We start from the raw sequence: 72,089 nt of genomic DNA, 5'->3' as shown, positions 1-72,089 counted from the left end.
TGCACCCCCTCCCTTCCCCCCTCCGGTTTCCACGTGTCAGAGATGGAAGTGGATCAACCGCCTCAAAAATAGAAACCAAACACTAGCGAGTCACCGTTGCATTGCCTGCCGGGGGACCTGGACGCAGCAAGCCAAGGAATTCTTTATCCCTTAAATTAACTGGGATCATCTTAAATCAGGCTTTTTTTAGGGGTGTGAAAATCTCCACCCTCTATACCACTCTAAGGTTTGATCGGATGGTAAACAGGTTTCAAATTAGCATTAGATTAAATAAACACCAAAAGATGATCCGTCTCTACCCCTGACTGAACTCCAGCGAAGACTTCACCCTTTTCAACCAAAAACAAAGAAAACAACTTTTTCCACCAAAGAACAAAACCTCACCACCCTGACACAGGTGTAAAGGGATCTCTACTACCCTACTCTACCCCTGACTGAACTCCTATGAAGATATCACCCCTCTCAACTAAAGACAAAGACAGAAGAAAAAAAGTCAACCCAAAGAACAAGACTTCACCATCCTGACATAGGTGTAAAGGGATCTCTACTTACCCTGACTAACGTATTTCCAACTTAGGAGTTAAAAGATACAAATTATAACATAGGCTCACCCCACTCACACCTCTGCACCATACACAAACAAACCAAAAACCCAGGTAAGACCCCCACCCATACGACACCAACCCTACTACAAACCTTACCAGGAAGGCTTAAATCACTGTACATCCAAGATACAGGCATGGGAATACCAAAAAAGAACCACCCAAAGGATTTATCTGGATTAAAACCTACAACAATCTTCCCCCACACAGGTTAGTATTAAAATTGAACCCCACACCCTCCCCCGGGCAAGTATTCACCTACTGGAGCAGTTACACCTACTTCGGGAGGGACACATCAATGAAAACAGCCAAAACAGTTTTTCCGGACCCATATCTCCCATTTTCCCAAATGGACATGAACGCGACAACACGGCAAAATCTACCGGACTTACAGGATCCCAAATGGACGTTAACGCGATGCTAGCTATACTCCGGTAAAAAGCACCAACACTAAACGACAAGTAAAGCACCATCCCGAAGCATGCCAGAGTGAAACTACCCCTCAGATACCCTACCTCTAACTACACCCTAATGAAGGCACCAGGTTTTAGCCCTCTAAAACACCACAAAAAGACCTAGAACACACGACCACCATTTCTCTCTAAACATCGCTCTTCACCATTCTCATGACGTGACTACAAAGGCGGGAAAAATATCTTCACCACACTTGAAGGCCCATAACAAGACCTATGGGTTACCTAGAACCCCAACTATTGACTCATTATATCCCCACGGATGTCTAATCTACCCTCAATCGTTCCTGTCACCACAGAACCTTATCTTGGGTTCTTTCCAGGCCCAAACTCTCAACTAGAGCAGACCGCTCCAAACGCTAACACACAAGTCTATGGGGACAGAAAGGTCAAACACACCTTTTTACAGGAGGATCTATCATACTTCTACACATCACAGGAACTCCACGTATGGCTCATCTTGACCCTGAAGACTTCTAGTCTTACCTAAAAATGACCTGGTACTTCTCGGACACCCACAACCCAAACAGCACCCCAAAAGCAAAGTGTCTACTTTTCTTGTACTATTCTCCATAGGAATCAACGACAGAGGCCCCTCCATCACTTAACAGACTCACAGACGCCGCATCCAAATTGAATAGCGATCTCATTGGACGAACCACGGCCATACCCCTCACATGGACAACAGCTTGCACACCTCATGCACCAATGGGATTAGAGCTACCTGACTAAAACCACGCCCCAGCTATTTCCTATAAAAAAAGAAGAGCATCTCTCAGTCTCAGTACCACTTCATAGATGACACCTCCTTGAAGACACCTCACCTGGACTTGATGAAAGCTGGACCCCTACCACTACATCTCATCCTGAAGGACCACTCCTGCTGAACAACTAGACCCTAGCTCCAGGCTACAACCCAAAGACCCCTCACCTGGACCAAGACTCCAACTGATACCCTACACTCCAAACGAAGGTCTAATCTCCACTGAATGGTAAAACCCTAGCTACATGCTACACCCAGGATTTGAACTCCTTTTGAAAACCGCCTTTAAATCATTGCGATTTCTCCCCTAAAATCTAGGTACTCCCATATCACTGGACCCTCATCCCAGAGAACCTACGCCTTTTTTGGCATTTTCTCAACGGACCTTCACAGACCTTCCAGACCATCCAACTTCAAACATACATATACACCCACACATACACCCTATTTTTTGGTCCAAAAATACGGCCTCCCACCGTACTTGGACCTAGTGCACCTTTTTGCACCTTTTTCTCCTCCCTGCCACCTGAAGAAGCCGAGTAAGGCAGAAACGCGTCGTGGCTGGGCTACCCCTAGACCCGTTGTGCAGCTGTAAGGAAGGCAGGTTCCACACGGACTTCGGGGGTACCTCCTTTTGGCTACTCAATATTCTTTGTACTTTTCTCTTACCCTTATTTTGAGTTTTACACAGGGACACACTACAATGGAAGATCTACGAGACAACGAGGACTCCGGGCACTCTGATGGCTACTCAGACCCCCTACTTCACCACAAAAACGGGCCCAAAAATTTCGACGGGGCATAGATATCCACTTAGACCCTCTACACACTTAAGAAGAGACGCACAGAGGGGCCAGCCGAAAAAAGTTTCGACTGGCAACCGAGTCTCATTACAGGAACGTCGACTTCGTCTTACATAGCGTCTCTCTCTTTTTTCGGGCTTCAACGAATGGCACAACAGGCTCCCACCACTACAACTCCGATGAAACAGGACAACCCGGTCTCACCAACCCAAGACCAACCAGAACCAAGGACAAAGAAACCCTCCAAAGAAAGCGGCTAACCCCCACCATACCAGGGGACCCTGAGACCCGGTCATACCCTCATAAGGTTGACATAGGGAAGGGCTCCTTTTGGGCAACACAAACCCTCCTAACCTTCCCCCACATCATACCCTGACCAGGGTGATTGAGGGAACGGAGCAGAGGCAGAGTGTTAAGGTGGCCTCTGAATTTTCATCTCCATCCCATACCCAGACCTGGGTGGTATGGAATGATAATCAGCAGGAACAGGTTACAACTCCGCAACCATCTACCTCCACATATTCTTCCCAGTCAACACCATCTAAACATGGATTGCTGGATAGAACAACTGGATGACATCCCCAGCCGGCAACTTGACTCACAGCAAATCCCACACCATGGGACTCCAGGACCCCTAAACACCTCGAAAGGACAAGCAGCAGACCTGCCATACAGATCACCGCTTCAAACAGAACACCACCTCCGCTCACCACACCATAGGATGAAAAGAAAGGATACGGACGTCCCAGAAAAAAAAACCTCACACAGGGGCAGACAAAACCAACACCGGTCCACCTCTTACCGACCAGGACATATCGCAGGGAAATCCAGGAGCAACACCTACTCCAGACGCCCCACCACCCCATCACAACCACCCGAAAACTCCAAAACCATATGACAACAGAGATGGATACAGCAAAACGAAGCCATCTACTTGGGGAACCAAACTCCGTCAACAGTCCACCTCCAGTCTTCAGTACAACGGAGGAACGCCTGGACATACACGGCACCTACACCCTACACACCCCACATCCCATACAAAAGATAGGGGGTTATTAAGACCACAAAAATAGACCTCCAATAGCACTATGGAGTTACCATGACCATGGACTCTTAATAAAGAACTTTCCTCTAGCCACTTTACTAGCACTATGAGAGTTACCATGACCATGGACTCTCAATAATACTTTCCTTTAGTAAAAATATTCCTTCTTTTTTGGTTTCCTGAACTCAGGGTTACCATGACCATGGACCTCAAAGAAAAAGAAACAATAAAATATAACTAATTTAAATAGAACTAAATTTAAAAAAAAACCTTACCAACCCACCATCCTTCCAAAATAACCCCCGTCTACACCCACCAGCACCCCCAACGGACGAGAACCTTTTTTCTCCAACTACTCTGGGGACCATGTCCTCGGCGACTCCCCCGCAGCGAGCGGGACCTAAGCAAATTGGGCCCTTCCATACACCAAGCAAGAAGAAGGGAGGAAATGGAGTGACTGGACTCCTTCGGGGCCTCCTGGGGCCCTGTTGGCAGACCGATCGGCCGAACCCTCCTAACCCCATACAAACAGGAGAGTCACGTACCGCGCTGGACAACTACCTACCCCAGTTTAGAATTGGATTGGCAGTGCGTTCAGTAGCGCGTGGGTGATCCTAGCGGGTTGGGGCTTAACATTAAAAAAGAGGGGCTTTGGATTTGGCGCTGCGGCTGGAGGCTCGCATTGGCTATGTAATCCCTGGGGTGCCCAGATAATGTATGGCGGAGAAATTGATCCCACTGAATTTTCACTTGGGGACCTCTTACCCCGCCGTGCTAAGCCTGGACAACCGATCCATACTGTTTTACCTGGACTACGATACAATTCACTGTCTAGGGAGGATATACCTTTGGAAAACGTTACGATCCTGGAAGGGAGTTACTCCACTGGTCACTATCACCCAAACCACTGAATTACCTTGGACCGAAATGGTAGGGATGGAGCATGGCTATCAACTACAAATCCTGGCAGACGTACAACAAAAAGGCTAGAGGTTGATTTGCCTGATCCAAAAAAAACCCCGATAGACTTCTTGCCACGTTGGACAGACCTCCTTAGGTGGATGTATGACAGCCAGGTAGAGGTCCAGCCCTCTTGATCCCTGTCTGCCCTAACCTATGTGAGTTCAATGACTTACCACTCGACAGGGACACATGGCAACCAACTGAGGTCCGGACCTGCACAAGGTACGCAACTCGACGGTTTTGCCTGATCCTACGTTGAGTATACCCATACGGACCAGCTGGACTGGACTATACATGGTTGATTCAGAGTTAGGATCCTGGAAGGGAATAACTCCAGAAACATACACATGGTTGAAAACATCCAGGACCTAAACTGACGAACACGGAAGTAAATACATAGACAATATGGAGCTCAACTAGAAGGATCCGAGAGGGAGTAAACTCCTATGTTGTGCTATGCCTTCTACATCCGTTGACACAGCGGACCTAGACATTTCTACCACACCACTCGATATGGACACATGGCAACCAACCGAGGACCAAACCTGTATAAGGGGCGCAACTCAAGGGATTTGCCTGATCCTAAATCGAGTCGACAGACCTACCTTAACTTAACCATTCCTAAAAACTATACCTTACCCTAACCCTAACCCTAACCTTAACCATTTTACTAACCATACCTAACCTTAACCCTAAACCTTACCCTAACCCTAAACCTAACCCTAAACCTCTCTAAAAAATATACCTTACCCTAACCTTAACCCTAAACTTAACCATTTTACTAACCATACCTAACCCTAACCAATTTTCTAACCATACCTAACCTTAAACCCTAAACCTTACCCTAAACCTAACCTTAAACCACTCTAAAAAACTATACCCGACCCTAACCTCTACCCTAACCTTAACCATTTGACTAACTATACCTAACCCTAAAACCTACTCCACGGACAGACCACCCTTTAACCCTAAAAATGGGTTAATCTACAAGTGGGCTACATGGGGCCTTCAACTTTGGCCGGCCGCGCCCAGACCCCTCTGGCCTGCGCGCAAATGCTGTGGAGTGCAACCATCCCCTTCCCCCCTCGGTTTCCACGTGTCAGAGATGGAAGTGGATCAACCGCCTCAAAAATAGAAACCTAACCCTAAACCCTAACCCTAACCCTAACCCTAACCTTAACCTTAACCCTAAACTTAACCATTTTACTAACCATACCTAACCCTAACCAATTTTCTAACCATACCTAACCTTAAACCCTAAACCTTACCCTAAACCTAACCTTAAACCACTCTAAAAACTATACCTGACCCTAACCTTTACCCTAACCTTAACCTTTTTACTAACTATACCTAACCCTAAAACCTACCCCACGGACAGACCACCCTTTAACCCTAAAAATGGGTTAATCTACAAGTGGGCTACATGGGGCCTTCAACTTTGGCCGGCCGCGCCCAGACCCCTCTGGCCTGCGCGCAAATGCTGTGGAGTGCAACCATCCCCTTCCCCCCCTCGGTTTCCACGTGTCAGAGATGGAAGTGGATCAACAGCCTCAAAAATAGAAACCTAACCCTAACCCTAACCCTATACTCTAACCCTAAGCTAACCCTAATCCTAACCCTAACCCCGAGATCTTCATGCCTAACCTTAACCCTTGCTCCCCCATATTTGATCTTATGTTTCCTGACCTATACTCTAATCCTAACCCTAACCCTAACCCTGAGATTTTCATGCCTAACCCTAACCCTAACCCTCCATACTTGATCCTATTCTAATCCTGACCTATACTCTAATCCTAACCCTAACCATAACCTAACCTGAACTCTCACCTTTACCCCCAGCTCCTAAGTCCTAACCCTAATTTCTAACCCTAACCTAGACCCTCATGCCTAATTTTAATCCTTAGATTACAGCCCTGAGCGGAGCCCCTGGCTTTTATTATCTTTTTTAATGTGGAATCCCTGGTTCTTAACCTATCTTATTTATGATTATAATCTTAAATCCTGGTTCTGGTCTTTTTTTAAACCTATGTTTTTTTATATATATTTTTTTGGTTTTAGTCTTTAAAGTATCTTATACAATAGTCCAAACCATTTATTCTAAAGGGGTTGCCTGTGCCAGTGCATATCAGATTCGTCTGTTTTTCTTTGAACCTAACCCTAACCCTAACCCTAACCCTAACCCTAATACTAGCAATGACTTTTTATTCAACGATCACTATTACCTGCAGGTGGAGGGAACAGCTATGGGCAAAAAATTTGCACCTGCTTACGCCAATATATACATGGCTGAATGGGAGAGAGAGGCACTGGCCAAGTGTCCATATCAACCCACTTTTTATTACCGCTTTTTAGACGACATAATAGGAGCCTGGCCCCACGACATCCAATTATTCACAGATTTCATAAACATTCTCAACAGTCATCATTCATCCATTAAGGTTAAATACACAATTCATCCGCAAGAAGTCAACTTCTTAGACACAACTGTTTTTTTCAGTAATAACAATCAATCACAGAAAACACTACACACTAGAGTCTACTTCAAACCAACAGACACACATGCTTTACTTCATAAACACAGTTACCATCCTAAACATACATTTAAGGGAATAATAAAATCACAAATCATACGGTTCTACAGGATATCATCTTGCAAGCAAGACCTGGATTATGCAATAAATACACTATTCAATGCACTTAGAAGAAGAGGATATTCAAAACGATTTTTAAGAACCATTAAAAACAACACATTGGCCGCCCTCCCTCCCATTCATCCAACACTCATAGACCACATCAAATCACCCACCTCTCTTAACCTTAACCTCAATCCTACTCCTAACCTTAACCTCTCCCTAAACCCCACGCCTAACCTTAACCTCTCCCCAAACCCCACGCCTAACCTTAACCTCTCCCCAAACCCCACGCCTAACCTTAACCTCTCCCCAAACCCCACGCCTAACCTTAACCTCTCCCCAAACCCCACGCCTAACCTTAACCTCTCCCCAAACCCCACGCCTAACCTTAACCTCTCCCCAAACCCCACGCCTAACCTTAACCTCTCCCCAAACCCCACGCCTAACCTTAACCTCTCCCCAAACCCCACGCCTAACCTTAACCTCTCCCCAAACCCCACGCCTAACCTTAACCTCTCCCCAAACCCCACGCCTAACCTTAACCTCTCCCCAAACCCCACGCCTAACCTTAATGTTTACCATTACCCTAATCAGGGTTCTCATCCTAACTTAATCTCTACCTCCCTCCTTCACCCTAATCCTGACTCCCCTATGGAAAGTGATCTGCACCAATCACTAAACCGCAACACTTCCTCTGTCTCTTCTCCTTTGTCATCAATACTCAATCAACAGACAATTATCATCCCCCTAGTAACCACATTTTCACATAGAATCAGATCCCTACATCAATCAATCAAACACAACTTCTCTACAGTTCAGCACACTTACATACCACTCAAACCATACAGAATAATTTCAGCATTCAGAAAGAACAACAATTTAAAGGACCTCCTCACCAAAGCAAGATTCAGTAGTAAGCCACCACAAGACCCCAAATCTCACAATTTCCATTTTCGACAGATAAAGTTCATTACAAACATACACAGCCATACATCAGCACCAGTATAAGAATCCTATTCATTGAACACCCATAACGCCATTTATATCATTACATGCACACTCTGCAATAAACAATACATCGGAGAAACCAAACACACCATAGAAACCAGACTCAAACAACACCTGTATAACATTAAAAGGGCACACCTACAAACGGCACTCATAACCCACTTCCAGGAGCACCCCATCACCCACCTTACCATATCAGGGTTACAGTCACACATAGGCTGGACCTGTGGGCAGCGAAAGAGGGTAGAACGGGAGTGGATCCAGCACCTACAGACAATAACGCCAAATGGCCTGAACGAGAGGTTTTAGAAAATGGGTTTTAACAGACAGGAAAATGGATGGAGAAGAACATGGTTTTATTTATATTTTATCTATACTCTATATATTTATGTTTTGTTCAGTTTTAGTTTGGCATTTCCTTTTCTTAGGTCTTTCCTTTCTTTTAATATGATAAAACAATAAAACCAACTAAATGCACAATATTGCTTTTATGTTCATATTTAACAACATCATGGTTGAATGAATCTTTCACCACATCGGCTCCTGCACTGTCACCCAGAAAAAGAGCCATTTTAGCACTTACTTCAGTTTAATTTATGATCTTAGGAGGACACCTACGGGCCTTTTTAAGTACTACACCTAATATAAAAGATCATCAGAAGAGGGATAAACAGGAGATTGGCCTGTGCACCGTAAAACAAACTAGCTGAAACGAAACACAATTATATTCAAAACCTAACCCTAACCCTAACCCTAACCCTAACCCAGGTGGTACTGTTCCTGACACCAACCCTAACCCTAACCCTACCCCCAACCCTAACCCTAACCTTAACCCAGGTGGTACTGTTCCTGACACCAACCCAAACCCCAACCTTAACCCCAACCTCAACCCCAACCCCAACCTTAACCCAGGGGGTACTGTTCCTGACACCAACCCTAACCCTAACCCTACCCCCAACCCTAACCCTAACCTTAACCCAGGTGGTACTGTTCCTGACACCAACCCTAACCCCAACCCTAACCCTAACCTTAACCCAGGTGGTACTGTTCCTGACACCAACCCAAACCCTAACCTTAACCCCAACCCTAACCCCAATCCCATCTTGAGTACAGGGCCTGAACCCCAGAAGTTACCTATTATTAGCACTTACTCACACACAAATCAACGCATACACTTACTAAAAAGCGCATTTTTAAATACACAACATGCATTCCCCCCACTACAACCATTCCGAACCATCTCAGCATACAGGAGGAATCCCAATCTGAAGGACCTCTTAGTCCATGCAAAATTTTCAAACAGGCCCTCTCCCTCAGTACCCACGGAAAATCACTACTACAGACAACTGACAAACATACACAACCCACACGCACACACCTTTTGCCCAATCAAACAACTGATGAATATAAACAGCACCAACATCGTTTATGCAATCACCTGTGCATTATGTCAAAAAATCTATGTGGGGGAAACTGGATCTACAATTTTAACACGTCTCAAACAACATCTGTATACAATCACTAATAATAAATTGCCTACACATTTAGTCACACATTTCCAAACACACCCTATTATACATCTGAACATCACTGGGCTAGAAACTGTCTCCACCTGGACCACAGCCCAGAGAAAGGCTGCAGAATCCAAGTGGATAGCCACCCTTAGATATTTGGCTCCACTTGGATTGAATGGCAAAGTGTAGGTAAACTATTCATACATCTCATATTTTCTCATATACACATACCTTCCAATAAACCCAGAATGGAAGCAATAACAGATCACAATAGGCCAGTGCAACGCAAGGTGCAAAACCTAAAAAAACAGAATTTATCATAAACCTAACCCTAACCCTACCTGAACTCTAACCTTAACCCCCAGCTCCTAAGTCCTAACCCTAATTTCCATCCCTAACCTAGACCCTCATGCCTAAACTTAACCCTTAGACCACAGCCCTGAAGATGATTGGCCAGACCCTGCAGATGGAAACAGTAGTTGAAGATGATTGGCCAGACCCTGCAGATGGAAACAGTAGTTGAAGATGATTGACCAGACCCTGCAGATGGAAACAGTAGTTGAAGATGATTGGCCAGACCCTGCAGATGGAAACAGTAGTTGAAGATGATGATTGGCCAGACCCTGCAGATGGAAACAGTAGTTGAAGATGATGATTGGCCAGACCCTGCAGATGGAAACAGTAGTTGAAGATGATTGGCCAGACCCTGCAGATGGAAACAGTAGTTGAAGATGATGATTGGCCATACCCTGCAGATGGAAACAGTAGTTGAAGATGATTGACCAGACCCTGCAGATGGAAACAGTAGTTGATGATGATTGGCCAGACCCTGCAGATGGATACAGTAGTTGAAGATGATTGGCCAGACCCTGCAGATGGATACAGTAGTTGAAGATGATTGGCCAGACCCTGCAGATGGATACAGTAGTTGAAGATGATTGACCAGACCCTGCAGATGGAAACAGTAGTTGAAGATGATTGACCAGACCCTGCAGATGGAAAGAGTAGTTGAATATGATTGGCCAGACCCGGCAGATGGAAACAGTAGTTGAAGATGATTGACCAGACCCGGCAGATGGAAACGGTATTTGAAGATGATTGACCAGACCCTGCAGATGGAAACAGTAGTTGAAGATGATTGACCAGACCCTGCAGATGGAAACAGTAGTTGAAGATGATTGGCCAGACCCTGCAGATGGAAACAGTAGTTGAAGATGATTGACCAGACCCTGCAGATGGAAACAGTATTTGAAGATGATTGACCAGACCCTCCAGATGGAAACAGTAGTTGAAGATGATTGACCAGACCCTGCAGATGGAAACAGTAGTTGATGATGATTGACCAGACCCTTCAGATGGATACAGTAGTTGAAGATGATTGACCAGACCCTGCAGATGGAAACAGTAGTTGAAGATGATTGACCAGACCCTGCAGATGGATACAGTAGTTGAAGATGATTGACCAGACCCTGCAGATGGAAACAGTAGTTGAAGATGATTGGCCAGACCCTGCAGATGGATACAGTAGTTGAAGATGATTGACCAGACCCTGCAGATGGATACAGTAGTTGAAGATGATTGACCAGACCCTGCAGATGGAAACAGTAGTTGAAGATGATTGACCAGACCCTGCAGATGGATACAGTAGTTGAAGATGATTGGCCAGACCCTGCAGATGGATACAGTAGTTGAAGATGATTGACCAGACCCTGCAGATGGAAACAGTAGTTGAAGATGATTGGCCAGACCCGGCAGATGGAAACAGTAGTTGAAGATGATTGACCAGACCCGGCAGATGGAAACAGTAGTTGAAGATGATTGACCAGACCCTGCAGATGGAAACAGTAGTTGAAGATGATTGACCAGACCCTGCAGATGGAAACAGTAGTTGAAGATGATTGGCCAGACCCTGCAGATGGAAACAGTAGTTGAAGATGATTGACCAGACCCTGCAGATGGAAACAGTAGTTGATGATGATTGACCAGACCCTCCAGATGGAAACAGTAGTTGAAGATGATTGACCAGACCCTGCAGATGGAAACAGTAGTTGATGATGATTGACCAGACCCTGCAGATGGATACAGTAGTTGAAGATGATTGACCAGACCCTGCAGATGGAAACAGTAGTTGAAGATGATTGACCAGACCCTGCAGATGGAAACAGTAGTTGAAGATGATTGACCAGACCCTCCAGATGGAAACAGTAGTTGAAGATGATTGACCAGACCCTGCAGATGGAAACAGTAGTTGATGATGATTGACCAGACCCTGCAGATGGATACAGTAGTTGAAGATGATTGACCAGACCCTGCAGATGGAAACAGTAGTTGAAGATGATTGACCAGACCCTGCAGATGGATACAGTAGTTGAAGATGATTGACCAGACCCTGCAGATGGAAACAGTAGTTGAAGATGATTGGCCAGACCCTGCAGATGGAAACAGTAGTTGAAGATGATTGACCAGACCCTGCAGATGGATACAGTAGTTGAAGATGATTGACCAGACCCTGCAGATGGAAACAGTAGTTGAAAATGATTGACCAGACCCTGCAGATGGAAACAGTAGTTGAAGATGATTGACCAGACCCTGCAGATGGAAACAGTAGTTGAAGATGATTGACCAGACCCTGCAGATGGAAACAGTAGTTGAAGATGATTGACCAGACCCTGCAGATGGAAACAGTAGTTGAAGATGATTGGCCAGACCCTGCAGATGGAAACAGTAGTTGAAGATGATGATTGGCCAGACCCTGCAGATGGAAACAGTAGTTGAAGATGATTGGCCAGACCCTGCAGATGGAAACAGTAGTTGAAGATGATTGACCAGACCCTGCAGATGGATACAGTAGATGATGATGATTGGCCAGACCCTGCAGATGGAAACAGCCTTATAAGCGCTGCATGGTTTGCCATATATCCTTGCTGTTATTCTCAATCTCTTTTCAAGTGAAGGGGGAAATGCAGTTTAAATATTTTGTTTAATCTAATTCATCTGGTTAAGACTGTCACTATAGTCAGGGCCACCCAGATGTGCAGCGCTGGAAAAAAGCTTTTTGTCACAACTAATTCATCTGGTTCAGTCTAGTCCAGTCTCTCAGGCATCACCTAACTGAACAGCTAGGAGATCTAGACTTCAGTTTAATCATGATTTATCTGTTACACCAGACAAATCACTTTAGAAATGTTAATGTGGTTTGACTGTTTTGAGTGAAAAGCAAGAAGATAATGAATATTTAGGAGATTTTCAGAGGATGAACAATGAGGCAGATTGCCTGGGTATCCACAGGGTGTGCAGGCTTTCGTTCCAGCACTAACACCGTAACTTCTCTAATCATCAAGAACTTGATTAGTGGAATTACTAAGGTGTTAGAAACAAAGTGCATTCTCACATGTTTTGTCCAATGTTTTGTTCTCTCTGATTAAAATGTGTGTTAAGGCAGATGCATGTATCATCATAGGAATTAAAATACGCTGTAGCTTTAAAAGATCAGCCTTCTCCACAAAATAGAGTGGGAGGGGTGTCTTCTGTGCTACTGGTGTGCTGCGTTGCTTAAGTCACAAGACATTACTCCGGTGTGCTACGTTGCTTTAGTCACAAGACATTACTCCGGTGTGCTGCGTTGCTTTAGTCACAAGACATTACTCCGGTGTGCTGCGTTGCTTTAGTCACAAGACATTACTCCGGTGTGCTGCGTTGCTTTAGTCACAAGACATTACTCGGGTGTGCTGCGTTGCTTTAGTCACAAGACATTACTCCGGTGTGCTGCGTTGCTTTAGTCTAAACACTCGACCTACGCGTGATTCTGTAGTCGTCTTGAAAGGAAAGTGAGTTTTTACCAATTGATTTTAATGTAGCTACAATATTGTAAAATACATGCTTCAAACTGTATTTGTAGAATTCATGACAATTGGGAGTAACTTGCAAATAGATTTTGTGAACTTTTGCCTTGTTTGTCTTTACCAGCCACGCTATGTTCATACAAAACTGTCTGTTGAGAAATGCAGAATGAGAGCTGTGACAAGCAGGCCGAATGCCAACCTGACAGTAGTTACAGTTGAATAAACTCACAGGCTCACTATATTCCTGCACCAACACTGCTTATGTTTACATGAGCTGACTGACACATTATATGTATTTATATATTCTCATCTGTGAAAGGATAGTAAGTTGTGATTGTTTTGACAGACCATTTAGCCATGTCCTGTGCTATGAGAAGTCTGGTGGAGGATGACGACAGATACCTGAAGTCCTTCCAGCTGTTCCTGGAGCGCTCCTCTGAACACAAGTGCATGCAGGACTTTATCCATGGCATCTTGCCTGACATACTAGCCAGGTAACAGTATTGACATACTAGCCAGGTAACAGTATTGACATACTAGCCAGGTAACAGTATTGACATACTAGCCCAATTATGGCTACAATTCCAAGGATACTTAACCCCATGTTAGACAGAACATCACAAGGGCATAACTTTGGATGTAATTAAGTCTATGATGATCTTACTCAGTATATGTTTCATGGTAGTACTAGTACCTTCCCTGAAAGCACAATGTCCTGCCTGTTTCTTCCCCAGCATTGGAGAGGGAAAAGCCAATCTTAATATGATGGGAGTTGGAAGTGGAGCAGGTGAGAAAGTTTAATCCTTTGTGACACCATGGTTCTATCATAGATGAACATTTGTTGAGCAAATTCAAATATTTACTCTTTGTTTAACCCTCTACAATTGTACGGGTTGAAAATGGATGATTTGGGCACTGATAAAAGCCTAAATTGGAATGCAGTGGCTGTACAGTAACATGCTATACATTTTAATTATTTAGCAGTCACTTATCAAATGCAGAGCGACTTACGATTAAGTGCCTTGCTCAAGGGCACATCAACAATGTTTCACCTAGTCGGCTCAGGGATTCGAACCAGCGACCTTTTGGTTACAGTCCCAAGACTCTTAACCGTACCTAAGTTATGTCAGAGCGCTGTCTCTGCGCTTAATACTGCTGTATGGGTTTTGACTGTCCGTCGTTCTGAACTTGAGCACCTCCAGTGTCAAGAAGTTGCCCCCATCCCTCCCGCTGTTTGGGAAACTTTTGTGCATTTCTTGTCTGAGTGAGAGAAATGCTGTAAATGAAGAGGACTCTATGTATTTTGAAAGATGAGACTTTGAGGATTATAATAAATACCGCTTTGATGTCTTATAAGCAAGCCAAACTCAAATGGTATACAGTGTCAATGTTTATGATCACTATCTTGATGTACAGTTTACAAGATGACATGGCGTCAAACCCTGGGTTGTTCTGAACAGAATGAGTCTATTTGTTTATTGTGAAGAAAATTTGCCGCTGAACACGCACCTGAATGCACTCGACTCCTTTCTATTCGCACCAAAATGATCTGTTTCCCTGAATTGCATTGTGAAAGCTTAACACTGTATTATTGTATTTTAGAACTTCGCTTTTCATGTTGGCAATAGAACAGGCTTCAAATGATTCCCAGCTGACCCAGATTGTGATTTATAATAGACTGTTTTTGGATTGCGTAAACAACAATAAGTGTAATGGTGGACATGCAGGGTTGTGTTCCAAACATAACAACTACAAGTGTTCTTTAGTTCCTCAACGGCAATCCTCTTCAGTTATAAAGGTACATTGAAATTACTTAGGAACTGAGCACACTTTGGAGAGGTGTCCCCACTTGGAGACACTAGTTAGTCCTCTCATTAACCCCCAGTCTGGAGAGGTGTGTCCACCCAGTTAGTCCTCTCACTAACCCCCAGTCTGGAGAGGTGTGTGGCCACTTGGAGACACCAGTTAGTCCTCTCACTAACCCCCAGTCTGGAGAGGTGTGTCCACCCAGTTAGTCCTCTCACTAACCCCCAGTCTGGAGAGGTGTGTCCACCCAGTTAGTCCTCTCACTAACCCCCAGTCTGGAGAGGTGTGTCCACCCAGTTAGTCCTCTCACTAACCCCCAGTCTGGAGAGGTGTGTCCACCCAGTTAGTCCTCTCACTAACCCCCAGTCTGGAGAGGTGTGTCCACCCAGTTAGTCCTCTCACTAACCCCCAGTCTGGAGAGGTGTGTCCACCCAGTTAGTCCTCTCACTAACCCCCAGTCTGGAGAGGTGTGTCCACCCAGTTAGTCCTCTCACTAACCCCCAGTCTGGAGAGGTGTGTCCACCCAGTTAGTCCTCTCACTAACCCCCAGTCTGGAGAGGTGTGTCCACCCAGTTAGTCCTCTCACTAACCCCCAGTCTGGAGAGGTGTGTCCACCCAGTTAGTCCTCTCACTAACCCCCAGTCTGGAGAGGTGTGTCCACCCAGTTAGTCCTCTCACTAACCCCCAGTCTGGAGAGGTGTGTCCACCCAGTTAGTCCTCTCACTAACCCCCAGTCTGGAGAGGTGTGTCCACCCTGTTAGTCCTCTCACTAACCCCCAGTCTGGAGAGGTGTGTCCACCCAGTTAGTCCTCTCACTAACCCCCAGTCTGGAGAGGTGTGTCCACCCAGTTAGTCCTCTCACTAACCCCCAGTCTGGAGAGGTGTGTCCACCCAGTTAGTCCTCTCACTAACCCCCAGTCTGGAGAGGTGTGTCCACCCAGTTAGTCCTCTCACTAACCCCCAGTCTGGAGAGGTGTGTCCACCCAGTTAGTCCTCTCACTAACCCCCAGTCTGGAGAGGTGTGTCCACCCAGTTAGTCCTCTCACTAACCCCCAGTCTGGAGAGGTGTGTCCACCCAGTTAGTCCTCTCACTAACCCCCAGTCTGGAGAGGTGTGTCCACCCAGTTAGTCCTCTCACTAACCCCCAGTCTGGAGAGGTGTGTCCACCCAGTTAGTCCTCTCACTAACCCCCAGTCTGGAGAGGTGTGTCCACCCAGTTAGTCCTCTCACTAACCCCCAGTCTGGAGAGATGTGTCCACCCAGTTAGTCCTCTCACTAACCCCCAGTCTGGAGAGGTGTGTCCACTTGGACACCAGTTAGTCCTCTCACTAACCCCCAGTCTGGAGAGGTGTGTCCACCCAGTTAGTCCTCCCACTAACCCCCAGTCTGGAGAGGTGTGTGGCCACTTGGAGACACCAGTTAGTCCTCTCACTAACCCCCAGTCTGGAGAGGTGTGTCCACCCAGTTAGTCCTCTCACTAACCCCCAGTCTGGAGAGGTGTGTCCACCCAGTTAGTCCTCTCACTAACCCCCAGTCTGGAGAGGTGTGTCCACCCAGTTAGTCCTCTCACTAACCCCCAGTCTGGAGAGGTGTGTCCACCCAGTTAGTCCTCTCACTAACCCCCAGTCTGGAGAGGTGTGTCCACCCAGTTAGTCCTCTCACTAACCCCCAGTCTGGAGAGGTGTGTCCACCCAGTTAGTCCTCTCACTAACCCCCAGTCTGGAGAGGTGTGTCCACCCAGTTAGTCCTCTCACTAACCCCCAGTCTGGAGAGGTGTGTCCACCCAGTTAGTCCTCTCACTAACCCCCAGTCTGGAGAGGTGTGTCCACCCAGTTAGTCCTCTCACTAACCCCCAGTCTGGAGAGGTGTGTCCACCCAGTTAGTCCTCTCACTAACCCCCAGTCTGGAGAGGTGTGTCCACCCTGTTAGTCCTCTCACTAACCCCCAGTCTGGAGAGGTGTGTCCACCCAGTTAGTCCTCTCACTAACCCCCAGTCTGGAGAGGTGTGTCCACCCAGTTAGTCCTCTCACTAACCCCCAGTCTGGAGAGGTGTGTCCACCCAGTTAGTCCTCTCACTAACCCCCAGTCTGGAGAGGTGTGTCCACCCAGTTAGTCCTCTCACTAACCCCCAGTCTGGAGAGGTGTGTCCACCCAGTTAGTCCTCTCACTAACCCCCAGTCTGGAGAGGTGTGTCCACCCAGTTAGTCCTCTCACTAACCCCCAGTCTGGAGAGGTGTGTCCACCCAGTTAGTCCTCTCACTAACCCCCAGTCTGGAGAGGTGTGTCCACCCAGTTAGTCCTCTCACTAACCCCCAGTCTGGAGAGATGTGTCCACCCAGTTAGTCCTCTCACTAACCCCCAGTCTGGAGAGGTGTGTCCACTTGGACACCAGTTAGTCCTCTCACTAACCCCCAGTCTGGAGAGGTGTGTCCACCCAGTTAGTCCTCCCACTAACCCCCAGTCTGGAGAGGTGTGTGGCCACTTGGAGACACCAGTTAGTCCTCTCACTAACCCCCAGTCTGGAGAGGTGTGTCCACCCAGTTAGTCCTCTCACTAACCCCCAGTCTGGAGAGGTGTGTCCACCCAGTTAGTCCTCTCACTAACCCCCAGTCTGGAGAGGTGTGTCCACCCAGTTAGTCCTCTCACTAACCCCCAGTCTGGAGAGGTGTCCACCCAGTTAGTCCTCTCACTAACCCCCAGTCTGGAGAGGTGTGTCCACCCAGTTAGTCCTCTTACTAACCCCCAGTCTGGAGAGGTGTGTCCACCCAGTTAGTCCTCTCACTAACCCCCAGTCTGGAGAGGTGTGTCCACCCTGTTAGTCCTCTCACTAACCCCCAGTCTGGAGAGGTGTGTGGCCCCTTGGAGACACCAGTTAGTCCTCTCACTAACCCCCAGTCTGGAGAGGTGTGTCCACCCTGTTAGTCCTCTCACTAACCCCCAGTCTGGAGAGGTGTGTGGCCCCTTGGAGACACCAGTTAGTCCTCTCACTAACCCCCAGTCTGGAGAGGTGTCCACCCTGTTAGTCCTCTCACTAACCCCCAGTCTGGAGAGGTGTGTCCACCCAGTTAGTCCTCTCACTAACCCACAGTCTGGAGAGGTGTGTCCACCCAGTTAGTCCTCTCACTAACCCCCAGTCTGGAGAGGTGTGTGTCCACCCAGTTAGTCCTCTCACTAACCCCCAGTCTGGAGAGGTGTGTGGCCCCTTGGAGACACCAGTTAGTCCTCTCACTAACCCCCAGTCTGGAGAGGTGTCCACCCAGTTAGTCCTCTCACTAACCCCCAGTCTGGAGAGGTGTGTCCACCCAGTTAGTCCTCTCACTAACCCCCAGTCTGGAGAGGTGTGTCCACCCAGTTAGTCCTCTCACTAACCCCCAGTCTGGAGAGGTGTGTCCACCCAGTTAGTCCTCTCACTAACCCCCAGTCTGGAGAGGTGTCCACCCAGTTAGTCCTCTCACTAACCCCCAGTCTGGAGAGGTGTGTCCACCCAGTTAGTCCTCTTACTAACCCCCAGTCTGGAGAGGTGTGTCCACCCAGTTAGTCCTCTCACTAACCCCCAGTCTGGAGAGGTGTGTCCACCCTGTTAGTCCTCTCACTAACCCCCAGTCTGGAGAGGTGTGTGGCCCCTTGGAGACACCAGTTAGTCCTCTCACTAACCCCCAGTCTGGAGAGGTGTGTCCACCCTGTTAGTCCTCTCACTAACCCCCAGTCTGGAGAGGTGTGTGGCCCCTTGGAGACACCAGTTAGTCCTCTCACTAACCCCCAGTCTGGAGAGGTGTCCACCCTGTTAGTCCTCTCACTAACCCCCAGTCTGGAGAGGTGTGTCCACCCAGTTAGTCCTCTCACTAACCCACAGTCTGGAGAGGTGTGTCCACCCAGTTAGTCCTCTCACTAACCCCCAGTCTGGAGAGGTGTGTGTCCACCCAGTTAGTCCTCTCACTAACCCCCAGTCTGGAGAGGTGTGTGGCCCCTTGGAGACACCAGTTAGTCCTCTCACTAACCCCCAGTCTGGAGAGGTGTCCACCCAGTTAGTCCTCTCACTAACCCCCAGTCTGGAGAGGTGTGTCCACCCAGTTAGTCCTCTCACTAAATCCCAGTCTGGAGTGGTGTGTGGCCCCTTGGAGACACCAGTTAGTCCTCTCACTAACCCCCAGTCTGGAGAGGTGTCCACCCAGTTAGTCCTCTCACTAACCCCCAGTCTGGAGAGGTGTGTCCACCCAGTTAGTCCTCTCACTAACCCCCAGTCTGGAGAGGTGTGTCCACCCAGTTAGTCCTCTCACTAACCCCCAGTCTGGAGAGATGTGTGGCCACTTGGAGACACCAGTTAGTCCTCTCACTCAAACCCTTGTCATTGGTTGTTCTTATGTTGTACCTACCCCTAAACCCTTGTCATTGGTTGTTCTTATGTTGTACCTACCTCACATATTCTGATAATGTTACTGAATGTATCCATAGTATTTCAGATTCCGTCATCAACAAATGTGGCACAAAGTACATTAAATGTAAAATACATAAAATCAACAGTGTAATGTTTGGATTGAGTTTGGTGTTAGGTGAACTTGTCTCCTCACCTTTTGGTCTAATAAATTTCCCATAAACTCCTGTTTCCTTTCAATTGCTACCATGGTTATGCGTTTCATATTTCTTCCGTAAGAAACAGGTGTAAAGGGTTACCAATGTTGATACCAGGTGGAGTAATTAGCAGCCACTCATTTCAGCTAATCATAACTGATGACAAATGATCACTGATATCCATGATTTACTTATTGAGTAGCTGACATGATTAGTCAAGATAAAATGACATGACTTTGAAATGTCCTGTAGATCTTACGCTTTATGTTTGAAAGACAAACACTTTTTGATATTTGCTTCATACCTGATTAGGATCACATTTATTTTTTGATTGTTGCACTGTTGAACACTTGTAATCCTTCTCCATCTTGTAGACCGCTATCCAGCTGTCAGATACTCATTCACCTCAATGTCACCTTTCACAAGTCTTTCGGCAGAGTGAGTCTCTTCCTGGATTTCCAAGTAGCTAAAGAAATATGTTTTCATTACTCCTATATCATGTTTCAATGCAATCAATGAAACTATGAGGACTCTGATTTACTTTCAGTTCACGGGCTCTGAATCTGTATTTAGTAGAAAATCCCTCATTCCTGCACAGTGTTTCTCTTCCTATAATAGGATAGAAGAGGAGAAACTTTAATGTCCCGAAGGGGGACATTGACGGACTTAAACACACAGTACTGCTGTATACAAAAATAGACAGTGGTCATTATAAACAACATAATACATACTGTACAGTCCACATTACCTGTCCTCTCCTCAGGTGAGATGGACATACCTGTAGGATTGTCTCAGCTGTTCTCAGGTGAGAGACATACCTGTAGGATTGTCTCAGGTGAGATAGACATACCTGTAGGATTGTGTCAGCTGTTCTCAGGTGAGACCTACAGTATGCGTTTCTCATTTTACAAACATTACCTGTCCTCTCCTCAGGTGAGATAGACATACCTGTAGGATTGTCTCAGCTGTCCTCAGGTGAGATAGACATACCTGTAGGATTGTCTCAGCTGTCCTCAGGTGAGATAGACATACCTGTAGGATTGTCTCAGCTGTCCTCAGGTGAGATAGACATACCTGTAGGATTGTCTCAGCTGTCCTCAGGTGAGATAGACATACCTGTAGGATTGTCTCAGCTGTCCTCAGGTGAGATAGACATACCTGTAGGATTGTCTCAGCTGTCCTCAGGTGAGATAGACATACCTGTAGGATTGTCTCAGCTGTTCTCAGGTGAGACCTACAGTATGCGTTTCTAATTTTACAAACATCACCTGTCCTCTCCTCAGGTGAGATTGACCTTGAGATGTTCTCTCAGCTGCATCTAAAGCATCCTGCAGTAACCGTGGACAACCAGGTGGTGGAACCCAGCGCCCAGCAGCTCCACCTCTATAAGGGTATATATAATCATACTGAATTATCTCTACGGGTATATACGCTGAACAAAAATATAAATGCAACATACAACACCGATCCCGCAGGTGAAGAAGCCGGATGTGGAGGTCCTGGCGTGGTTACACATGGTCTGCGGTTGTGAGGCCGGTTGGGCATACTGCCAAATTCTCTAAATCGAAGTTGGTGGTGACTTATGGTAGAAAAATGAACATTAAATTCTCTGGCAACAGCTCTGGTGGACATTCCTGCAGTCAGCATGCCAATTGCACGCTCCCTCAAAACTTGAGACATCTGTGGCATTGTGTGTTGACAAAATTGGACATTTTATTGTCCCCAGCACAAGGTGCATCTGTGTAATGATCATGCTGTTTTAATCATCTTCTTGATATGCCACACCTGTCAGGTGGATGGATTATCTTGGTTACGGAGAAATGCTCACTAACATTAATGTAAACAAATTTGTGCACAAAATTGGAGAGAAATTAGCTTTTTGTGTATATGGAACATTTTGGGGATTTTTTATTTCAGCTCATGAAACATGGGATCAACACTTTACATGTTGCATTTATATTTTTGTTCAGTATGATTACATCTCTATACGGGTATATAGTTCAGTGTGATTACATCTCTATATGGGTATATAGTTCAGTGTGATTACATCTCTATACGGGTATATAGTTCAGGTTGATTACATCTCTATACGGGTATATACAGTGAGGGAAAAAAGTATTTGATCCCCTGCTGATTTTGTACGTTTGCCCACTGACAAAGAAATGATCAGTCTATAATTTTAATGGTAGGTTTATTTGAACAGTGAGAGACAGAATATCAACAAAAAAATCCAGAAAAACACATGTCAAAAATGTTATGAATTGATTTGCATTTTAATGAGGGAAATAAGTATTTGACCCCTCTGCAAAACATGACTTAGTACTTGGTGGCAAAACCCTTGTTGGCAATCACAGAGGTCAGACGTTTCTTGTAGTTGGCCACCAGGTTTGCACACATCTCAGGAGGGATTTTGTCCCACTCCTCTTTGCAGATCTTCTTCAAGTCATTAAGGTTTTGAGGCTGACGTTTGGCAACTCAAACCTTCAGCTCCCTCCACAGATTTTCTATGGGATTAAGGTCTGGATACTGGCTAGGCCACTCCAGGACCTTAATGTGCTTCTTCTTGAGCCACTCCTTTGTTGCCTTGGCCGTGTGTTTTGGGTCATTGTCATGCTGGAATACCCATCCACGACCCATTTTCAATACCCTGGCTGAGGGAAGGAGGTTTTCACCCAAGATTTGACGGTACATGACCCCGTTCATCGTCCCTTTGATGCGGTGAAGTTGTCCTGTCCCTTTAGCAGAAAAACACCCCCAAAGCATAATGTTTCCACCTCCATGTTTGACGGTGGGGATGGTTTCTTGGGGTCATAGGCAGCATTCCTCCTCCTCCAAACACGGCAAGTTGGGTTGATGCCAAAGAACTCCATTTTGGTCTCATCTGACCACAACACGTTCACCCAGTTGTCCTCTGAATCATTCAGATGTTCATTGGCAAACTTCAGACGGGCATGTATATGTGCTTTCTTGAGCAGGGGGACCTTGCGGGCGCTGCAGGATTTCAGTCCTTCACGGCATAGTGTGTTACCAATTGTTTTCTTGATGACTATGGTCCCAGCTGCCTTGAGATCATTGACAAGATCCTCCTGTGTAGTTCTGGGCTGATTCCTCACCGTTCTCATGATCATTGCAACTTCACGAGGTGAGATCTTGCATGGAGCCCCAGGCTGAGGGAAATTGACAGGTCTTTTGTGTTTCTTCCATTTGCGAATAATCACAGAAACTGTTGTCACCTTCTCACCAAGCTGCTTGGCGATGGTCTTGTAGCCCATTCCAGCCTTGTGTAGGTCTACAATCTTGTCCCTGACATCCTTGGAGAGCTCTTTGGTCTTGGCCATGGTGGAGAGTTTGGAATCTGATTGATTGATTGCTTCTGTGGACAGGTATCTTTTATACAGGTAAGAAACTGAGATTAGGAGCACTCCCTTTAAGAGTGTGCTCCTAATCTCCGTTCGTTACCTGTATGAAAGACACCTGGGAGCCAGAAATCTTTTTGATTGAGAAGGGGTCAAATACTTATTTCCCTCATTAAAATGCAAATCAATTTATAACATTTTTGACATGCATTTTTCTGGATATTTTTGTTGTTATTCTGTCTCTCACTGTTCAAATAAACCTACCATTAAAATTATAGACTGATAATGTCTTTGTCAGTGGGCAAACGTACAAAATCAGCAGGGGATCAAATACTTTTTTCCCTCACTGTAGGTCAGTGTGATTACAAGGGTATATAGTTCAGTGTGATTACATCTCTATATGGGTATATAGTTCAGTGTGATTACATCTCTATATGGGTATATAGTTCAGTGTGATTACATCTCTATACGGGTATATAGTTCAGTGTGATTACATCTCTATACGGGTATATAGTTCAGTGTGATTACATCTCTATACGGGTATATAGTTCAGTGTGATTACATCTCTATACGGGTATATAGTTCAGTGTGATTACATCTCTATATAGGTATATAGTTCAGTGTGATTACATCTCTATACGGGTATATAGTTCAGTGTGATTACATCTCTATATGGGTATATAGTTCAGTGTGATTACATCTCTATATGGGTATATAGTTCAGTGTGATTACAAGGGTATATAGTTCAGTGTGATTACGTGTATATAGTTCAGTGTGATTACATCTCTATATGGGTATATAGTTCAGTGTGATTACATCTCTATACGGGTATATAGTTCAGTGTGAAAGGGTGTCTATTTGACAAATCTCAAATATATTTTGATTTGTTTAACACTTTTTTGGGTACTACATGATTCCATATGTGTTATTTCATAGTGTTGATGTCTTCACTATTATTCTACAATGTAGAAAATTGTAAAAAATTAAGAAAAACCTTTGGTAGGTGTTCTAAAACCTTTGACCGGTAGTGTAGTTCAGGATGATTACATCTCTATACGGGTCTATAGTTCAGTATGATTAGCTCTGTAATTATATGACTGTACTGTTACTTCATATATCTTTATCTTGTGTAGTGTTGGTGTCCCAGAAACCAAACCTAGACTACATTAAATTCACTTGGAACAAGATGACGGCCACTGAGTTTGAGAAGCACTGGAGAGAGAACCATTTGACCAAGAAGATGGACTTCATTCACATGATACAGGTAGAACTACCCAGATGGAGTTACAGTTGAAGTTTACATACACTTAGGTTGGAGTCATTAAAACTCGTTTTTCAACCACTCCACACATTTCTTGTTAACAAACTATAGTTTTGGCAAGTCGATTAGGGCACCTACTTTGTGCATGCTGTGGATGTATTTAAAGGTCTACCTTCAAACTCAGTGCCTCTTTGCCTGACATCATAGGAAAATCAAAAGAAATCAGCCAAGACAAAGAAATTGTAGACCTCCACAAGTCTGGTTCATCCTTGGGAGCAATTTCCAAATGCCCGAAGGTACCACGTTCATCTGTACAAACAGTAGTACGCAAGTATAAACACCATGGGACCACGCAGCCGTCATACCGCTCAGGAAGGAGACCGTTCTGTCTCTTAGAGATGAACGTACTTTGGTGCGAAAAGTGCAAATCAATCATAGAACAACAGCAAAGGACCTTGTGAAGATGCTGGAGGAAACAGATACAAAAGTATCTATATCCACAGTAAAACGAGTCATATATTGACATAATCTGAAAGGCCGCTCAGCAAGCAAGAAGCCACAGCTCCAAAACCGCCATAAAAAAGCCAGACTACGGTTTGCAACTGCACATGGGGACAAAGATCGTACTTTTTGGAGAAATGTCCTCTAGTCTGATGAAACAAAAATAGAACTGTTTGGCCATAATGACCATTATGTTTGGAGTAAAAAGGGGGAGGCTTGCAAGCCGAAGAACACCGGCAGCATCATGTTGTGGGGGTGCTTTGCTGCAGGAGGGACTTGTGCACATCACAAAATAGATGGCATCATGAAGAATGAAACTTGTGGGAATATTGAAGCAACATCTCAAGACATCAGTCAGGAAGTTAAAGCTTGGTCGCAAATGGGTCTTCCAAATGGACAATGACTCAAAGCATACTTCCAAAGTTGTGGCAAAATGGATTAAGGACAACAAAGTCAAGGTATTGGAGTGGCCATCAAAGCCATGACATCAATCCCATAGAAAATTTGTTGGCAGAACTGAAAAAGTGTGTGCGAGCAAGGAGGCCTACAAACCTGACTCAGTTACACCAGCTCTGTCAATAGGAATGGGCCAAAATTCACCCAACTTATTGTGGGAAGCTTGTGGAAGGCTACCCGAAACGTTTGACCCAAGTAAAACAATTTAAAGGCAATGCTACCAAATACTAATTGAGTGTATGTAATCTTCTGACCCACTGGGAATGTGATGAAATAAATAAAATCTGAAATAAATCATTCTCTACTATTATTCTGACATTTCACATTATTAAAATAAAGTGGTGATCCTAACTGACCTAAAACAGGGATTTTTTTACTAGGATTAAATGTCAGAAGTTGTGAAACTGAGTTTAAATGTATTTGGCTAAGGTGTATGTAAACTTCCGACTTCAACTGTATATAGGGGATAGTGTGTATACTACAATATGTGCCATACATTGCTACACTGAACAAAAATATAAACGCAACATGTAAAGTGTTGGTTTCATGAGCTGAAATAAAAGATCCCAGAAATTTTCCATATGCACAAAATGCTTATTGCTCTCAAAGTTTGTTTACATCTAGCTCTGCCCCACCTGCCTTGAATGACAGGCCGCCACTGATCATTACACAGGTGCACCTTGTGCTGGGGACAATAAAAGGCCATTCTAAAATGTGCACTTTTGTCACACAACACAATGCCACAGATGTTTTGAGGGAGTGTGCAATTGGCACGCCGACTGCAGGATTGTCCACCAGAGCTGAATGTTAATTTCTCTACCATAAGCCATTTGGTAGAGATGCCTCCAGCGTCATTTTATAGAATTTGGCAGTATGTACAACCGGCCTCACGACCGCAGACAACGTATAACAATGCCAGCCCAGGACCGCCACATCCGGCTTCTTCACCGGCGGGATCGTCGTAGACCAGCCACCGGACAGCTGATGAAACTGTGGATTTACACAACCAAAGAATTTCTGCACAAACCGTCAAGCTTATCTGCGTGCTCGTCGTCCTCTCCAGGGTCTTGACCTGACTATAGTTTGGCGTCGTAACTGACTTCAGTGGGCAAATGCTCACCTTCGATGTCAACTGACACGCTGGAGTGTGCCCTTCACGGATTAATCCTTTTTTCAACTGTACCGGGTGAGCGGTTTGCTAATGTCAACGTTTTGAACAGTGTCCCTTGCTTGGCGGTGGGGTTATGGTTTGGTTAGGCATAAGCTACGGACAACGAACACAATTGCATTTTATCGATGGCAATTTGAATGCACAGAGATACCGTGACGAGATCCTGAGGCCCATTGTCGTGCCATTCATCCGCTGCCATCACCTCATGTTTCAGCATGATAATGCATGGCCCCATGTCACAAGGATCTGTACACAATTTCTAGAAGCTGAAAATGTCCCCGTTTTTCCATGGCCTGCATACTCACCCATTGAGCATGTTTGGGATGCTCTGGATCCACGTGTACGAAAGCATGTTCCAGTTCCCGCCAATATCCAGCAACTTCACACAGCCATTGAAGAGGAGTGGGGCAACATTCAACAGACCACAATCAACAGCCTGATCAGCTCCATGCGAAGGAGATGTGTCGCGCTGCATGAGGTGGTCACACCGAATAATGACTGGTTTTCTGATCCACACCCTTACCTTTATTTTAAGGTACTGTATCTGTGACCAACAGATGCATATCTCTATTCCCAGTCATGTGAAATCCATAGATCAGATGAGGGCCTAATTTATTTATTTCAATTGACTAATTTCCTTATGAACTGTAACTCAGTAAACTGTTTGAAATTGTTGCATGTTGCGTTTTTATATTTTTGTTCAGTATATTTATTTCAGCATATTCAGTCTTATATCACAATAACATGAGAGTTCCCCTGTACTCCATCCAGATGTTGTATTACGTGAAGGATCCAGGTGCTACAGTCACATTCTACCAGAGCCTCCTGGACAGGAATGGAAAACTACTTGTAATTCTGGTGTCTGGTGAGTCAGTTGAGTTCATGTACAGTCAAACATTTGGACACACCTACTCATTCAAGGGTTTTTCTTTATGTTTACTATTTTCTACATTGTAGAATAATAGTGAAGACATCAAAACTATGAAATAACACATATGGAATCATGTAGTAACCAAAAGTGTTAAACAAATCAAAATATATTTGAGATTCTTCGAAGTAGCCACCCTTTGCCTTGATGACAGCTTTGCACGCTCTTGGCATTCTCTCACCTGGAATGCATTTCACGTGTACAAACATGCTTTTCGTACACGTGGATCCTGACCAACCCTTGTTAAAAGTTAATTTGTGGAATTTATTTTCCTTCTTAATGCATTTGTGCCAATCAGTTGTGTTGTGACAAGGGGTGGTATACAGAAGACAGCCCTATATAGTAAAAGACCAAGTCCATATTATGGCAAGAACAGCTCAAATAAGCAAAGAGAAACGACAGTCCATCATTACTTTAAGACATGAAGGTCAGTCAATCCGGAAAATTTCATGAACTTTGAAAGTTCAAGTGCAGTTGCAAAAACCATCAAGCGCTGTGATGAAACTGGCTCTAATGAGGACCGCCACAGGAACGGAAGACCCAGAGTTAACTCTGCTGCAGAGGATCAATTCATTAGAGTTAACTGCACCTCAGATTGCAGCCCAAATAAATAAAAAAAATCTAATTTTATTTGTCACATGGACAATGACCCAACACACCTCCAGGCTGTGTAAGGGCTATTTGACCAAGAAGGAGAGTGATGGAGTGCTGCATCAGATGACTTGGCCTCCACAATCACCCGAAATGTTTGACTGGTGCTGTATATGTACAACATTGGATCTGTAGTGTTACCAGACTCCATGCCAGAGCTCTGTTATACTGTTATACTTACTTTAGGTGGTTAACGTAGAATTACAACTAATTAATAATGAGTTACTATTAGAACTAAGTCATTGAATAGCATATATGTGGTGGTTACACTGTGGGGTTCTGTTACTATGGGAGGTTATAATGTGTATCATGTCTGTAGATGAGAGTGGCTGGGGAAAGCTGTGGAGGACCTTCAGGACCCAGCTGTGTAACACAGATATCAGTCAGTGTGTGACTACAGGTGATATTAAAGCCTACCTGGACTCGAAGACAACGAGTTACCAGAGCTACAAGCTGCCATCTCAGATGGACATCACAGAGTGTTTCACTGAGGGGGACCAGAGAGGAGAACTGCTTCTGGACTTCCTGACTGAGGTGTTAGACTTCAGCTCCACTGCTCCTCCTGAGCTGAAGAGAGGAGTTCTAGACCTGCTGATGACCCCAGACTGTAGCAAGGAGGTGGATGGGAGGGTCATCTTCAATAACACCCTGGAGGTGCTGGTGGTTGACCCTCTACAGTAACACAGGAATAGATCTCAAAATGCTGTAGCAACAATGTGTATCACTGATAAACACTGAGTATACAAAACATTAGGAACACCTTCTCTTTGCATGACAGACTGACCAGGTGGAAGCTATGATCCCTTATTGATGTTACTTGTTAAATCCACTTCAATCAGTGTAGATGAAGGGGGAGACAAGTTAAAGAAGGATTTTTAAGCCTTGAGACAATTGAGAAATGTATGTGTGCCATTCAGAGGGTGAATGTGCAAGACAAAAGATTTAAGTGCTTTTGAACGGGGAATGGTAGTAGGTACCAGGTACACCGGTTCGTGTAAAGAACTGCAATGCTGATGGGTTATTCACGTGTATCAAGAATGGTCCACCACCCAAAGGACATCCAGCCAACTGCAGGAAGCATTGGAGTCAACATGGGCCAGCATCCCTGTGGAACGCTTCGACACCTTGTAGAGTCTGTGCCCCGATAAATTGAGGCTGTTCTATGGGGGTGCAACTAATTATTAGGAAGGTGTTCCTAATGTTTGGTATACTCAGTGTATGCATGGAAGGCTTGTTGTGGTATTCATATAATTACCTGATTCCCGTCTGCCCACCAAGATACCACACCTGGAACTTCAGGTTCTTGTACATCACTCTCTCCATGTTGAAGCCGATCGCTGTACAACACAATGACAGAGATGAAACACCTTAAACACACGTCGAAGAAAGACGTTGTCTACAAACGTGTGGAAAGACCATTTATTATTCGGGGGGGCAACTCAATATTAGGAAAATGTTCCTAACGTTTGGTATAATCAGTGTATAAAGTCAGTATTTCATCAATCACAAATAATGTTTGTCATGTGAAAACAATTTGTTTTACCTCACTTTAACAACACATCAGAACCTAAAACATGATACACAGTTGCTTTCAGGGGCGCTACTTTGGTTTTAGAAGTGGGAGGGACATAACATGGCAGGGTGTCCTCCCCCAGAATTATTTTGGGCTTGTAAAGCTAATTTCCTGCATTTCTGCACAAGCCGATATGACGCAAGGCCCTTCTAGCCATCTCTATTTAGTACAACAAAAAGTAAGCAAAAATGCCCACCGTCATCAAGCTGGATAAGAGATAATTATTAAATATGTTTAAGTGATTGATAAGACTGAATTAGATGAAAGGTAATTTGATAATCAATATTGTGTTGCACCTTTAACCAATAGCCTAACAAATGAACAATACTTTAAAAAAATTAAGTACAAAGATTTTTGATTATCTTTATTAAGACATCTATATCAAATTTCAGGCAGACCGACCAACCCATGCACGCCCAACCCCCCCCCCCCCCCCCAAGTCTAGTCAATAACTCAACTCTCTCCCTGACCCCCACCAGTCTAGTCATTAACTCAACTCTCTCCCTGACCCCCCCAGTCTAGTCAATACCTCAACTCTCTCCCCGACCCCCACCAGTCTAGTCAATATCTCAACTCTCTCCCTGACCCCCACCAGTCTAGTCAATACCTCAACTCTTTCCCCGACCCCCACCAGTCTAGTCAATACCTCAACTCTCTCCCTGACCCCCCCAGTCTAGTCAATACCTCAACTCTTTCCCCGACCCCCACCAGTCTAGTCAATATCTCAACTCTCTCCCTGACCCCCACCAGTCTAGTCAATACCTCAACTCTTTCCCCGACCCCCACCAGTCTAGTCAGTAACTCAACTCTCTCCCTGACCCCCCCAGTCTAGTCAATACCTCAACTCTTTCCCCGACCCCCACCAGTCTAGTCAATATCTCAACTCTCACCCTGACCCCCCCCCCCAGTCTAGTCAATAGCTCAACTCTCTCCCCGACCCCCACCAGTCTAGTCAATAGCTCAACTCTCTCCCCAACCCCCACCAGTCTAGTCAATATCTCAACTCTCTCCCCAACCCCCACCAGTCTAGTCAATAACTCAAATCACCCTGACCCCCCCCCAGTCTAGTCAATATCTCAACTCACCCTGACCCCCCCCCAGTCTAGTCAATATCACAACTCTCCCTGACCCCCCCCCCCCCCCCCCCCCCCAGTCTAGTCAATCTCTCAACTCTCTCCCCGACCCCCACCAGTCTAGTCAATATCTCAACTCTCTCCCCGACCCCCACCAGTCTAGTCAATAACTCAACTCATTCCCAACCCAATTTCCTTCACACTTTTTTTTTTATTCCCAAGGAAATGGTTTGGAATTTTAAAAAAATCTTAAAACACCTGCACATATACATTAACACACAAGCAGCACATCCTCCATATAATTCATCTCATAGAGCTGTCTTTATTTTTAGTTAATTAACATATACATTTTAAATACATGGTACTTTTATATAGAGCATTCACATGACAAAGATATTATGTACAGTACCAGTCAAAAGTTTGGACACCTACTCATTCAAGGGTTTTTCTTTTACTATTTTCTACATTGTAGAATAATAGTAAAGACATCAAAAATATGAAATAACACATATGGAATCATGTAGTAACTAAAAAAGTGTTAAATAAATCAAAATATATTTTATATTTGAGATTCTTCGAAGTAGCCACCCAACAAGGTAGATGAAATTCGAGCAAGGGTTCCCTTCCAGAGAGTCATCAGAGATTGTAACATTCTCTGTTTCCCGGAAACATGGCTCACTCGGGATACGTTAGTCGGTACAGTCTCCCGGTTTCTTCACGCATCGCACCGACAGAAACAAACATCTCTCTGGTAAGAAGAAGTGCGGGGGTGTATGCCTTATGATTAACTCCAGTGTTTAATTGCTAAATTGTAATTATTTTGCCACTATGGCCTATTTATTGCCTTACCTCCCTTATCTTACCTCATTTACACACACTGTATATCGACTTTTTCTATTTATTTATTTCGCTTTAATTTAACCAGGTAGGCCAGTTGAGAACAAGTTCTCATTTACAACTGCGACCTGGCCAAGATAAATCAAAGCAGTGCGACACAAACAACACAGAGTTACACATGGAATAAACAAACATACAGTCAATATGCAGGTGTATCTCACTGATCATCCCTAAAGCTAAAACCTCATTTGGACGCCTTTCCTTCCAGTTCTCTGCTGCCTGCGACTGGAACGAATTGCAAAAATCTCTGAAGTTGGAGACTTTTATCTCCCTCAACAACTTTAAAAATCTGCTATCCGAGCAGCTAACCGATCGCTGCAGCTGTACATAGTCCATCTGTAAACTACCCACCCAATTTACCTACCTCACCCCCCATACTGCTTTTATTTATTTACTTTTCTGCTCTTTTGCACACCAGTACCAATATCTCTTCTTGCACATGATCATCTGATGATTTATCACTCCAGTGTTAATCTGCTAAATTGTAATTATTCGATTTATTGCCTACCTCATGCCTTTTGCACACATTGTATATAGATTCTCTTTTTTTTCCTACCATGTTATTGACTTGTTTATTGTTTACTCCATGTGTAACTCTGTGTTGTCTGTTCACACTGCTATGCTTTATCTTGGCCAGGTCGCAGTTGCAAATGAGAACTTGTTCTCAACTAGCCTACCTGGTTAAATAAAGGTGAAATAAAAATAAAAATAATACAGTAAAGTCTATATACAGTGTGTGCAAATGAGGTAAGATAAGGGAGGTAAGGCAATAAATAGGCCATAGTGGTGAAATAATTACAATTTAGCAATTAAACACTGGAGTGATAGATGTGCAGAAGATGAATGTGCAAGTAGAGATATTGGGGTGCAAAGGAGCAAAAATAAATAACAGTATGGGGATGAGGTAGTTGGATGGGCTACGTACAGGTTCAGTGATCTGTGAGCTGCTCTGACAGCTGGTGCTTAAAGTTAGTGAGGGAGATATGACCCTCCAGCTTCATTGATTTTTGCAATTCGTTCTAGTCATCGGCAGCAGAGAACTGGAAGGAAAGGCGGCAAAAGGAGGAATTGGCTTTGGGGGTGACCAGTGAAATATACCTGCTGGAGCGCATGCTACGGGTGGGTGCTGCTATGGTGACCAGTGAGCTGAGATAATGCAGGGCTTTACCTAGCAAAGACTTATAGATGACCTGGAGCCAGTGGGTTTGGCGACGAATATGAAGCGAAGGCCAGCCAACGAGAGCATACAGGTCACAGTGGTGGGTAGTATATAGGGCTTTGGTGACAAAACGGATGGCACTGTGATAAACTGCATCCAATTTGCTGAGTAGAGTGTTGGAGGCTATTTTGTAAATGACATCGCCAAAGTCAAGGATCGGTAGGATAGTCCATCTTACGAGGGTATGTTTGGCAGCATGAATGAAGGATGCTTTGTTGCGAAATAGGAAGCTGTTACTTTCCCCAGTTTCTGTGTTGTGGTTTTGTTTGTATGTGTGTGTTTCAGGATGGCTTCCTGAAATTCAAAGCAGCTGATTGGTCGGCCCCATCGAAGATTGGAGATCTGACCCCACCCTCTCGTCAGGAGATACAGCTGTCTTCAATTACTGACTCCTTCTGAAGCTAGAAAAGCCAGTGTTCCTTTGTTAGGAGGGAGCCTGAGAGAGCTTATTGGTATGTCCTGTGTTGGTCGCTCAGACAGTTTTTGTTAAGTATTTTTTTTTTGCCGTATGTGTGTGCCAATAGTACGCAGTGTTTTTGATTATTGAAATTGTTTTCTTATGTTTGTATTATTCTGTTTCATTTGTTCCCGGGGGGGAAGGCACCTTGGAAGTGCTTAGGCAAGAGGCCTGAGGGCATACATATACCCGTAGTATATGTCTGTCTATGTACACTAGGTAAGACCTGGGCGACCATCCCCTGTATTTTGGTTAGTGCTGCAGGTGGTGGTAGTTAGGTAAGTTGTGGGTAGGTAAGGTAGGGGAAGGGGCTCTTTAACTTTAACTTTCTTTGCTTTGGTTCCGTCCAGCCCCTTTTCCCCATATTACTGTGGGAAGGAATATATTCCCTGTTAACGGTAAAATTCTCTGTCTCAGTCATCCTTACCCGCACCTACAATCCCATTCATCTTTCATTCCACGGGGAGTTGAGTTGTAGCAGAGTGTTGCGTTCCAACTACCTAGAGGAGTGTGTCAATGAAGCCGATCCTAGATTACATTTTGGATTGGAGATGCTTAATGTGAGTCTGGAAGGAGAGTTTAGTCTACCCAAACACCTAGGTATTTGTAGTTCACGTATTCTAAGTCAGAACCGTCCAGAGTAGTGATGCTGGACAGGCGGGCAGGTGCGGGCAGTGATCGATTAAAGAGCATGCATTTAGTTTTACTTGCAGTTGGCGGCCACGGCAGGAGAGTTGTATGGCATTGAAGAAGTATACAGAGTGGTGTCGTCTACGTCGAGGTGGATCAGAGAATCACCAGCAGCAAGAGCGACATCATTGATGTATTCAGAGAAAAGAGTCGGCCCGGAGACTTGAACCCTGTGGCACCCCCATAGAGACTGCCAGAGGTCCGGACAACAGGCCTTCCGATTTGACACACTGAACTCGAAGTAGTTGGTAAACCAGGCAAGGCAGTCATTTGAGAAACCAAGGCTGTTGCGTCTGGCGATAAGAATGTGGTGATTGACAGAGTCGAAAGCCTTGGCCAGGTCGATGAACAGAGCTGCACAGTATTGTCTCTTATCGATTGTGGTTATGATACCGTTTAGGACCTTGAGCGTGGCTGAGGTGCACCCATGACCAGATTGCATAGCGGAGAAGGTACAGTGGGATTCGAAATGGTCGGTGATCTGTTTGTTAACTTTGCTTTCGAAGGCCTTAGAAAGGCAGGGTAGGATAGATATAGGTCTGTAGCAGTTTGGGTCTAGTGTCTCGCCCTTTGAAGAGGGCGATGACCGCGGCAGCTTTCTAATCTTTGGGGATCTCAGACGATACGAAAGAGAGGTTTAACAGGCTAGTAATAGGGGTTGTAACAATTTCGGCTGATCATTTTAGGAAGAGGGTCCAGATTGTCTAGCCCGGCTGATTTGTAGTGGTCCAGATTTTGAAGCTCTTTCAGAACATCAGCTATCTGGATTTTGGTGAAGGAGAAATGGTGGAGGCTCGGGCAAGTTGCTGTGGGGGTGCAGGGCTGTTGACCGGGGTAGCCAGGTGGAAAGCATGGCCAGCCGTAGAAAAATGCTTTTTGAGATTCTCAATTATCGTGGATTTATCAGTGGTGAGTGTTTCCCAGCCTCAGTTGGCAGCTGGGATGAGGTGCTCTTATTCTCCATGGACTTTAGTGTCCCAGAACGTTTTGGCATTTGTGCTACAGGATGCACATTTCTGTTTGAAAAAGCTAGCCTTTGCTTTCCTAACTTCCCTGAAAAGTTGCATATTGTGGGGGCTATTCGATGCTCATGCAGTACGCCACAGGATGTGCTCTTTGGCAGTCAGGTCTGGAGTGAACTAAGGGCTATATCTGTTCCTGGTTCTACATTTTTTGAATGGGACATGTTTATTTAAGATGGTGAGGAAAGCACTTTTAAAGCATAACCAGGCATCCTCTACTGACGGAATGAGGTCAATATCCTTCCAGGATACTTGGGCCAGGTCGATTTAGAAAGGCCTGCTCGCTGAAGTGTTTTAGGGAGCTTTTGACAGTGATGAGGGATGGTCGTTTGACCCCAGACCTATTACAGACGCAGGCAATGAGGCAGTGATCGCTACGATCCTGGTTGAGGACAGCAGTGGTGTATTTGGAGGGCAGGTTGGTTAGTATGATATATATATATGAGGGTGCCCGTGTTTACGGATTTGGGGTTGTACCTGGTAGGTTCATTGATAATTTGTGAGATTGAGGGCATCGAGCTTAGATTGTAAGATGGCCGGAGTGTTGAGCATGTCCCAGTTTAGGTCACCTAACAGCACAAGCTCTGAAGATGGATAGGGGGCAATCAATTCACATATGGTGTCCAGGGCAGAAGGTGGTCTATAGCAAGCGGCAACGGTGAGAGACTTGTTTCTGGAAAGGTGGATTTTTAAAAGTAGAAGCTCGAATTGTTTGTGCACAGACCTGGATAGTATGACAGCACTCTGCAGGCTATCTCTGCAGTAGATTGCAACTCCGCCCTCTTTGGCAGTTCTATCTTGTCGGAAAATGTTATAGTTAGGGATGGAAATTTCACGGTTTTTGGTGGCCTTTCTAAGCCAGGATTCAGACATGGCTAGGACATCTGGGTTGGCAGAGTGTGCTAAAGCAGTGACTACAACAAACTTAGAGAGGAGGCCTCTAATGTTAACATGCATGAAACCAAGGCTTTTACGGTTACAGAAGTCAACAAATGAGAGCGCCTGGGGAATGGGAGTGGATTAACCTCTACATCACCAGATGAACAGAGAAGGAGTAGGATAACTATTCCTGTGGTCCGGCAAAATTAAGGAAGTTGTACAATTTAAAAAACATTACAATACATTCATAACAGATTTCACTACTCCACTACCACATATCTACAACATGTTAGCTACATGTTCTAACAGATAACTGCTGGTCAAACTACTAGTCTAACATGTTATAGCAGAGAACTACTGGTCCTACATGATAGCTATATAACAAATACATACTGGTCCAACATGCTAGCTATATAGTATCTTTTCATGTCGTTTTTCAACTCATTCCCTATTGAAGATACAGTGGGATATTGGTCATGTTGCACTTCCTAAGGCTTCCACTAGATGTCAACAGTCTTTAGAACCTAGTTTGATGCTTCTACTGTGAAGTGTGGCCGAATGAGAGGGGAATGAGTCAGAGGTCTGGCAGAATGCTTTGAGCTTGTGACGCTCGTTCACGTGAGAGCGAGCTCTGTTCCATCGCAATTCTACAGACAAAGGAATTCTCTGGTTGGAACATTATTGAAGATTTATGTTAAAAACATCCTAGATATTGATTCTATGCATGGTTTGACATGTTTCTACGGACTGTAGCGGAACTTTTTGACATTGACCATGAGGGGTGCGTCACTTGAGTGGGTTGAGTCACTGACATGGTCTTCCTGCCTGGGTTGGCGCCCCCCCTTGGGTTGTGCCGTGGCGTAGAACTTTGTGGGCGGCCTTGTCTCAGGATGGTACGTTGGTGGTTGAAGATATCCCTCTAGTGGTGTGACAAATGTTTTTAGTTTTTAAGGGTGCAACTGCATCTAGGGTATTGCGCAAGGTTAAATTGAGTTCCTCAGTTAAGTGGTTAACTGATTTTTGTCCTGACGTCCTTGGGTAGGCAGAGGGAGTCTGGAAGGGCATCAAGGAATCTTTGGGTTGTCTGAGAATTTATAGCACGACTTTTGATGCTCCTTGGTTGGGGTCTGAGCAGATTATTTGTTGCGATTGCAAACGTAATAAAATGGTCGTCCGATAGTCCAGGATTATGAGGAAAACATTAAGATCTACAACATTTATTCCATGGGACAAAACTAGGTCCAGAGTATGACTGTGGCAGTGAGTAGGTCCGGAGACATGTTGGACAAAACCTACTGAGTCGGATGGCTCCGAAAGCCTTTTGGAGTGGATCTGTGTATTTTTCCGTGTGAATATTAAAGTCACCAAAAATGTGAATTATATCTGCTATGACTACAAGGTCCGATAGGAATTCAGATTTAATGACTAGAAGTTCAAAAGACGAAAACGTCGGGGGGCTTTTTGTAAATTGAAATTTTCTATTGTAAATGTTAGCAACACCTCCGCCTTTGTGGGATGCGCGGGGGATATGGTCACTAGTGTAACCAGGAGGTGAGGCCTCATTTAACAAGGTAAATTCATCAGGCTTAAGCCATGTTTCAGTCAGGCCAATCACATCAAGATTATGATCAGTGATTAGTTCATTGACTATAACTGCCTTGGAAGTGAAGGATCTAACATTAAGTAGCCCTATTTTGAGATGTGAGGTATCACGATCTCTTTCAATAATGGCAGGAATGGAGGAGGACTTTATTCTAATGAGATTGCTAAGGCAAACACTGCCATGTTTAGTTTTGCCCAACCTAGGTCGAGGCACAGACACGGTCTCAATGGGGATAGCTGAGCTGACTACACTGACTGCTAGTGGCAGACTCCACTAAGCTGGCAGGCTGGCTAACAGCCTGTTGCCTGGCCTGCACCCTATTTTAATATGGAGCTAAGGGAGTTAGAGCCCTATCTATGTTCGTAGATAAGATGAGAGCACCCCTCCAGCTAGGATGGAGTCCTAGCTGATTTAACAGTTTTTAAAGTCATTTTCATAATGGGTGCATGCTTATTAGTAACTGGAATAAGAAATGTCATAAATGTGTCAAGTGCAGTGTCTAGTTTCTTCTCATTACACACCACAGACCAACATATACTCTTTACATCAACAACATAGGAATCAGTACAAAACTTATTGTATGACCTCTTATACACTATATTAGGCCCAGCCTTTGGAACTTTGGTTTACCTAGATATGGCTACTATAGCTAATTTCTGCAGCATTAGTAAAGATGTGATTAATACAGGATTTAATTCCTGTGCTGTTTGTAACGACCCTGGTAGGTTGACTGATAACCTGAACCAGGTTGCAGGCACTGGTTACAGTTTGAAGCTTTTTCTTGAGTGGGCAGCTTGATGAAAGCCAGTCAATATTTAATTCACACCTCTGTTAATATCACATGCATTTCACACATATTATCCAGATACTGACTGTTAGCACTTGGTGGTCTATAGCAGCTTCCCACCAGAATGGGCTTTAGGTGAGGCAGATGAACCTGTAGCCATATTACTTCAACAGTATTTAACATGAGATCGTCTCTAATCTTTACAGGAATGTGGTTCTGAATATAAACAGCAACACCTCCACCTTTGGCATTTCTGTCTCTTCTGTAGATGTTATGACCTTGTATTGCTACCACTGTATCATCAAAGGTATTGTCTAAGGAAGTTTCAGAGATAGTCAGAATGAATGTCATCTGTTATTAGTACATTTTTGATTTCATGAACCTTGTTTCTTCAGCTACATATGTTAACGTGGGCTATTTTGAGCACTTTTCTTCTTGAATGCTTGCTTGTTTTCATTGTTTTACTGGGAAGCTTAGCAGCAGTAGATCATGTTCTTTATGTTAGTGCAGGGTGAGCTGCACACAGTGGACTTCCTCCTAGGGCACACCAGCTCACTGCTAACAGTATAAATCTGGTTCATAGGCACATGATTACTGCATACAATATCTGTAGGTTCAGCAGAGGCATTCAGGGCAATTAGAGGTACATAAATTAGGTTACTTATATTGTCTACCGACATCCCTGGTGTAATGTACATTTGCTGAAGCATTATGACAACTCAGCGCCACAATGGTAGGGATTAGCTGAGCTGGCCTTGGGTCATTGATAATTGTAATTGTCTCAACGCAGCCTTATAGTGCAGTGAACGGATCCAGGAACCCAAATGATTTAGGTGGATCCCATCCTCCTTATAAAACGTGCTTCCTCCTTATAAAGGAAATAACATGCCCAAAGTAAATGGACATTTTCTCTGGCCCAGATCGTAGAATATGCATATAATTTACAGATTAGGATAGAAAACACTCCAAAGTTTCCAAAACTGTCAAAATATTGTCTGTGAGAAAAAGAATACTTATTCTGCAAGCGAAAACATGAGAAAAAGTAACCCGTAAGTGATTTTTTTATTTTTATCTGTGTTTCCTGGCCTGTCTAACCTCCATTTAAAGGGGTATCAACTAGATTCCTTTTCCAATGGCTTCCTCAGGCTGTGACCAGGCTTTAGACATAGTTTCAGGCTTTTATTTTGAAAAATGAACAAGTTTTTTCAAAACTCGCCAAGTGTCCTCGGAATATTTCCTGTGCGCGCGGGAGGAGCTCACCATTTTCCTTTTGTCTCTTAAAGAATAGGTTATGCTCCGGTTGAAATATTATCGATTATGTTTGTTAAAGACAACCTGAAGATTGATTATAAAAAAACATTTGAAATGTTTCTACGGCCATTTCAGATACTTTTTGGGATTTGTCGAACGGAACACGGCTTTTGTTTTCTCAAAATAATGCGCAACCCAAATAGCGTTTCTTTGTGATAAAAGTAATATTTATCGAACAAAAATAAGATTTGTTGTGTAACTGGGAGTCTCGTGAGTGGAAACACCCAAAGATTATCAAAGGTAAGCGATTAATTTTATTGCTTTTCTGACTTTCGTGACCATGCTAATTTGGGGCTAGCTGATGTAGCATTGAAAGCTACACTCACAAAAGCTTGGATTTCTTTCGCTGTAAAATATATTTTCAAAATCTGACACGATAGGTGGATTAACAACAAGCTAAGATGTGTTTTGGTATATTTCACTTGTGATTGCATGATTATAAATATTTTTAGTAATATTTTTGAATTTGGCGCCCTGCAATTCAGCGGTTGTTTGGGAAAGTGAACCCGTATTCGGTATCCGTAGCGCAGAGAAGTTAAGAGAAAGAATCCTTCTAAAGCGTTCAATGCCACGATTCAGAGAGGGCACAGGGCCAGTTATGATGGATCCTTTATTAGTGTCTAGCAGAGAGTCAATCAGCTCTTTAAAAATCAGTTTCAACTGTTCAGAGCTGCCCTTCATAATGTCATTAAAACTCACATGGACTATGATAGAATCGATTTCCATGTCCTGACGTAGTACAATCGGGAGCAGCTTATTAATGTAATTTACTCAAGCTCCGGGATAGGACATTGTGTTTGCACTGGGAACGGTCACATTTCTTACCATGGAACTGCCCAAAACCATGGCTGCCGAGAAGGACGAGGAAATCAACCCACTCCCACGTTTCACAGGATTCGGGGAAGCCTTTATGGACTTGCGAGAGGCGGGATAACTTGAGCCCGATGCTCCCGGCGCCTGGTGCAGACCTCCGACAGTTGGAGAAGCAATCCAGAGCAGGGATGGAAGGTTGCCGACGTCGACTCCGAAACCGTAGGAGTAGGCACTGTGGCCGCAGACACAGGTACTCCCAGTGACGAAGATGCAGGAAGATCAGGCTCCAGGGCGGCAAAACTATTCGTTGTTTGTATCCGCTCCGGGCCTCTCGTTGGGAGTGTAGACTGCTTCGACTCTGCTATCAGATGGGCAACACCGGCCAGTCGGATAATGACAAACGACAAGGCGGAGATGCATCCAACAAGCGCGAACGCCGTCTAGCCACCGGCGTAGAAAAGGTAAACATTCCACTCTGCGTTTTCCCCAGTTTCTTACTTAGGCTGGCGACCTGCATGATCAAGGAAGTCACCTCAAGCCTATAATCCCCAGCAAGGAAACAATGTCTGCATTGGAACTGAGTGATCCGGTTTGTCCCGAAACAAAGTGTAATTTATACAGCTCCTACAGAGCTGGAACCGTTAATTTATTTCTCCAGACAGAGGGCTCCATTGCAAAACTAATCTGGTACCAACTTTGTTAGCATGATGGCTAGCAGCTTAGAGGCTCTGTCAAGCAGGCTTCAACCTGTCTGTTAAGCGGGATTCCGGGACAAGAAATAGCTTGTCCCGGAATCCTAGCTGTTGAAAGCTAACCGTGTAGCGGAATCCATGCAAAACAGGTGTGTATTCGTATTTAATGAATAGGGATTTTGTTTTTATCAAAAAATATCAAACCAAGTTTTTTTCCAGCATACAATGTTCAGCTGCACACTGTGGTGGTTAATTGCTTTACTATCAAATGAGGTGAGACAAACTTATCACCAGGGGTGGAAGTAATGAATTACAACTACTCACGTTCCTGTAATTTAGTAGCTTTTCTGTGTACTTGTACTTTTTGTTGTATTTTTAAAAGGCTGTATTTTTACATAAGTACATTTTTAATGAAGTAAAGTACTTAAGTACATTTTCAAAACCATCCATTACAGAGTACAATCTAGAAAAGGGATACACATCATCATGGCAAGCACATAAAGTTTGCGCCTTTTGTAGCAGCTAGAACTGTTCACTTGTTTGTCAGTGACAAGTAACATGATCAGGTGGACCAATACAATTCAATTTCACGCATCGCGTGAAAACGGCCCAATCACAGCTGTGTATGCAAACCAAATGATGATCGGTAGCAGGATTTTCTCAGTAAAAAAAGGTTTCCTAATCAACTTAAAAAATAAATGGAGCCTAATGAGATTGAACAGGTTCAGGAGACAATACAGAGACAGAGCCAGTGGCCAGGTCTGAAGACCATGAGGAAGGAAATCCCTGGCCACATCTCAAAGAACACTTCAGCTTCAAGCAGAAGCTTGAATGCTCTGCTTACCAAAGATGGTGGAGGTGGCTGCCTACAAAAACTGCGTCAAACTTGAGGAAACATGAATGGTACGAAAAGTAAAGTTATACATATATTTTATCGCCATGAATGACGTTTGTTAGATACATTACATAGCCTACACAACAAAGCGTTACTACTAGCCTGTTGCATTCAATCTGTAGCATAAGGCTAACGTTAGCTAGCTCATCCTGTTGCTAGTTAGTTAGAAGCTAACCCTGACCAACGTCTTTACACAGCTGAAGGAACTATAAGCTGTAGTGTGGGCTACTACCGCATTGACATTATGGTGGCTAGTAGCTAGCCATCCCCCTAATGTAAGTTGTTGGGGATAGCTAAAAGTGAAATTAATGAACTTGTGAAGATAAAATAAATACACTGCTCAAAAAAATAAAGGGAACACTTAAACAACACAATGTAACTCCAAGTCAATCACACTTCTGTGAAATCAAACTGTCCACTTAGGAAGCAACACTGATTGACAATAAATTTCACATGCTTTTGTGCAAATGGAATAGACAACAGGTGGAAATTATAGGCAATTAGCAAGACACCCCCAATAAAGGATTGGTTCTGCAGGTGGTGACCACAGACCACTTCTCAGTTCCTATGCTTCCTGGCTGATGTTTTGGTCACTTTTGAATGCTGGCGGTGCTTTCACTCTAGTGGTAGCATGAGACAGAGTCTACAACCCACACAAGTGGCTCAGGTAGTGCAGCTCATCCAGGATGGCACATCAATGCGAGCTGTGGCAAGAAGGTTTGCTGTGTCTGTCAGCGTAGTGTCCAGAGCATGGAGGCGCTACCAGGAGACAGGCCAGTACATCAGGAGACGTGGAGGAGGCCGTTGGAGGGCAACAACCCAGCAGCATGACCGCTACCTCCGCCTTTGTGCAAGGAGGAGCAGGAGGAGCACTGCCAGAGCCCTGCAAAATGACCTCCAGCAGGCCACAAATGTGCATGTGTCTGCTCAAACGGTCAGAAACAGACTCCATGAGTGTGGTATGAGGGCCCGACGTCCACAGGTGGGGGTTGTGCTTACAGCCCAACACCGTGCAGGACGTTTGGCATTTGCCAGAGAACACCAAGATTGGCAAATTCGCCCTGTGCTCTTCACAGATGAAAGCAGGATCACACTGAGCACATGTGACAGAGTCTGGAGACGCCGTGGAGAACGTTCTGCTGCCTGCAACATCCTCCAGCATGACCGGTTTGGCGGTGGGTCAGTCATGGTGTGGGGTGGCATTTCTTTGGGGGGCCGCACAGCCCTCCATGTGCTCGCCAGAGGTAGCCTGACTGCCATTAGGTACCGAGATGAGATCCTCAGACCCCTTGTGAGACCATATGCTGGTGCGGTTGGCCCTGGGTTCCTCCTAATGCAAGACAATGCTAGACCTCATGTGGCTGGAGTGTGTCAGCAGTTCCTGCAAGAGGAAGGCATTGATGCTATGGACCGCCCGTTCCACAGACCTGAATCCAATTGAGCACATCTGGGACATCATGTCTCGCTCCATCCACCAACGCCACGTTGCACCACAGACTGTCCAGGAGTTGGCGGATGCTTTAGTCCAGGTCTGGGAGGAGATCCCTCAGGAGACCATCCGCCACCTCATCAGGAGCATGCCCAGGCGTTGTAGGGAGGTCATACAGGCACGTGGAGGCCACACACACTACTGAGCCTCATTTTGACTTGTTTTAAGGACATTACATCAAAGTTGGATCAGCCCGTAGTGTGGTTTTCCACTTTAATTTTGAGTGTGACTCCAAATCCAGACCTCCATGGGTTGATAAATTTGATTTCCATTGATCATTTTTGTGTGATTTTGTTGTCAGCACATTCAACTATGTAAAGAAAAAAGTATTTAACCTCTCTAGGATGAGAGTGGCGCTAGCGGCACTCCCCCCCCACCCCCACTGAAAAACCAGTGCCGCGAAATTCAAAAAAAAAATTTTTTTTAAATATTTAACTTTCACACATTAAAGTCCAATACAGCTAATGAAAGACACAGATCTTGTGAATCCAGTCAACATGTCCGATTTTTAAAATGTTTTACAGGGAAGACACAATATGTAAAGATGTACATCTATTACCTAAAAACACATTAGCATAATCCACCATCTTTTATTTGTCCACCAACACCAGTAGCTATCACCAATTCGGCTAAACTAAGATATTTATAGCCCCTAACCAAGAAAAAAACTAATCAGATGACAGTCTGATAACATATTTATGGTATGGGATAGGTTTTGTTAGAAAAAAGTGCATATTTCAGGTAGATGGCATAGGTTACAATTGCACCCACCGTCACAAATGGAATAGAAAAACTACTTAGAGCAACGTGTTTACCTACTTACTAATCATCAAACATTTCGTAAAAATACACAGCATACACGAATCGAAAGACACAGATCCTGTGAATACAGACAATATTTCAGATTTTCTAAGTGTCTTACAGCGAAAACACAATAAATCGTTATATTAGCATAGCACATAGCACATAGCAGCCCAGCATTGATTCTAGCCAAAGTGAGCGATAAAAGTAAACATCGCCAAAATATATTAATTTTTTCACTAACCTTCTCAGAATTCTTCAGATGACACTCCTGTAACATCATATTACACAATCCATATAGAGTTTGATCGAAAATGTTTATATTTAGCCACCAAAATCATGGTTAGACAATGTGAAATGTAGCTCAGCTGGTCAGAAAAAGTCTGTGCGCCACTTAGACAGTGATCTACTCTTATACATAAATACTCATAAACGTGACTAAAAAATATAGGGTGGACAGGGATTGATAGACAATTTAATTCTTAATACAATCGCGGAATTACATTTTTTAAATTATCCTTACTTTTCAATACAGCTTGCGCCAAGCGAAGCTACGTCAAAAAACATGGCGTCCGAAGGCACTAACACTTTTCGACAGAAACACGATTTATCATAATAAAAATGTCCTACTTTGAGCTGTTCTTCCATCGGTATCTTGGGCAAAGGATCCTTTCTTGGGTCCAATCGTCTTTTGGTGGAAAGCTGTCCTCTTGCCATGTGGAAATGCCAACTGCGTTCGGGATGAACTGGAAGCGTGCCCAGCAATTCACAGCCTTTCAGAAATAAATGTCCCAAAATCGCACTAAACGGATATAAATTGCTATAAAACGCTTTAAATTAACTACCTTATGATGTTTTTAACTCCCATAACGAGTAGAAACATGACCCGAGTAATATTACTCCCTCCACTAATGCTTGGAACAGGTGCGGGTCGGTGCCCTCTATGCGCATGACGCAGCTCCAAAAGACTGACTAGGCTCAGGGTTTTTTAATTTATAGTGCCTGTGAACGTGCAATCGACACGATTCAAATCGTCATCACGTAAAGACATCCAGGGGAAGACGTAAGCAGTGTCCGTATAGTCATAGCAATAACAGTGGCCTTTTAACTGACTCCAGAACAGTGGCCAAAATTTCTGGAATCTGACTCCATGTCAGGGAAATTGCTGTAGAATGGGCTCTGTTCCACTTAGAGACAAAATTTCAACTCCTATAGAAACTATAGACTGTTTTCTATCCAATAATAATAATAATATGCATATTGTACGATCAAGAACTTTGTGGGAAGCCGTTTCAAAAAATTACACGATTAGCATAAATAGCCACAACAGCGCCCTCATCCCCAACAGGTTTTAATAAGAATATTTCATTCATTCAGATCTAGGATGTGTTATTTTAGTGTTCCCTTTATTTTTTTGAGCAGTGTATATAATTTTGAGATCTGAGATTTTTAGGTATGTGCATTATCTTTTTTTTGGTTGCTTATTTCCTAGCTATATCTGGTTGGATCACTGAGTTTCGAATAATAGCCAGAAATCATGTTTGGCAAACTATAGTTCTTATAACTGGGGAAAAGAAAGAACAATATTCCCCAACATCCGTATGTATTTGGACAGTGACATTATTTAAAACCAAACTGGTCAGGCTATATACATTTTGCCCAGATTGATGCAATAATTTTGTCCACAGAGGAAACATCCATTAAATCATGACAAACTACAATATGCTCACCTCTGCAACCACAAACAAATGAACCAAGGAATTATCAAACACCTCTTCAACTTGCAAGCAAGCAAAGATGTCTGAAATGATGGCAGTGGGAGGAGCCAGGTGCGTCTCACAGGCAACTGTTGACAAGCTTGTCATTAATTTGATCTGTGAGGGCCAACAACCATTCTCTGTGGTCGAACAACCAGCTTTTAAAGAGTTGGTAACCACCCTGCATCCTCAATGCAAAGTAATCTGCAGACCTACTGTTCGTTCAAGAATACATGAAGCTGCCAATCACATGAAGAAGACAGTTATGGCACACCTTGGCAGGGTAAATGATGTTGCCGCCACCACTGATTGTTGGACATCAAAGGAGTTACATCGGGGTCAAGTGTCACTGGATAGATGAAGAAACTCAGACATTCTGCTGCACTCGCTTGCAAGAGATTGAGAGGTTCCCACACATTTTATGTGCTTGCAGGTGCCCTCGATGACATCCTTTGTGCATACAGGATCAGGGGGAAAGTGATAAGAACCAGAACAGACAGTGGATCAAACTTCATCAAAGCATTCAATGTTTTTGGTGAGCAGAGCCAGGCAGTCGAGTCAGCAGACCGAGACTCAGATGTTGAAGAGCCAGCAGAGCAGGTTGAATACCAAGACACATATTCCATCCTAGAAAATGACAGCGGCCTAGAATATCAACTCACTCAGCATCAATGGTGTGCATGTCACCTGCTGAACCTCATTGCAACAACAGATTCTGCGTTGGCAGAAAAATAGTGATGGCTACAAAAGGTTGTCCAGGTGGTCTTTTGCCAAATACCATGTGGAATAAAACGGGCCGGTCAACCTTAGCTGCTGAAGTTGTAGAGAATGAGTGCAAACTGCAGTTGATCCGTCCAAATCAAACACGTTGGAACTCAACTTACCTGGCGGTAGAGAGGAGCACACGTATCATACAAGAGAAGGGGGAGGATGCCATAAGAAATGTGTGTGAAGAATTAAAAGTGAAAATGTGAGTAGCAATTCTTTGAATCAATGTAATGTTTTCCTAATATTTATAGTCCATGAAATGTTACACGGAACACAAACCGGCTGCGCGCATGCGCCATCGTGCGCTATCGTGCGCTATCGCGCATAAATGTATTTTGTCCCCCTACACCAAACGCAATCACGACATGCAGGTTAAAATATCAAAACAAACTCTGAACCAATGACATTAATTTGGGGACAGGTCATTAAAGCATTAAACATGTTTGGCAATTGAGCTAGTTAGCTTGCACTTGCTAGCTAATTTGTCCTATTTAGCTAGCTTGCTGTTGCTAGCTAATTTGTCCTGGGATATAAACATTGAGTTGTTATTTTACCTGAAATGCACACGGTCCTCTACTCCGACAATTAATCCACACATAAAACGGCCAACTGAATCGTTTCTAGTCATCTCTCCTCCTTCCAGGCTTTTTCATCTTTGAACTTATAAGGTGATTGGCATCTACACTTTTACCACGACAACCGGCAAAACATTTAGTTTTTCAATCACCCACGTGGGTATAACCAATGAGGAGATGGCACGTGGCTACCTGCTTCTATAAACCAATGAGGAGATGGGAGAGTCAGGACTTTCAGTGCGATCTGCGTCAGAAATAAAAAGGAGTTCTATTTTAGCCCTTGGCATCGCAGACGCTCGTTGGCGCGCACGAGCAGTGTGGGTGCAATAATTGAATAACATGGATTTCAAAATGTATTTTGCGACGCTCGCGCACGCGACGTGTCCGGTCTGGTCAGCATGTAAGAATTCTAAGAGGTTTTACATTTACCTTACCTTATCTTTCAGGCTCAGCCCGGCAGAAATGTCCTTCTTGAATAAGTACTGTAAAGTAAGTGATGAAGCCTTTGGTCTCAGCTTTGAACATTCTACAGTCTGAGACCAACACGCATATGGGGTGGCTGCTGCCAGTGATCTTCTTACTAAAAACAAAACTTAAAAGGCTGGAAGCATCTTGACAAATATGCCTACCATTTATCAGAGCCATTTTGAACGGTCTCCAAAAGCGCTTTGGAGAAATGATGGAGGAGCCACAGCTTATTGCTGCTGCAATGCTACTTCCAAAGTTCAAGACGTCTTGGACTGACAAAGCTGATGTCATCACAGCCGGTATGATTTCTTTACTCCAAAAGGTTTTAACCTCATTGTCCATATGATGATATCTTTTGGTCTTTGAGTCTTTTCTTTAATTGTTTTTTGTTATGTTTCTGTTTAAGTTGCATTACAGGTGCTGGACATTAACCTTTGCGTATAACTATGTTTGGGTACAGCCAGACATGGACTCACCTCGACATTAGAGAATTTGTTAGGTCTGAATGTATTTGAACAACTCAAATCAATCTCAGTATCTGAGAATAACAAGTGTGGAAGTCTGTGTTAGAGCTATTGCAATGCACGATTATTTGATTGTGTTGCCAGCCACATACAACAGAGTTTTCTGAAACACTGAATATGTGAATGGTGTGTTGTTTCCAATGTACAGGTTTGGCATACCCGAAGAATTATCTTGACACAATAACACAGGACGAGACTGAGCATCTTTACGCAGCATTCATCTGCGGTCAGAAGGTACAGGGGAGCTGGATGGGTATCCTCAAACTCAACACAGTATCTGCTGTAAAAAAAAATCTCAATGTGTAGAGACCGGTGTCTGGCCCCCAACTCCATAATGGAGCCATCACCTCCTGGTACCCCAGTACAGAAACATTAACTCATGCTATGGAATGTGTTCTCTTTAGGTTTATCACCCAAGGACATAGCAAATCTTCTGTCCGTTTCAAAACCTCCCAGAGGCCCATCCTAACACCGCTTACTCTGTTGCAAAAAACAACCATTTGATGCAATAACAGTATTATACCATAATGTTGCAGTTTTGCTCTGTGTCCACTGAAATGCTCTCACAGCACTCTAACATATGACGACATGTTGACATGTTGATGTATCACGTATGGTTGCTCGTGTTATATACTTTTATGGTATGAAGAATACAATTGAACATAGCTGAATAAAATAGAAAGGCTATTTTCTCTAAACGATTTGAGGCACTGCGCACATGCGGCTATTCTGTGTTGAGTGGTTATCAAAGAAACAGGTACTTCTATATGCTTAAGGCAGTTATACAATTTAAAAAACATTACAATACATTCATTACTGATTTCACAACACACATAGTGTGTGCCCTCAGGCCCCTACTCCACATCTATAACACAGTCTAGTGCATATGTTATCGTGTGTGCGTGTAAGCATGTGTCTGTGCCTATGTTTGTGTTGCTTCACAGTCCCTGCTGGTGCATACGGTATTTTTATCTATTTTTGTTTTGTTTTTAGTATATATGACTCGACCTTTGACTCCCGAGCCTGTTGGGGAGTTGCAGCGATGAGACAAAACCCTCCTATATATATTTATTTATTTCCATTTTTGATCTTGTCTCATCGCTGAAACTCCCCAACGGGCTCGGGAGGCGAAGGTCGAGTCATGCGTCCTCTGAAACATGACCCGCCAAACTGCGCTTCCAGACGCCCGCTTAATCTGAAAGCCAGCCGCACCAATATGTCAGAGGAAACACTGTTCAACTGACTACCACAGTCAGCCTACAAGCGCCTGGCCTGCCACAAGGAGTCGCTAGAGCGCGATGAGCCAAGTAAAGCCCCCCGGCCAAACCCTCCCCTAACCCGGACGACGCTGGGCCAATTGTGCGCCGACATATGGGATTCCCAATCACGGCCGGTTGTGATACAGCCCGGGATCGAACCCGGGTCTGTAGTGATGCCTCTAGGGTTATGCAGTGCCTTAGACTGCTGCGCCACTCGGGAAGCCCTTTTTAAAAATCTGATTCTACTGCTTGCATCAGTTACCTGATGTGGAATAGAGTTCCATGTAGTCATGGCTCTATGTAGTAATGTGAGCCTCCCATAGTCTGTTCTGGACTTGGGGACTATGAAAAGACCTCTGGTGGCATGTCTTGTGGGGTATGCATGGGTGTCTGAGCTGTGTGCTAGTAGTTTAAACAGACAGCTCGGTGCATTCAACATGTCAATACCTCTTACAAATACAAGCCGTGCTGCCCTGTTCTGAGCCAATTGCAATTTTCCTAAGTCCATCTTTGTGGCACCTGACCACACGACTGAACAGTAGTCCAGGTGTGACAAAACTAGAGCCTGTAGGACCTGCCTTGTTGATAGTGCTGTTAAGAAGGTAGAGCAGCACTTTATTACGGACAGACTTCTTTCCATCTTAGCTACTGTTGTGTCAATATGTTTTGACCATGACAGTTTACAATCCAGGGCTACTCCAAGCAGTTTAGTCACCTCAACTTGCTCAATTTCCACATTATCCATTACGAGACGTAGTTGAGGTTTAGGGTTTAGTGAATGATTTGTTCCACATACAATGCTTTTAGTTTTGGAAATATTTAGGACTAACTTATTCTTTACTTATTCCTTGCTACCCATTCCGAAACTAACTGCAGCTCTTTGTTAAGTGTTAGTCATTTCAGTCACTGTAGTAGCTGACGTGTATAGTGCTGAGTCTTCCGCATACATTGACACACTGGCCTTACTCAAAGCCAGTGGCATGTCATTAGTAAAGATTGAAAAATGCAAGGGGCCTAAACAGCTACCCTGGGGAATTCCTGATTCTACCTGGATTATGTTCGAGAGGCTTCCATTAAAGGACACCCTCTGTGTTCTGTTAGACAAGTAACTCTTTTTCAACATCATAGCAGGGGGTGTAAAGCCATAACACATACGTTTTTCCAGCAGCAGACTATGATCGATAATGTCAAAAGCTGCACTGGTCTAACAAGACAGCCCTCACAATCATTTTATCATCAATTTCTCTCAGCCAATCATCAGTCGTTTGTGTAAGTGCTATGCTTGTTGAGTGTCCTTACCTACAAGCGTGCTGAAAGTCTGTCAATTTGTTTACTGTAAAATAACATTGTATCTGGTCAAACACCATTTTTTCCAGAAGTTTATTAAGGGTTTGTAACAGGCTGATTGGTTGGCTATTTGAGCCATTAAAAGGTGGCTTTACTATTCTTGGGTAGCAGAATGACTTTAGCTTCCCTCCCGCCTCTACCATCCATTTTATTGGCCAACGTAAAATCACTGGAAAATGAACTGGATTATCTCCACTTGAGACTATCCTACCAACGGAACATTAAAAACTGTAATATCTTATGTTTCACCGAGTCAAATCAAACTTTGTGGCTGAACAACGACACGAATACAGTTAGCTGGATTTTCCGTGCATCAGCAGGACAGAACAGCTACGTCGGGTAAGATGAGGGGTGGTGGTGTGTGTCTATTTGTCAATAACAGCTGGTGCGCGATGTCTAATATTAAAGAGGTCTCAAGGTATTTCTCACCTGAGGTAAAGTACTTCATGATAGTCTACAGTTTATGTATCTAGACTACATACTATCTACCAAGCCGTCTATTTGCCACCACAAACCGATGCTGGCACTAAGACTGCACTCAACAAGCTGTATAAGGCCATAAGCAAACAAAATGTTCATCCAGAAGAGGCGGTCCTAGTAGCTGGAGACTTTAATACAGGTTAACTTAAATCTGTATTACCTCATTTCTACCAGCATGTCACATGTGCAACCCAAGGGGGAAAAAACTCTAGACCACCTTTACTCCACACAGAGAGACTCATACAAAGCTCTCCCTCACCCTCCATTTGTTAAATCTGACCAAAATTCTATCCTCCTTATTCCAGCTTACAAGCAAAAACTAAACCAGGAAGTACCAGTGACTCGCTCAATATGAAAGCTGTCAGATGATGCGGATGCTACGCTACAGGACTGTTTTGCTAGCACAAACTGGAATATGTTCCCGGGATTCATCCGATGGCATTGAGGAGTATACCACATCAGTCACCGGCTTCATCAATAAGTGCATCAACGATGTCGTCCCAACAGCGACTGTACGTACATATCCCAACCATAAGCCATGGATTACCGAGCTAAAGGCTAGAGCTGCCGCTATATAAGGAGCGGGACATTAATCCGGAAGCTTGTAAGAAATCCCGCAATGCCCTCCGATGAACCATCAAACAGGCAAAGCATCAATACAGGACTAAGATTGAATCCTACTACACCGGCTCTGACGCTCGTTGGTTGTGGCCGGACTTGCAAACTATTACAGACTACAAAGGTAAACCCAGCCGTGAGCTGCCCAGTGACTCAAGCCTACCAGATGAGCTAAATGCCTTTTATGCTCACTTCGTAGCAAGCAACACTGAAGCATGCATGAGAGCACCAGCTGTTTCGGACGACTGTTATCACTCTCTCTGTAACCGATTAGAGCAAGACCTTTAAACAGGTCAACATTCACAAGGCCGCGGGGCCAGATGGATTACTAAGGCGTGTACTCCTCAAAAAGTTCTACAACTGCACCATCGAGAGCACCCTGACCGCTGCATCACCACCTGGTATTTTAACTTCTCAGCAGAGGGTAGTGCATCACTTGGGCCAAGCTTCCTGCAATCCAGGACCTATATAATGTATGTGACGTGGTGAGGTTGGACCCAGGTGCAGAGAAGAGACCAGACAAGGAATCAGTGGTTAAGGATAAGGATAATACACTGCTCAAAAAAATTAAGGGAACACTAAAATAACACATCCTAGATCTGAATGAATGAAATATTCTTATTAAATACTTTTTTCTTTACATAGTTGAATGTGCTGACAACAAAATCACACAAAAATGATCAATGGAAATCAAATGTATCAACCCATGGAGGTCTGGATTTGGAGTCACACTCAAAATTAAAGTGGAAAACCACACTACAGGCTGATCCAACTTTGATGTAATGTCCTTAAAACAAGTCAAAATGAGGCTCAGTAGTGTGTGTGGCCTCCACGTGCCTGTATGACCTCCCTACAACGCCTGGGCATGCTCCTGATGAGGTGGCGGACTCCTGGACAGTCTGTGGTGCAACGTGGCGTTGGTGGATGGAGCGAGACATGATGTCCCAGATGTGCTGAATTGGATTCAGGTCTGGGGAACGGGCGGGCCAGTCCATAGCATCAATGCCTTCCTCTTGCAGGAACTGCTGACACACTCCAGGCACATGAGGTCTAACATTGTCTTGCATTAGGAGGAAACCAGGGCCAACCGCACCAGCATATGGTCTCACAAGGGGTCTGAGGATCTCATCTCGGTACCTAATGGCAGTCAGGCTACCTCTGGCGAGCACATGGAGGGCTGTGCAGCCCCCCAAAGAAATGCCACCCCACACCATGACTGACCCACCGCCAAACTGGTCATGCTGGAGGATGTTGCAGGCAGCAGAACGTTCTCCACGGCGTCTCCAGACTCTGTCACGTCTGTCACATGTGCTCAGTGTGAACCTGCTTTCATCTGTGAAGAGCACAGGGCGCCAGTGGCGAATTTGCCAATCTTGGTGTTCTCTGGCAAATGCCAAACGTCCTGCACGGTGTTGGGCTGTAAGCACAACCCCCACCTGTGGACGTCGGGCCCTCATACCACCCTCATGGAGTCTGTTTCTGACCGTTTGAGCAGACACATGCACATTTGTGGCCTGCTGGAGGTCATTTTGCAGGGCTCTGGCAGTGCTCCTCCTGCTCCTCCTTGCACAAAGGCGGAGGTAGCGGTCATGCTGCTGGGTTGTTGCCCTCCTACGGCCTCCACATCTCCTGATGTACTGGCCTGTCTCCTGGTAGCGCCTCCATGCTCTGGATACTACGCTGACAGACACAGCAAACCTTCTTGCCACAGCTCGCATTGATGTGCCATCCTGGATGAGCTGCACTACCTGAGCCACTTGTGTGGGTTGTAGACTCCGTCTCATGCTACCACTAGAGTGAAAGCACCGCCAGCATTTAAAAGTGAACAAAACATCAGCCAGGAAGCATAGGAACTGAGAAGTGGTCTGTGGCCACCACCTGCAGAACCACTCCTTTATTGGGGGTGTCTTGCTAATTGCCTATAATTTCCACCTGTTGTCTATTCCATTTGCACAACAGCATGTGAAATTTATTGTCAATCAGTGTTGCTTCCTAAGTGGACAGTTTGATTTCACAGAAGTGTGATTGACTTGGAGTTACATTGTGTTGTTTAAGTGTTCCCTTTATTTTTTTGAGCATTGTACTTTACTGTGAAACGGTAGTTGCAGGATCACAGTACACTTGAAAAACAACAAACACAGTAAACAATTACATTTACATTTAAGTCATTTAGCAGACGCTCTTATCCAGAGCGACTTACAAATTGGAAAGTTCATACATATTCATCCTGGTCCCCCCGTGGGGAATGAACCCACAACCCTGGCGTTGCAAGCGCCATGCTCTACCAACTCAGCCACACGGGACCAATTCAAGCTTCTGCAGAGGACAACAGAAAACACCTCTTTTAACAGGGAAATCATGAGTAAATTTGACACACCTGAGTGTCGTTAATGTCTCTAGGATGGTCTCTGTTGCCCTCTGGTGACAGATGGAACCATGACAATACACTAGGCGGTGTCAGAGGCAGGCAAAAAAATGTGTCAGTCTCCAGTCACCAAAGTCATAGACTGTTCACTCTGCTATCTCACGGCAAGCGGTACCGGAGTGCCAAGTCCAGCACCAAAAGGCTCCTTAACAGCTTGTACCCCCAAGCCATAAGACTGCTGAACAATTAATCATCTGGCCACTAGACTATTTACATTGACACCCCTCTCCCCTTTGTTTTTTACACTGCTGCTACTCGCTGTTTATTATCTATGCATATTTACCCCGACCTACATGTACAAATTACCTCGACTAACCTCTACCTCGCACATTGACTCGGTACTGGGTACCCCCTGTATATAGTCTCGTTATTGTTATTTTATTGTTACTTTTAATTTTAAAAAATACTTTAGTTTATTTAGTAAATATTTTTTAAACTCTTTCTTGAACTGCATTGTTGGTTAAGGGCTTGTAAGTAAGCATTTCACAGTAAGGTTGTATTCGGCGCATGTGACAAATAAAGTTTTCAAATAAAGTTTAACATTTCAGCCGTGTTTGGAGTCTCTGGGCAGTGCTGTAATATGTCAGCTGTGGTTGGAGTCTCTGGGCAGTGCTGTAACATGTCAGCTGTGGTTGGAGTCTCTGGGGCAGTGCTGTAACATGTCAGCTGTGGTTGGAGTCTCTGGGGCAGTGCTGTAACATGTCAGCTGTGGTTGGAGTCTCTGGGCAGTGCTGTAACATGTCAGCTGTGGTTGGAGTCTCTGGGGCAGTGCTGTAACATGTCAGCTGTGGTTGGAGTCTCTGGGGCAGTGCTGTAACACGTCAGCTGTGGTTGGAGTCTCTGGGGCAGTGCTGTAACACGTCAGCTGTGGTTGGAGTCTCTGGGGCAGTGCTGTAACACGTCAGCTGTGGTTGGAGTCTCTGGGGCAGTGCTGGAACACGTCAGCTGTGGTTGGAGTCTCTGGGGCAGTGCTGTAACACGTCAGCTGTGGTTGGAGTCTCTGGGGCAGTGCTGTAACACGTCAGCTGTGGTTGGAGTCTCTGGGGCAGTGCTGTAACATGTCAGCTGTGGTTGGAGTCTCTGGGGCAGTGCTGTAACATGTCAGCTGTGGTTGGAGTCTCTGGGGCAGTGCTGTAACATGTCAGCTGTGGTTGGAGTCTCTGGGGCAGTGCTGTAACATGTCAGCTGTGGTTGGAGTCTCTGTGGCAGTGCTGAAACACGTCAGCTGTGGTTGGAGTCTCTGGGGCAGTGCTGTAACATGTCAGCTGTGGTTGTAGTCTCTGGGGCAGTGCGGTGACACGTCAGCTGTGGTTGGAGTCTCTGGGGCAGTGCTGTAACACGTCAGCTGTGGTTGGAGTCTCTGGGGCAGTGCTGAAACACGTCAGCTGTGGTTGGAGTCTCTGGGGCAGTGCTGTAACACGTCAGCTGTGGTTGGAGTCTTTGGGGCAGTGCTGTTGAATAGGTGACATATTGTAAGTATATCTAACCTATGCCCTGTTTATGCATGTACATGCATGTTTTCTAATCCACGCCCCTACCTTTTTTACAAGGTATCTATGACCAACACATGCATATCTATATTCCCAGTCATGTGAAGTCCATAGATTAAGTTATAATTAATTAATGTCAGTGATTTCCTTATATGAACTGTAACTCAGTAAAATCATTGAAATTGTTGAATGTTGCGTTTATATTTTTGTTCAGTATATGTATTTATGTACATAATATACCTGCACTGTAATTAATAAAGATGATTAGTAGTCTTTAATGAATTTTATACTCAGGAAAACCTCTGCATTAGTCTACCAGTTCTATCTGGGCCACAGGTCACAGGTATCAAGTCATGCTTATATAACACTGTACAGGCAGCTCTTTTATCCTTCCATGTTTAAAACGTAGATATCTATTGTCTAGATACAATGTTCAGATGTCTCCTATTTGAAGAGCAACATGTAAATCCTAAGAGATCTGTGTGTTCGTAGTCTGTCAGCACAATGCACTGCTCACATTAATACACAGCTATTCCTTAGTTAGCTGTTAGCAGTGCTGGATTCCCTCTATGGGGGAAAGAGGTTCACAGAGCGCTGTGAAAAGAGAGTGAATTGATAATGGGGACTAAGGATGCCCTTTGGTTGTTTACTAATGTGTGGGTTCCTTGAAACAGTCTGGGTCCATCCAATAGGAAGCATGTTTGGATGCCAGCCAAAGGCAGAGGAGTACAGTAGGGGAGTATGGGCTCTATTCAATACGTATTGCATAAGTCAAATCAAAGTTTATTTGTCACGTGCGCTGAATACAACAGGTGTAGACCTTACAGTGAAATGCTTACTTACAGTCTCTAACCAATAGTGCAAAAAAAGGTATTTGGTGAACAATAGGTAGGTAAAGAAATAAAACAACAGTAAAAAGACAGGCTATATACAGTAGCGAGGCTACATACAGACACCGGTTAGTCAGGCTGATTGAGGTAGTATGTACATGTAGATATTGTTAAAGTGACTATGCATATATGATGAACAGAGAGTAGCAGCAGCATTCAGGGTTACAGCGTGATTGAAATGTAAAGGCAATGTCCCCACATTAGCAGAGACTACATTCACGGTGAATGCTGCATATATTGGTTCAATCTGAAATGACCTTTTCATTTCTATCACGCCATCTGTAACGCTTCAGCAATACAGGTTGAATAGAGCGTCTGAGAGACTTGCCCCTGTAAAGTATAGTTTATGTATAGTATAACATGTCAGCTAAAATAAGGCAATGCATTTGTTCTCAATCCATTCCTTGTGTCCTTCAAGAGGCTTAACATAGCCTTTCAGTGTGTGAAATGACTGTTTGTTGGAAAAAGAAAGAAATAATGAATGTAGATGTGGTTGAAAGATGGATTAACCTTGAGAGAGGTTGTGCTTCGGGCACTTTGATTTGGTTCTGGAAATGGATCCATGGATATTTGACTCATAGACTGGATGGGAATGGAATGTGACAGCACAGCTGCATGGACTATGAACAGACCAGTACTGTGCATACAGACAGTCTGTCTAGTTATATTATTGGGGACAGAGTCCACCCTGCCAGAGGGAGCGAGGGAGGGCTTTCAGGTCTACTCAGGAGAGGCTTCTCATTTCTCTGTACACTACAGCAAGGTAATCAATGCTTCTCACGGTACTTTCTCAACTGATTGATCTTGATGATTTATATGAAATATGTTGAATTGTGACATATAGATGTAGAACTTAAAATAACAGTATTCTATGATGATGCTAACTGCATACTAATGTTAATGACAGTTGGTCTTTACATCAACAGGCTGCAGCCATGAACACTGTGAAGCCAGCGGGGTACGAGGGCCGTTATGTTCAGGGGTTCCAGTTTTACTTGAAACACTCGGAGGAACACAAAGCCATCCTTGAGTATGTTGACAAGGTTCTCCCTGGAGAGTTCACCAGGTAATGATTTATAACTCATCTAGTTTGGTTAGTACATTACTAAAGATCATCTGGGATATATTTACAGTAAAATGTTCTCTTTTGATTTCTGTAGAATTGGAGAGGGGAAATCCAAAATGGATGTTCTAGGTGTTGGAAGTGGTGGCGGTACGTAAATTAATCTGAGTTGCCCTCATCTATTAATACTCAACTGTTTCTCCAGATTTATACCACTACAGTGACAGTCTATATAGTCCTAGTAATACTAGTATAGAATTATACAGTCCCTCCAGTTTTATATGGTAATATTGCTGTGATTTGACAGTTTTGTGGTAATAGAGCAGTGATTGGTCAAATGTGCAAGCCCTCACATAATATGCAGGGAATTGTTGATTTTGCAGCACGTTCTACGATCGTGTCCTGCGGTGGACTGATTATGGCTTCATGGTTATAATGCTATGGTGTTCTAGTTAAAGTATTATGGTATTTCAGGGGAGATGGATGCCCACATCCTGTCTATTCTACAGTCTAAACTGCCAGCCACCCCTCTTACTGCAGACATAGTGGAACCCAGCATCCAACTCACTGACAATTTCAAAGGTACTGATTTATTTCACATTTATTTATACAGGGACGTCACATTGAGATTGGTGTCTCTTTTGTAAGGGAGACCTGATTCTCAAAGAGCTACAGATTCACGTCTGCATTGTCATCTGTTCCAGGAGTTATTGTGATACCATACAGAGTCATCATGACTTTGATCAAATACTCTCACTAGATGTTTTGCCTGTTTGTCTTGTAACTGTTTTGTAGCGTTAGTGAAAAAGACTCCCAGCCTTCAGAAGATCCCGTTCTCTTGGCACGCCATGACGTGTGGAGAATATGAGAAACAGGTCAAAGACAAAAGAGAGATCAAAAGATTTGACTTCATTCACATGATTCAGGTAAAAGGCTTGACTATATTCACATGATTCAGGTAAAAGGCTTGACTATATTCACATGATTCAGGTAAAAGGCTTGACTATATACACATGATTCAGGTAAAAGGCTTGACTATATTCACATGATTCAGGTAAAAGGCTTGACTATATTCACATGATTCAGGTAAAAGGCTTGACTATATACACATGATTCAGGTAAAAGGCTTGACTATATACACATGATTCAGGTAAAAGGCTTGACTATATTCACATGATTCAGGTAAACGGCTTGACTATATTCACATGATTCAGGTAAACGGCTTGACTATATTCACATGATTCAGGTAAACGGCTTTAGTTAATACACATGATTCAGGTGAAAGGCTTGAAGTTGCTGTGGAAATACCCCAGTGATCTTAACCAGTCAACAATGGCGCCGACAGAGGGCTGCCTTGCTTCTAGTCCTTAGTATTTTGTTTTTTTGTGTATTATTTCTTACATTGCTAGCCCAGAAAATCTTAAGTGCTATTGCATACAGCCGGGAAGAACTATTAGATATCAGAGCGGCGTCAACTTACCAGCACTACAACCAGAAATACGACTTTCCCGAAGAGGATCCTTTGTCCGAACTACCCAGGGCATTTGAACTGATTCCAGAGGCTGAGCCAAAACAACGCTGCCAGAGAAGAGGTAGACGGAGCGGTCTTCTGGTCAGACTTCGGAAGCGCACACACCACCCACCGCTTCTGAGTATATTACTCGCTAATGTCCAGTCTCTAGTTAACAAGGTCGACGAAATTAGGGCAAGAGTTTCTTTCTAGAGAGACATCAGAGATTGTAACATACTCTGTTTCACGGAAACATGGCTTTCTCGGGATATGACGTTGGAGTCGGTACAGCCACCTGGATTCTTTGTGCGTAGCGCTGACAGGAATAAACATCTCTCCGGAAAGAAGAAGGCCGGGGGTTGTATGTTTCATGATTAACATCTCATGGTGTAATATATATCCTACCAATTAGACATTCAAAACTGTAATATCTTATGTTTCCCCGAGTTGTGACTGAACGACGACATTAACAACATACTGCTGGCGGGTTAGACACTCTATCGGCAGCCTCTGGTAAGACACGGGGCGGCGGCCTATGTATATTTGTAAACAACAGCTGGTGCACAATATCTAAGGAAGTCTCGAGGTTTTGCTCCCCTGAGGAAGAATATCTCAAGATAAACTGTAGACCACACTATCTACCAAGAGAGTTTTCATCTGTATTTTTCGTAGCTGTCTACATACCACCACAGACCGATGCTGGCACTAAGACCGCACTCAATGAGCTGTATTCTGCCATAAGCAAACAGGAAAACGCTCATCCAGAGGTGGAGCTCCTAGTGGCCTGGGACTTTAATGGAGGGAAACTTAAATCAGTTTTACATAATTTCTATCAGCATGTTAAAAGTGCAACCAGAGGGGGAAAAAAACTCTAGACCACTTTTACTTCACACACAGAGACGCTTTCAAAGCTCTGCCTCGCCCTCCATTTGGCAAATCTGACCATAATTCTATCCTCCTTATTCCTGCTTACAAGCAACGATTAAAGCAGGAAGCACCAGTGACTCGGTCATTAAAAAAGTGGTCAGATGAAGCAGATGCTAAGCTACAGGACTGTTTTGCTAGCACAGACTGGAATATATTCTGGGATTCTTCCGATGGCATTGAGGAGTACAACACATCAGTCATTGGCTTTATCAATAAGTGCATTGATGCCGTCGTCCCCACAGGATTGGATTACAGGCAACATTCGCACTGAGCTGAAGGGTAGAGCTTCCCCTTTCAAGGAGCGGGACTCTAACCCGGAAGCTTATAAGAAATCCCGCTATGCCCTCCGATGAACCATCAAACAGGCAAAGCATCAATACAGGACTAAGATCTAATCATACTACACCAGCTTCGACGCTCGTCAGATGTGGCAGGGCTTGCAAACTATTACAGACTACAAAGGGAAGCACAGCCGCGAGCTGCCCAGTGACACAAGCCTACCAGACGAGCTAAATAACTTCTATGCTCGCTTCGAGGCAAGTAACACTGAAACATGCATGAGAGCATCAGCTGTTCTGGACGACTGTGTGATCACACTCTCCGCAGCCGATGTGAGTAAAACCTAGACAGTAACCTGTCTAGCGGAACCCCCTCGCCAACAGCCAATGAAATTGCAGGGCGCAAAATTCAATCAACAGAAATCTCATAATTCAAATTTCTCAAACATACAAGTATTAGACACCATTTTCTCGTTAATACAACTACAGTGTCCGATTTCAAAAAGGCTTTTTCGGCAAAAGCAGAACATATCATTATGTTAGGTCAGCAACTAGTCACAGAAAGCATGCAGCGATTTTCCAACCAAAGAGAGGAGTCACAAAAAGCAGAAATAGAGATAAAATGAATCACTAACCTTTGATATTCTTCATCAGGTGACACTCCCGGGACAACATGTTACACAATACATGTATGTTTTGTTCGATCAAGTTCATATTTATATCCAAAAACCTCAGTTTACATTTGGCTTTGCCTCCAAAACATCCCGTGAATTTGCACAGAGCCACATCAATTTACAGAAATACTCATAATAAACATTGATAAAAAATACAAGTGTTATTCACAGAATTAAAGATATACTTCTCCTTAATGCAACCGCTGTGTCAGATTTCAAAAAAACTTTACGGAAAAAGCACACCATGCTATAATCTGAGTACAGTGCTCAGAGCCCAAATAAGCCATAAAGATATCCGCCATGTTTTGAAGTCAACAGAAGTCAGAATAACATTATAAATATTCACTTACCTTTGATGATCTTCATCAGAATGCACTGTTTGATAAAGTTCATAATTTATGTCCAAACACCTCCTTTTTGTTAGCGCGTTTAGCCCAGTATTCAAAATATGAGGCGCGATCACTAGGAGCAGACGAAAAGCCAAAAAGTTCCGTTACATTCCGTAGAAACATGTCAAACGAAGAATAGAATCAATCTTTAGGAGGTTTTTAACATAAATCTTCAATAATGTTCCAACCGGAGAATTCCTTTGTCTTCAGAAATGCAATAGAACTCAAGCTAACTCTCAAATGAACGCGCATGGTCAGCTCGTGGCACTCTGGGAGAGACCTTACTCAATCCCCTCTCATTCGCCACCACTTCACAGTAGAAGTATCAAACAAGGTTCTAAAGACTGTTGACATCTAGTGGAAGCCTTAGAAAGTGCAATATGACCCCATTGACACTGTGTATTCGATAGGCCAAGAGTTGAAAAACTACAAACCTCAGATTTCCCACTTCGTGGTTGGATTTTTCACAGGTTTTTGCCTGCCATATGAGTTCTGTTATACTCAGACATCATCCAAACAGTTTTAGAAACTTCAGAGTGTTTTCTATCCAAATCTACTAATATTATGCATATATTAGCAACTGGGACTGAGTAGCAGGCAGTTTACTCTGGGCACGCTTTTCATCCAAACGTGAAAATGCTGCCCCCTATCCCAAACAAGTTAAACAGGTCAACATTCACAAGGCCGCTGGGCCAGACGGATTACCAGGACGTGTACTCCGAGCATGTGCTGACCAACTGGGAAGTGTCTTCACTGACATTTTTAACCTCTCCCTGACCGAGTCTGTAATACCAACATGTTTCAAGCAGACCACCATAGTCCCTGTGCCCAAGAACACAAAGGTACCCTGCATAAATGACTACCAACCCGTAGCACTCACGTCTGTAGCCATGAAGTGCTTTGAAAGGCTGGTCATTGCTCACATCACAACCATTATCCCAGAGACCCTGGACCCACTCCAATTTGCATACCGCCCCAACAGATCCACAGATGATGCAATCTCTATTGCACTCCACACTGCCTTTTCACACCTGGACAAAAGGAACATCTATGTGAGAATGCTATTCATTGACTACAGCTCAGCGTTCAACACCATAATGCCCTCAAAGCACATCACTAAGCTAAGGACCCTGGGACTAAACACCTCCCTCTGCAACTGGATCCTGGACTTCCTGACGGACCGCCCCCAGGTGGTAAGGGTAGGTAACAACACATCCGCCACACTGATTCTCAACACGCGGGCCCCTCAGGGGTGCGTAATAAGTCCTCTCCTGTACTCCCTGTTCACTCATGACTGCACAGCCAGGCACGACTCCAACACCATCATTAAGTTTGCCGATGACACAAAAGTGGTAGACCTGTTCACCAACAACGATGAGACACGGAGGAGGTCAGAGACCTGACCGTGTGGTGCCAGGACAACAACTTCTCCCTCAATGTGATCAAGACAAAGGAGATGATCATAGACCACAGGAAAAGGAGGACCGAGCACGCCCCCATTCTCATCGACGGGGCTGTATTGGACTAAGCTGAGAGCTTCAAGTTCCTTGGCATCCACATCACCAACAAACTAACATGGTCCAAGCACACCAAGACAGTCATGAAGAGGGCATAGCGAAACCTATTCCGTCTCGGGAGACTGAAAAGATTTGGCATGGGTCCTCAGATCCTCAAAAGGTTTTACAGCTGCACCATCGAGAGCATCCTGACGGGTTGCATCACTGCCTGGTATGGCAACTGCTCGGCCTACGACCGCAAGGCGCTACAGAAGGGAGTGCGTACGGCCCTGTATATCACCGGGGTCAAGCTTCATGCCATCCAGGACCTCTATACCAGGCGGTGTCAGAGGAAGGCCCAGAAAATTGTCAAAGACTCCAGTCACCCCAGTCATAGACTGTTCTCTCTACTACCGCATGGCAAGCGGTACCGGAGCACCAAGTCTAGGTCCATGAGGCTTCTAAACAGCGTCTACCACCAAGCCATACTGCTACTCTCTGTTATTATCTATGCATAGCCACTTTAATAACTCTACCGACATGTACATAATTACATCAATTACCTCGACATCGGTGCCCCCGCTCATTGACTCTGTACTGGTACCCCCTGTATATTGACTCTGTACCGGTACCCCCTGAATATAGCCCCGCTATTGCTATTTACTGCTGCTCTTTAATTATTTGTTATTCTTATCTCTTACTTTTTGGGGGAGGGGGTATTTTCTTAAAACTACATTGTTGGTTAAGGACTTGTAAGCATTTCACTGTAACACCTGTTTTATTCGGCACGTGACAAATAACATTTGATTTGATTTATGATGTCCATCCGGTTTGATTTCTATTTGCCATATCTTTCTAAGTTTTGAATCCGGCGTCGTTTTGTGCATCAGTTCATAAACCATGTGCAATGGAATCGGTACGTCAAAAATCTCTTCCCAACTATTTTGCAATCTATATGGCACGGCTGTCAATTTTTTTGTCCTTAAATGAAACTGGTATACTTTTTTATTTATCACAATTGTCTTTAACCAATTATGGTCTTTCATGCAGGGCTGACAGACAAGTTCCTTACTTTTTCCCCTTCCACTTTTCCTCATTTTTGCGGTAATGCTGCAATTAGTTGGTTGTAATTTCAGGTAGAGTAGACATTTCCATATGTTTTAGTTAGCTGCATGTATGACAACTCCACCAAATGGTATTTATGATATAATTTACAAAGAGTATACCTTTTTTTAATCAATTAGTATATTTGAATTTAACCACCCTAACACTATAAATTGTATTAAAATCTAGTACAACCAATAACGTTTCTTTGATCCATTAGTATATTTGAGTTTAACCACATATATATTGTATTTATTCTGTCTTTTCTGATTAAACTGAAATTGCAACTTTCTATGGTTTGTTTTAAAAATGGAGATATGTGGGAGATGATTTCCTTTTAAAATATCTGAAAGTGAGAGAATTGGCCGCTAGTCTAAGTGATAACAGTATTTCTCTTCCATCCTCAACCTCACATACATCCCTATTCAACCCCATAGATGCTCTACTACGTAGATGACTACCCAGGAACCATCAAGTTCTTCCACAATCTTCTGAAGGAAAACAGCAAACTGCTCATAGTTCATGAAGCAGGTTAGTATACCAGTTCAGTAACACACTGTATAATATACAGTAACATATAATGTATAATATAAAGTATGGTAACATATCATGTATAATATACAGTAATATATCATGTATAATACATAGTATAGTAGCATATAATATATATATATATTATACAGTGCAGTAACGTATAATACACAGTATAGTAGCATATAATATACAGTACAGTAACATATAATATATATATTATACAGTACAGTAACATATAATGTATAGTAGACATTAACATGTATAATGTACAGTAAGATATAATGTATATTATACAGTAACATATAATGTATAATATACAGTACCAGTCAAAAGTTTGAACACACCTACTCATTCCAGGGTTTTTCTTAATTTTTACTATTTTCTACATTGTAAAATAATAGAGAAGCCATCAAAACTATGAAATAACACATATGGAATCATGTACTAACCATAAAAGTGTTAAACAAATCAAAATATATTTTATAATTGAGATTCTTCGAAGTAGCCACCCTTTGCCTTGATGACAGCTTTGCACACTCTTGGCATTCTCTCAACCAGCTTCATGAGGTAATCACCTGGAATGCATTTCAAGTATCAGTACAGTACAGTAACATATCTGTACAGTACAGTACAGTTACAGTACAGTAACATATCAAATATAATATACAGTACAGCAACATATCAAATATAATATACAGTACAATAACATATAATTCCAAATTTACAGTACAGTAACATATTCTATACAGTACAGCAACATATCATGTATAATGAGTAACATATATATTATTATAACATATATATGGGGCGGCAGCTAGCCTAGTGGTTAGAGTGTTGGACTAGTAACCGAAAGGTTGCAAGATTGAATCCCCGAGCTGACAAGGTACAAATCTGTCGTTCTGCCCCTGAACATGGCAGTTAACTGTTCCTAGCTGTCATTGAATATAAGAATTTGTTCTTAACTGACTTGCCTAGTTAAATAAAGGTAAAATAAAAATACAAATAATGAATACGACTCAAGAAGACTCGAGGATGTAATTGCTGCCAAAGGTACTTCAACAAAGTACTGACTAAAGGGTCAGTACTTTTTTTTATAGATTTGCAAAGATGTGTAAGGAAAAAGGGAAATAAACGATTTTCTAATAACTTAACTTAACAAAATGTGGAAAAAGTCAAGGGGTCTATACTTTGCGGATCCACTGTATATTGTATAATATTCAGTAACAATGTATAATACACAGTACAGTAACATAATGTATAATACACAGTACAGTAACATAATGTATAATATACAGTACAGTAACATAATGTATAATACACAGTACAGTAACATAATGTATAATATACAGTACAGTAACATAATGTATAATATACAGTACAGTAACATAATGTATAATATACAGTACAGTAACATAATGTATAATATACAGTACAGTAACAATGTATAATATACAGTACAGTAACATAATGTATAATATACAGTACAGTAACAATGTATAATACACAGTACAGTAACATAATGTATAATATACAGTACAGTAACATAATGTATAATATACAGTACAGTAACATAATGTATAATATACAGTACAGTAACATAATGTATAATACACAGTACAGTAACATAATGTATAATACACAGTACAGTAACATAATGTATAATACACAGTACAGTAACAATATATAATACACAGTACAGTAACATAATGTATAATATACAGTACAGTAACATAATGTATAATATACAGTACAGTAACAATATATAATACACAGTAAAGTAACATAATGTATAATATACAGTACAGTAACATAATGTATAATATACAGTACAGTAACATAATGTATAATATACAGTACAGTAACATAATGTATAATATACAGTACAGTAACATAATGTATAATACACAGTACAGTAACAATATATAATACACAGTAAAGTAACATATGTTTAATATACAGTAACATATAATACACACTATACAGTACAATGACATAATGTAACATATGTATAATATACAGTAACATATAATGTATAATATACAGTAACATTTAATGTACCCTATACAATACAGTAACATAATGTATAATATACTGTAACATATGTATAATATACAGCACATTAACATAAAGCGTATAATGTACAGTAACACAATTGATAATGTACAGTAACATGTGATATATAATGTACAGTAACATGTGATATATAATGTACAGTGCATTATTATATAATGTATAATGTACAGTAACATATAATTCATTATACAGTAACATCTAATGTATAACAGGCAGTACAGTAACTTGTAATGTATAATATACAGTAACGTATAATGTATATACAGTACAGTAATATAATGTATAATATACAGTACAGCAACATATAATGTATAATTTTCAGTACAGTAACAATGTGTAATATACAATACAGTAACATGGGCTACAGACTCTTTAGCAGGGTAGTCACCTATAGTATTGGTTGCAGATGTATACAAATGTCCTGGGGTTTGTACAGATGGTTATAAATATTAAAATATATCCTCCATTATTTCACTGTTCTCTATCATACTATTTCCAGCTGGCAGCGGCTGGGACACCCTGTGGAACACCCACAGGAAAGAGCTCTGCACCAAGTCCATCTCTGACTACCTGTCTGCTGGAGACATCAAGGTTCATCTGGAGCGGCTGGGGCTTAAGTATGACGAGCACCTCATCCCGAACACCATGGACATCACAGACTGCTTCACTAATGGGGATGAGATGGGAGAGCTGCTGCTGGACTTCATGACAGAACAGGACCACTTCCACCAGTCTCTGACCCCTGATCTTAGAGCAAGCATCCTGGACCTTCTCCGGAACCGATGCAGCACAGAGAAAGAGGGCAGGATACTGTTCGACTGCAGCTTGAGTTGTCTCCTGGTTTACTCCTGAACCATGTGTGGTGTTTAATGAGAGTGCCCAGAGTCATACGAAGAGATCTACTGTACACAGTATTTGGCTCTGAGTTTGTCTATGTTCATTTATTGTCACCTGGCTAAGTGGCTATAGTGCACTATGTAGCAAAGCCTATACCTATATATCTTCTGCAATACAACATGTTGCCTTTCTATCTTCAAACCAAATTGTTTTTCAGTGTTTTCAATAAAAAATGTCCTCTCATTCTTTCAAATATCATGCTCTATTTTGTTACAAATATCAGATACATGCCAAGGCCAGTAGATGGAGCCATTAGTCCACATAGCAAGGTAAAGGAAGATACCTAGTCAATTGTACAACTGAATGCCTTCAACATTAAACCTAACCAATCTGAATCAGAGAAGTGCGAGGGGCTGCCTTAATCGACATCCTTGTCTTCGGCAGCCGGGGAACAGCAGGTCAGTAGATGGAGCAATTAGTCCACATAGCAGGCCAGTAGATGGAGTCATTAGTCCAGATAGCAGGCCAGTAGATGGAGTCATTAGTCCAGATAGCAGGTCAGTAGATGGAGTCATTAGTACAGATAGCAGGTCAGTAGATGGAGCCATTAGTCCAGATAGCAGGTCAGTAGATGGAGCCATTAGTCCAGATAGCAGGTCAGTAGATGGAGCCATTAGTCCAGATAGCAGGTCAGTAGATGGAGTCATTAGTCCAGATAGCAGGCCAGTAGATGGAGTCATTAGTCCAGATAACAGGCCAGTAGATGGAGCCATTAGTCCAGATAGCAGGTCAGTAGATGGAGTCATTAGTCCAGATAGCAGGTCAGTAGATGGAGCCATTAGTCCACATAGCAGGCCAGTAGATGGAGTCATTAGTCCAGATAGCATGCCAGTAGATGGAGTCATTAGTCCAGATAGCAGGTCAGTAGATGGAGCAATTAGTCCACATAGCAGGCCAGTAGATGGAGTCATTAGTCCAGATAGCAGGCCAGTAGATGGAGTCATTAGTCCAGATAGCAGGTCAGTAGATGGAGTCATTAGTACAGATAGCAGGTCAGTAGATGGAGCCATTAGTCCAGATAGCAGGTCAGTAGATGGAGTCATTAGTCCAGATAGCAGGCCAGTAGATGGAGCCATTAGTCCAGATAGCAGGTCAGTAGATGGAGTCATTAGTCCAGATAGCAGGCCAGTAGATGGAGTCATTAGTCCAGATAACAGGCCAGTAGATGGAGCCATTAGTCCAGATAGCAGGTCAGTAGATGGAGTCATTAGTCCAGATAGCAGGTCAGTAGATGGAGCCATTAGTCCACATAGCAGGCCAGTAGATGGAGTCATTAGTCCAGATAGCAGGTCAGTAGATGGAGTCATTAGTCCAGATAGCAGGCCAGTAGATGGAGCCATTAGTCCAGATAACAGGCCAGTAGATGGAGTCATTAGTCCAGATAGCAGGCCAGTAGATGGAGCCATTAGTCCAGATAGCAGGTCAGTAGATGGAGTCATTAGTCCATATAGCAGGTCAGTAGATGGAGTCATTAGTCCAGATAGCAGGCCAGTAGATGGAGCCATTAGTCCAGATAACAGGCCAGTAGATGGAGCTATTAGTCCAGATAGCAGGCCAGTAGATGGAGTCATTAGTCCAGATAACAGGCCAGTAGATGGAGTCATTAGTCCAGATAGCAGGCCAGTAGATGGAGCCATTAGTCCAGCTAATACGCCAGGGTTCGCGACCACAAGGAAGCCCAGTTTTTTTGGGGGGGGCACATGGGGTGGTCGTCGGAACCTGGGAGTGAGCCAGAGCCTGTGTGGGAGTCGATAGAAGAAGGCAATGAGAGATACCGGAGAGAGGTTGTGGAAAGGAGTATGCTACAGCGCAGCGCAGGTGCGTTGAAAAGCGCCTTCTCAGCCCAGCACCATCTGTGCCGGCTCTACGCACCAAGTCTCCAGTATGCCTTCACAGCCCAGTACGGCCTGTGCCAACTCCTCGTACTCACCGTGCGAAGTGTGTTAAAGTTCCGGTACAATTGATGCCGGCTGTACACACCAGGTCTCCAGTGCGCTTTCACAGCCCAGTACGTCCTGTGCCAGCTCTTCGCACTTACCGTGCGAGGTGTGTCATCGAACCGGTACAATTGATGCAGGCGTGGAGAGCATGGAGAGAGTGAACGCATTTCAGCCGTGCGTAATTTGCCGACCACGGTAAAGGAGGTGCAGCGATTTTTAGGGTTTGCCAATTACTACCAGAGATTTATCTGGGGTTTTGGCCAGGTTGCTGTGCCCATTACCTCATTGCTGAAGAGGGGTCCTGTAAGGTTGCAGTGGTCGGCTGAGGTGGACAGGGCCTTTGGGCAGCTAAGAGCTCTGTTTACTTCGGCTCCAGTGCTGGCCCATCCGGATCCCTCTTTGGCATTCATAGTGGAGGTGGACACGTCTGAGGCTGGGATAGGAGCTGTGCTCTCACAGCGCTCGGGCACGCCACCGAAACTCTGCCCCTGTGCTTTCTTCTTGAAGAAGCTCAGTCCATCGGAGCGTAACTATGATGTGGGGGACCGGAAGTTGTTGGCTGTGGTTAAAGCGTTGAAAGCGTGGAGACATTGGCTTGAGGGGGCTAAACACCCTTTCCTCATCTGGACTGACCACCGCAACCTGGAGTACATCCGGGCAGCGAGGAGACTGAATCCTCGTCAGGCAAGGTGGGCCATGTTTTTATTTGTTTTGTGTTTACCTTATCCTACAGACTAGGTTCCCAGAATAAAAAGGCAGACGCGCTGTCCAGACTGTATGACACAGAGGAGCGGCCCGTGGATCAGACTCCCATACTCCCGGCCTCCTACCTGGTAGCGCCGGTCGTGTGGGATCTGGATGCGGACATTGAGCAGGTGCTGCATACGGAGCCCGCTCCCCTCCAGTGTCCTGTTTGGCGTAAGTACGTTCTGTCTGCTGTCCGTGCCAGTTGATCTCTTGGGCCCACACGTCTCCCTCCTCTGGTCATCTGGGGATTGGTCGGATGATGCGCTGTCTGACTGGGAAGTACTGGTGGCCCACTTTGGCAAAGGACGTGAGGGTTTATGTTTCCTCCTGCTCGGTGTGTGCCCAGTGTAAGGCTCCGAGACACATGCCCAGAGGTCAGTTAAATCCCTTACCCGTTCCACAACGACCTTGGTCACATCTGTCAGTGGATTTCTCTCACAGGGAAATACCACGATCCTGGTCGTTGTGGATCGTTTTTCTATGTCCTGTCGTCTCCTCCCTCTGCCTGGTCTCCCTACGGCCCTACAGACTGCGGAGGCCCTGTTTACACATGTCTTCCGGCACTCCCTCTTATTATCGTATTAACCCCTCGTTCCATGTGTCTTTCCTGATGGCTGGTCCGCTCCAGGAATCTGAGGTGCGGGAGGTCCCTCCGCCCCCTTTGGACATTGAGGGGGCCCCGGCGTACATCGTTCGTTCCATCCTGGATCCGAGGCGTTGGGTGGGGGGCCTTCAGTACCTCGTGGAGTGGGAGGGGTACAGACCGGAGGAGAGGTGCTGGGTTCCGGTTGCAGATATTTTGGATCCTGAACTACTGCGGGAGTTTCCCTGTCGCCGGCACACCGCTGGAGCCGCGCGTCAAGGGGGGGTACTGTCACGACTTTCTAACCATCGCCGCTCCATTTTTCATATATCCGTTTGTCTTGTCTTGTTTTCATACACACCTGGTTTTCATTTCCCCAATCAATCTACTTGTATTTAACCCTCTGTTTCCCATCATGTTTTGTGTGTAATTGTCTTCATGTCAAGTGATGTTCGTTAAGCGCTTTACTTTATTGTTCCGTTTTTTGAGCGTGTTTGTTTTGTTGTGCTCCCGGTTTGGAACTATAATAAAGGGAGCTTTATTTAACCTCTTAGTGAATAGGGGGAGCTGTTTTCACTTTGGGGAAAAATCGTGCCCAAATTAAACGGCCTCGTACTCTGTTCTAGATCATACGATATGCATATTATTATTACTATTGGATAGAAAAAACTCTGAAGTTTCTAAAACTGTTTGAATTATATCTGTGAGTAAAACAGAACTCATTTGG

General features: G+C 43.9%; 2 protein-coding genes across 6 annotated transcripts; both read left to right on the top strand.

The window, feature by feature from the left end:
• Positions 1-13,315: 13,315 nt before the first annotated feature.
• On the top strand, positions 13,316-29,858 carry LOC139539138 (histamine N-methyltransferase-like). The gene is made up of 7 exons (XM_071341951.1): positions 13,316-13,631; positions 13,993-14,140; positions 14,381-14,433; positions 21,305-21,412; positions 24,511-24,641; positions 27,538-27,631; positions 28,665-29,858. Exons 2-7 carry the CDS (start codon positions 14,004-14,006, stop codon positions 29,024-29,026), a joined length of 885 nt encoding a protein of 294 aa, XP_071198052.1. The 5' UTR covers positions 13,316-13,631; positions 13,993-14,003; the 3' UTR covers positions 29,027-29,858.
• A 3,425-nt stretch (positions 29,859-33,283) lies between these two features.
• On the top strand, positions 33,284-68,278 carry LOC139539137 (histamine N-methyltransferase-like). Of its 5 annotated transcripts, none has more exons than XM_071341949.1 (8): positions 33,284-33,559; positions 48,787-48,872; positions 58,074-58,213; positions 58,308-58,360; positions 58,685-58,792; positions 59,006-59,136; positions 65,026-65,119; positions 67,695-68,278. In XM_071341949.1, exons 3-8 carry the CDS (start codon positions 58,083-58,085, stop codon positions 68,045-68,047), a joined length of 870 nt encoding a protein of 289 aa, XP_071198050.1. In that variant the 5' UTR covers positions 33,284-33,559; positions 48,787-48,872; positions 58,074-58,082; the 3' UTR covers positions 68,048-68,278. The 5 variants fall into 5 exon arrangements, with proteins under 5 accessions (XP_071198050.1, XP_071198051.1, XP_071198048.1 ...); XM_071341947.1 differs by lacking the exon at positions 33,284-33,559 and adding an exon at positions 48,308-48,413; XM_071341950.1 differs by lacking the exon at positions 48,787-48,872.
• The last annotated feature ends 3,811 nt before the right edge of the window (positions 68,279-72,089 follow it).

The sequence above is a fragment of the Salvelinus alpinus genome, chromosome 14, assembly GCF_045679555.1.
Source record: "Salvelinus alpinus chromosome 14, SLU_Salpinus.1, whole genome shotgun sequence".
In the NCBI taxonomy this organism is placed as follows: domain Eukaryota; kingdom Metazoa; phylum Chordata; class Actinopteri; order Salmoniformes; family Salmonidae; genus Salvelinus; species Salvelinus alpinus.
This window is presented reverse-complemented; position numbering and strand designations above follow the sequence as displayed.

Coding starts and splice junctions, on each gene's coding strand:
- LOC139539138 (XM_071341951.1), top strand. CDS start 14,004: ATGTCCTGTGCTATGAGAAGTCTGGTGGAGGATGACGACAGATACCTG. Junction 14,141..14,380: donor TTGCCTGACATACTAGCCAG/GTAACAGTATTG, acceptor TTTCTTCCCCAG/CATTGGAGAGGGAAAAGCCA. Junction 14,434..21,304: donor GGGAGTTGGAAGTGGAGCAG/GTGAGAAAGTTT, acceptor TCCTCTCCTCAG/GTGAGATTGACCTTGAGATG.
- LOC139539137 (XM_071341947.1), top strand. CDS start 48,323: ATGATGGAGGAGCCACAGCTTATTGCTGCTGCAATGCTACTTCCAAAG. Junction 48,414..48,786: donor AGCTGATGTCATCACAGCCG/GTATGATTTCTT, acceptor TCCAATGTACAG/GTTTGGCATACCCGAAGAAT. Junction 58,793..59,005: donor ACTCACTGACAATTTCAAAG/GTACTGATTTAT, acceptor ACTGTTTTGTAG/CGTTAGTGAAAAAGACTCCC.